At 36.9% G+C, this 52,585-nt stretch overlaps 2 protein-coding genes across 3 annotated transcripts in view; both read right to left on the bottom strand.

Moving 5' to 3' along the window:
• ldb3b (LIM domain binding 3b) overlaps positions 1–7,145 on the bottom strand; it is a 20,663-nt gene extending 13,518 nt beyond the window's left edge. The window contains exons 1-2 of one of the 2 annotated variants that reach the window (XM_008437062.3): positions 6,853–7,145; positions 1,859–2,010 (exon numbers count right to left, since the gene is read on the bottom strand). In XM_008437062.3, coding sequence (XP_008435284.1) covers positions 1,859–2,010; positions 6,853–6,948 — 248 coding nt within the window. In that variant the 5' untranslated portion in view covers positions 6,949–7,145. The remainder of the gene's footprint in view (positions 1–1,858; positions 2,011–6,852) is intronic. The other variant, XM_008437061.3, reaches the window with a different exon arrangement.
• Positions 7,146–11,278: 4,133 nt separating this feature from the next.
• On the bottom strand, positions 11,279–42,060 carry LOC103481533 (melanopsin-A). The gene is made up of 11 exons (XM_008437056.3): positions 41,467–42,060; positions 30,590–30,732; positions 30,326–30,459; positions 27,410–27,613; positions 26,379–26,550; positions 26,100–26,261; positions 23,352–23,459; positions 21,931–22,102; positions 21,639–21,830; positions 13,863–13,934; positions 11,279–12,152 (listed from the first exon to the last, which is right to left on the bottom strand). Exons 1-11 carry the CDS (start codon positions 41,587–41,589, stop codon positions 11,952–11,954), a joined length of 1,683 nt encoding a protein of 560 aa, XP_008435278.2. The 5' UTR covers positions 41,590–42,060; the 3' UTR covers positions 11,279–11,951.
• Positions 42,061–52,585: the final 10,525 nt, after the last annotated feature.

Genomic DNA, 52,585 nt, shown 5'->3' with positions numbered 1-52,585 from the left:
CTGTATAAGTTATCCAGATTCTAAAAATGATCTGAAAAAGTATTTGGAACAGTTTTAGCAAAAATCTGAGAGCAACTGAGACCTCCACTTTTTTTTTTTTTTTTTTTAAAGCAAAATTTAAACATATTTGTAGTTTTATTGAAATCTAGTCGGCCTTTATATTAATTTGGAAGAATTTCATTAGTTTTTAATTATCAAATATAAATGTAGATTCTAATTTAACTAAATTTCCTCAAGGATTTTACACACAACATCCATAATCATAAAAGAATAGACTGTACACTAAGATCGCCTCCATATTGTGAGTGGCAAAAAGCAATGCAAGCCAGTTCTGTTCTAATTACTAGAAATAAAATGTGCATGGAGCTCACGCCAGGTATTTAAATACATTATTACAATCAAGTAAATTTTAACTCAGAAATTTTCTGCAGATATTGTGGCTTCTTCCTCTCCAAGCGGCTTTTCAGGCCATGTTAGAACAGGGTTTCCTTCTCATTACTGTTCTGCCTGGATCTTCTCAATGTCTTTTGCTTTTGAACATAACCTGCTCTGTGACATAAATATGTCTTCTTCCTGAATAGTTTGGTGGTTGGACATCCAAATTTTGTAAATATGCCCATATAAATGTCTGAACATCTGGAAATGGAACCAAAGGATGAGCCGGAGTCGTCCAGGTTCACAAACAAGCAATGTGTTTGTGGTAAACTTTAGAAAAACCTTAGAAAGACATTGCCATCATTCCCGACTGTTTAAAGTAGTGGTGTCAAAGTCAGTTACATTTGTTCTTAAAGGCCCGGTTGTGCCAGAATTACAAAATTAAGAAATAGCTGTTTGTGTTTCTTAAAACTAAATATTGAACACCTTTTCACACTAATCAGTCCCTTCAGGATTTCATGATTGTTTTTTGTATTTTTTTTTCAATCAAAATCAGATTTTGTGGTGTTAATTTAGAAATATTTGTAAGAAATTTTTACGATATTTGCACTAATGTGTAACAGCCTTTAACTTTACATCAACTACGACTGAGGCAGCAGTCACTAAAACCTAATGTTTCTGGCCAATTTTCAAAAGAATTTGCAGAAAAAATGTGGGGGTTTGTTGATTTTCTATGAATTTTGTGGATTTGTGAAAAACTGGAGGGACTTATTGATGTAACTTGGAGTCCAGAGGACCACATAAAAAGCTACGGCGGGCCAAATTTGACCCTTGGGCCTCGAGTTTGACACATGTGGTTTAAAGAGTTTAATTATAACTGGCCTAAAGCAAAAACAGTAAAGTCTGATCTGATGTCAGAGTAAAGAAAAAAGTTCGTGAAATGGTTTCAAATGAACACCACTGGACACAAAAGCAATTCATTTAAATGAATAAATCTAAAATTCTGGTTTCCAAGCATCTTTCTGTTTCTTTTAAAGGTAAAATTTCCACTCTCAGTCTGGAGGATGCGCTGGCGTTGTGCTTGAGGCGGCTGACGAAGACAACGAAGCGTTTCCATGTCTCTGTCCTTGGCAAAAACAGTAAACTAAAAGCACATGCTCCATTTTTCTCTCTTCAGTTTTTTGTCTGTGCTACCTCACCACATTTCTGCAGTAATGAAATCTTGCTGTGCTTTTAATTGCATTTTTTGAAAAAGGACAAAAACACAATTTGATTTGGAAAACTGTTTTCTCAAGCAGCAGAAAAGGCCTAAAGATCTGAAAGTTGTATCAAATTAGATACCAACGCTACCTTTCATCCTTTTAAATTTTCTCTTAAATTTCCAAATTATTTATTACCAGCCAACACCTATCATTGAAGACACTGCTCTACTCTCACATCTATTTGTTTGAGTGGTTGCTTTCGGTTTTGCAGGCTCGCTTACTTCTGCATGGTAAGCGCAAGTTTGTTGATTGCTGACTTGATCTTGTTCTGGGCGTCCAGGTGGCTCATCCCGTCGGTGTTGACCCCGTCGATTGATGAGATGATGTCGCCCTGGGTCAGGCTGCCGCCTGCTGCCTTACTGCCAGGAGTTATCTGAGAAAGACAAGGTTGAGAAATTACGCATCAGGTAAAATGTTTTGTCTTAACATTACTTAAAATAATTTATAAATTTAGCAAATTCCATATTTCCGTTAAAAACTTTATCCTTGTCTTACGCCCTCTGTTGGAGGGCTTGGGTATTAAAAAGATGCGTTTTGTTTATTTTAGGGTATTTCTAAAAACCACACACTAAATAATTAAACACGAAATGCTTCATGGAAAGATGCATCGAGATATTTTAGGAACAAAAATATATTTTCTGGGTTTGTGCACAAGCTGTTTTAAATCAGTTTCTTGATTTTCTTCATTGTAAATATAGCAGAACTGAAACATGATTACAGTTATAACTTTTATTACACTTGAATTTAATGGGAGAAATATATCTTTATTGGGATTTGACATTTATGTTGAGTCCCATTTTAAATCAGCTGGGCTCACCAAAGTTATGCTTCTATTAGATAAATGCCAGAAAAATGAGAAAACTTTATTACTTTAAGATTCAGAAGCTTACATGTGCTTAGATTGCTACGGCTTAGAACAAGGTGGGTAATGTCAGATGGTGATGTCACTGCACTGTAAGCATCTGATTGGTTAATTTATATTTGCTGTATTTTATGTGGATGTATTGTAAGGCCTCCCATCAAAAAGACTTCATCCTTGCCTGACAAAGTGTGAAAATCAAAAGAAATTAAGATATCAGGAAAAGATTTGTGGATCTCAAAATGCTTAATTCATACTTGGGTACAATTTGCAGCTGATTAAAGGTGCAATACATCTGTTTTAATAATTACATGGAAATATAAACACAGTGGTAATGTCCAGCCACAAAGTGATGGACTCACTGTCCCAGAATGAGTTTTGGTGAAAAATGTCCAAACTCAACCTTAGAGCAAAAGCAAAAGACCTCAAGAAAATACTGGCTAGAACTGGTAAAATGGCATCATAGTACAAAATAAAACAAGTCCTGTACTGACATGGGCTGAACAGAAACTAAGTGAGGAAGAAGCCATAACTCCAATCACAATGTAGAAACCAAATTAAAAAGTACAGGTGTGACAGCACCAAGTTTCAGGGTCTTTTGCTGCATGAGGGACCGGTGCGCTTCACAAAATAGATCCAAATTTCAGGATATCAGCCCGGAAACTAAGAGGACAAATTGGTCTTCAAGTGGAGCACGATCCTGAGAAACAAACACATTAGCGGTTCGGAGCAGCCATCTTTGAAGTCCTGAACTCTATGCCATAGAATGTGTTCAAAGCTACCAAGATGGCCGACAGAGTTGACTGAGTTACACCAGTCCTGCCTGTCAGGAGGAATGGGCCAAAATTCCAGTTAACTACTGGAAGAACCATGGAATTCCCAAAATGTTTGACCCAAATCGCTAAGACTATTTGTTTAAAACAAAAATATCCTATTATTCTGGCTGAAACAACTCTAAATTATTTTGGTAACTGTCCTAAAATTGACCTAAAACACAAAATATTTTGTCTGATCTATGTCAGACTGTATCAATAAAACAGTTGTGTAATGAATTGGATAATTTGTAAAGTTTGGACAAAAAGTTTAAGTGAATTCAGAGCCGTACAGTGTTGGTCTAGACTTACAGTCAACTCGTTAAAGAGTTAAAAATAAGCAATGCTGTTGATGCCTATGGCTTCGTAGTGATTGACTCTGCTTCCGTTGCCCGACACACAAACACCTGCTACTGACATTCATGTAAAAGAGTCTTGTCTGACTTATATTAATATATATATTTATTTTAACCACGTTTTTCTAAAACTAGCCACCTTTTCGCTCAATTTCATGACTATCACATGTCCTTGATCATGCTGTGCAGCATCTGCTTTGATCTTCTTTTTGACCTCCTCTTTCATCCCTCGCTATCGGAGTTTCAGCCATTATGTCCGTGTGGACAGTGACGAACAGGAAAAATGAAAAAAAGACATTAAATAAAGACATTATTCTATATGCACTGGAGCACAAGACAAAGCAGGGTAGATGATAAAACATACTTTACTGTATATTGAATTATTGTGTCTTAAGATCAAATATACTGTGCTTTTTCAAAAGTCAAAATGGATTCCATGGTCACATATTTTAGCTAATTTCAGTAGCTATAATCAGACAATAGAATTGATTTAATTAAAGCTTATATATGAACTCAGGAACATTAGAGTGTAAGATTTAGACATGCCAAATGATATATTTCGATATTAAATCAGCTGTTTGTGCACCGTATTCTGTGCTTTAGCTAACAGTATGTAATGAATCCACTGTCTCTTTCTTTTCTTAGTTCTTGGCAAAAGCAGAAGGAAATCCAACCTCAGCAGAGTTACGTCAAACTGTAACGCCACCCTGAGCTGTCATGTCAAGCCCCAGTGTTTTATGTTATGTTAACCTGCAGGAGTCCATTGCAAACAGGAGGGAGGGACGCGGTGCACGGATAAAATGATTCACTGTTGTAAGGCCAGCGATGAAAACCGTCAAAGCCTGAGATCAGAGGATAAACAAACAGATGTCAGCAGCTGCAGAATGTGGAGACAGGAGAACAGGTGAGCGTCCCACCTTCGTTTTCCCGCTTCCTCCAACCATCTGGCCTGCAGGCGCAGCTCCAGAGGCCGAACATGAAACTGACGAGCAGCGAGGAATTAAGCTTACTAAAGGTAACACAAGCTGTCATTAGCCTCCTTACTTCTTTCCCGCCCCTCCATCCATCTCTCCTCTCGTGCTATTTAAAGCTAATGCTGCTCATACGGCAGCAGACATGCCTAACAGTGACTAAAGTCCTGCTCAGTTGGGCCTCTAATTATACTTTAATCCGAATTTGAGGTTACTGTGGTGTTTTTCTGTTAATGTCGCCACTCAGGGCACCATAATCTGGGGGGTAGCACAGGTAACTGTCAGATTAGCACCAGATTTATTAACTGTTTTATTATTTTATGCTTTGATGTTTTAAAAACTAAACGTATTTCTCTGATTGAAATATTGTATTGTTTTGTAAACAATACAAAGGTGCCTCTTAAAAAATAAATTGTAGATCTAGACAAGTTTTTTTTTTGGTCTGGTTAAATAAAGTTTATTATTATTATTAATGAGTTTTCTATTTGTTTTCTACTCGTCCGTCCAGTTTGGAGAGGTGTTTCTGTGTTGTGCCCAGTGTAAACACCCTGAAAAATGTTCAAATGAAATGCACCTCTGCCTGGCTAATGACTCAAAACTTTCCCAGAAATCAGTTCCCAATTAAAGAGTGCATGTTTCTAATCCTGAAATTCATATAATACATAAAAATAAGCATTGCTTATGTATCTTGTAGTAAACAAGCCTGGTGGGGGTGCATGTAAAGCCTGGTGGCCCGCCAGGCTTATAATACACTGGGAGAAACTCTGTAATGATATATAGGAAAAATATTTTCATACAGTTCAAAATATACATAAAACAAATTAATATTTTTACGGCTCAGTAGTAGAGTCACACGCTGAACGACTGGATAGTTCAGGTAAAAACAAGTCAACCACATACCAAACTCGTTGATAAATCTATTGTACATTGTTGTACAAAAAATGTACAATTTTTGTACATTGTTGAATTAAGACAAAGCGGTATCCTGTAGCAAACTGTACAATTTGTAATTTAGCTTTGGAATAACGGAGCATTCTGAAGTATTTAACAGTAAATATGTGTCATTAATTACATCACGAGAAACTAAATGTTCAAAATCAAGCTTAATTAATCGGTTTTCAGTTGAATGTAAATGCGTATGTACATTTTGTATCATCATTGATTAGGAGAACTAGACAACATATCAAATCATAATCATAAAAATATCAATGTTTACAGTTTCACAGCTTGAGTGCAATAATTGATAGATTATTATATTTCTAGCATCATCCACTTAGGTGGGCCTTCTCTCCCGCTAATGCTAAGACCTGATGTAGCTCTTAGTGGCCAGGGTGCTAATGCTAACAGAGAGTGGTGCAAACGTCCTGATGACGGTAAAGTAAAAGAAGAGTGAGGAAGAGTGGGAGAATTTTATCACCTTTACAATTTTGACCAGTGACATCACATTAGTGATGTCATTGGTCAAATGTGATGCAGCGCTAATTAGTGGTACTTATTATTAAATCTTATGGAGAAGCAGCGTTTACTTTATATGCTCCACTTTAATGGAACAAACTGCAACACAGCTGAAACGCCACCTGCTGAGGGTTGTCTTCCATTAAAGTAACTGAAACATTGATTAATATTTGATCATTTTGATGACTGAATTTGACAAAATGTAACCTTTATTGCTCGTTTCATAAATGGTTGTGTTTTTATGCCTTGTTGCTGAAATGTTCTTTACAAATGAATTTGACTTTTTGCAGAGAAAGTTGGCATCACTTTAAAGCTATTCCTGACTTTTCACAAGTGGTGTTCTATTCTGGAAATCTCTCCTGAGATTACATCGGAGCCTCCCTGTCTTCATCCCATACGGTAACATTACATAATCTGATCGCCAGCTCCTCCTAAATACGCAAATCACACCTTTCTGCACGCGCAACGCACCATAACGCGCATAAATGTGAGCTGTGAAGGATAAAATGAGGGCAAACTTGAAAACTTTGGTCCAGGTTACATACTGGAGAATTTTAAAGGTGGTAGATTTGACCTATTTCCAATTGAACCAATCCTTAGATGCATTTAGACCAATGTGCAAAATGTAGGTTTTATAAGTTAGCAAGTATGATTGGCCAGGTTTTACAGAACATCCAGGATGTTTTGCTACAGTTTAGAGTTAACCACGCCTTACTTGTTGCTTTCTTTTCATTTCCAACTTATTTGCCTCCCTCTTCTTACCCTGGAGATGGTGAGGGGCATGTTGAAGTCCTTTCCTCCCTGTAGCCTGAAGCCATACGGAGCCGGGCCGTTCAGAGTCACTGTGTACGTACTCATCTTCTGCTTAATGTCAGCACTCCTCCTGCTAACGGCTCCTTCTGTCGGCGCACTTTCTCCCCCTTATGCCTCGCTGCTGGTTATCCTTTCTGTCCCGGTCCTCTGTGCCCTGGTGGGTGCTGGCTCCTCCACCGCCCGTTACTGGCTTCACGGCCGTCCCTCCTCGTCTGAGTCCAGTTCTCAGGACAAACGCCACGGGGGGGCGGTGGTGGTGGTGGAGGTGGGTAGGTGGGTGGGTCAGATCCTGTGGACCTCTGAGACACACACACGCACACACACACACACACACAGATAACAGGGTGCAAAGCAAAGCTGAGCCACTCCAGATTAAGAGAGTCTCACCCTGAAACCAAAAACTACCAAGAAACACCAAGTCTGTGCGGACTGGGAGCTTTAAAAGCTACTTTTTAACACTAAATTCAGTTGAAGGAGGATTTCTGGCCAGCAGGGTTGGTGAGGTTGAGGGACACACAGGCTAAGAATAGCGGAGACATAGCAACAGAGACACGGGGGCCCGGGCCCCGTATAAGGCCTGTAACACGAAGCCCCAGAATGCTTCACTGCCCGATTCACGTCGCTAATATAGACCCCTCTTACTGCAACACATTCTTTCTCTCTCAGTGCTATCGCTTCTCGCTGCCAGCACCTTATTATCTGTAATCAGGTTTTTGGTGCGTCGGTGTTTTCTCCAGCTCCGTGTTTAATTCTGCCCGAGAGAGGAAACAACAAAGTGACTTCCTGGAAACACACCCAGCAGGCTGTTGTGGCCGCCTGTTCGCCGTAGATCTGTGCGTGTGTCGTTTGGAGCTGTTTAATTAGCAGTCAGCCACAGCTGTTAAGGTTAAATGAAGGAGAAAAAAAATGCGGATTATTTAATGGGTGGTTTCAAGATGCCCTTTTCTAAATGTCACATCCAGATGTTTCTGGGAACCAGTCACCTGCAACCACACGTTTAAAATCAAACGTTGTGCAATGGTGTGATGTTACAAATTAGATTTTTCATGCTTTTGATTTTCAGCTCTTCATATTCCAGTGTTCAGGAATATTTAGTTGTACTATTTTATATAGATCCATCTATGTGTTGCTCGTATTTCTAATCTTCCGTCTCTTTAACAAAGATGGACCTTTTCCAGAAACCTGCTGTTTAATATCACATGTCTTCTTTACGATGGAGTACTGTCGCCAAAATTACGATAATAAAGTCTAAAGTTGTAATATTATGAGAACTTCGACGCATAAAAGCACTGCTACAACTGCAGCAAAATGAGGAATGTTAAACATTTTTATTATAAATTTTACAAGCAGTAAAATAATCTATTAACTCATCAATATTAGATTATTATATTATTCTGGTAAAGTCACTTTATTTTTGCATTATTAACACTTTATTGTGGTTATATTATAATTTTATTCTCATTATTTAAACTTATCCTTGTAATTTAATTTATCTTTTCTTAGCCTGACCTCAATAATTAAATGTAAAACTCCAAATTAAAAGACAAAAAGTTGTGCAGGTAGCCAAAGAAGATAATAATAATAGATTTTGACTTTTGCTACATGACTGCATGTGTTTTTTCTTCTTCTAACAGAGAAGAACTGAAGGACAAAGATCCAAAACTTCTCCTCAGTGCTTTAACTCTGCTAACTTTGGACCAAAAAAACTAAAGAAACAATTTTTACCAATTCAAATAAGAGACTAATTATTTTTAAAAAACTTACAGAAACTCCTGCCATTTAACTCTTATGGTAGATTTTGTAACTCCAGACATTAAAAGGACAGAAACTAAACGCGCCGGAGTTGAGATGGGACAGAAATGGTCGAAATGGCTCCATCATTTCAGTTTCTAAGACATGTCAAACTCAACAAAACATTTCCTGTTCTAAAACTAACAGGGGCCTTTCTGAGAGTGATTATCCTCAACATCAACAACCCAAATACATGCAAACATAAAACCAACAGACCACTTACTGTGACCTCCCCTTTCTGATGCTGCCCTGGGTAACCGCCCAGATAGCTCATATCAGAAAGCACCGCTGCTCTCATAAAGTTACATACCAGTAATATGAAAACGTCTCATGGATATAAATACATAAAGACTGCAACAACACTATAGAGGTTGGCATCATTTTCTTTTTATTAAAAAAATAAATAGAAACACAAACATTTTATACAAAGACAACAAAATCACAGAAATCATCACTTCAGTAAAGCAGAATTTAAATTCAACACATCTAAAACACTTACAGCTAATCTGACAATAATTTACCAGTAATGCTCATAATATATTCTTTTCTTTTTTACAGATTTACTGATAAAATGCTAAAAAAAAAAAAGAAAAGAAAAAAACAACAAGTGGGATTAAATTTTGATCATTGTTTCACCACAGTGTCAATATAATATCTGATTTTTATCTTCAGGTGTCAAGAAAACAGTTACAGTACAATCATAGTCAAAGACGCAGCAGTCATAGCAATCTGCAATGTACATTAGTGGAGATGAAGAGCTTTGAGATGTTGAACCTAAACTGAATTATGAAAGGAAAGAAAACTCGGTAACTCTTATTTTAAGGGGTTTGCATAAGACATAAACATGATGTAACTCCTGTTATGAACATGAATGACTCTTCATAAATGTTTACGACTGTTAAATAAAGACACTTTTAATGCAAAGGTACACTAAAAGTTAAAATAAAAGTTCATCAAAAGTGTGAACTTTGCAATATTCAGTAAGTAATGAGACTTTTAATGCAAAATAAAAGTGCCAACTTTGCATTAAAAGTGTCATTATTTACTGAATGACACTTTTTGACAACAGTCATAAGCATTCATGAAGACTCCTTCATGTTCATAACAGGTGTTATATCATGCTTATGACAGTCTTGTGCACACCCTTTCAAATAAAGTGTTACTAAAAACTTAAATGCAAAATAAATAAATAAAAAATGTCCATTTAAGATAACAACACAAGTTTGGTCTCACAGAGAAGGCAGATATATGGACTCAGTTTCAATCCAAACCTGTCATAATTGATCGTAATGGAACTTTTACATACACTGTGGCCTGTCGGCCCACGTTTACATTCTGGAGCAAAAGTAGCTGCACAAAAAGTGCAAAAGAAAACTACTTGGAAACGAAATGTGTATTTTGTTGCGCAACATATTTTTAATACTTCAAAGAGTTTTAAGGCCTTAATCCACCAGCAAATAGCATTAGACCTAAAGTTATAGAAAGCACTTTCACATTTTAATGTTCCAAATTCATCATCCAGCGTTAAACATTATCAACAGTTTAAAACCAAGAGTTGATTTTGATAGAATGTTGTCAGTTTGTTTGACAAAACAAAGCAATAAAAAGCTGGTTTTACGTCGGATGTTTGCTGTGAAATATAATCTTTTTATTTAGTGCCGTTTCACACCAAATGTCATCTGAAGGCACTTTGAAAAAAACAGTTCAATCCAATCCAAGTGGCAACAGTGGAGAGAAAACCTCCACTTTAACAGGAAGAAACAAACTGGGGCTTTGAGAAGACCTACAAAAGCTTTCACCTGAATTTTATCTGGTTTACTTTGACTAACCTCTGTGTCAAATTCAAGTTTATTTCTGCTTAGTTCTGTTGTATTTTGAATTTATTTACATTAATGTTTATGCCAATACTGCTAGTGTTAACTTGTTAACACTAGCAGTATTTGCCACAATTTCATATTTCATTATTAAATAAATGGAAACTTATGTTTTATCTTCATTTATTTGTTTTAGAGTTAAAGTACCATTCGTATGACAGTTGTACTGTTTTTAAATATATTCATATCTTCATTTTATATTTGACATTTTGTCATTTATATATCATCTTTCTCTTAGTATTAGTTCAACTTATTCTTGTACTTGTAAGACGGCACCTAATGGATACATTTAAACTTTTAAATATGTACTACGTCTGATGATTAGAACCAAGAAAAACAATTAAACAAAGATACATTTAATAAACTATATGCTTTCCATTAAAAATAGGAATGTCATTACTCTTATAAAATCACAGAATGATGCAGTAAAAACAATAAATTAGTTCTGATGAGGGTTTTCTATTAGATTGAAAATAACCTTTAAGCAGGTATTGAACATACTTTTCTTAAAGCCATTATTTCTGTATTAAATGTATTTTTATTGGTCTGATGTAACATTCAAATCTTCATTAGCTGCAACAGAAATAAAAGCTTAAAATTAATCTATAAGTTCTAAATTAATTATATATTCACTTAGTGAATTGAGGTATTTAAAACATTTTAATTTAAAAATTATTATAATTTATTAAATATTAATGTACATTTTCCATTAAAAGATTATAGCTACTTCTTGTAAATGAGTGTTTACTATCACTTTGCTTAAAATCAACTTGACTAAACTTTAATTTGTATTTTTTTCTGACGTTTTTATAAGAAATTAGACACCTTTAAGGTAAAAACTGTCCAAGCAGGTGATGGTAATCTGTTTGTTTCACCGCTATAAGACGAGTGACTAGCAGCTAATTTCTGTTACCTTGTAAGTCGAATTTGGACCTGGATTTGACATTTATCTGAGTTAACGGCGTTCTAGTTAAGAAGTGGGAAATTCAACATGGCGACGCCCATAAACCTTGTTTGCAGCGCCTCTTAAAAAAGTGACTTTAATACTGAAGGTTGCAGCAACAGCTGGGCGGGAAAGCGGCTCGGACGTCCTAGAAAACAAACAAAGAAACGCCGAGACGATCCTTGGTGTCTCTTTAAAGAGCTTCAACAGCAAGACGGCGAGTTTAGTGACTTCTGAAAACCGTGGCGTTGATTTATTAAGACTGGAAACCGGCCCATGCCTGCAGCTCAAACACACATCACCTAAACTTTCTGGGAATTCAGGCTCACATATTTTCATTGCATGCAAAGGGAACCATAACGATCAGACAGCATGCTGGTACAGGTTACTCCTCAGAAGGGAGACACGGCGACACAGTACTAGACTTTACTGCAAGACGTTCACGGTAACGCCGTCGTCTCCAGTCTGGCGATGTCGAGCAGCTCCTTACTGACCGGAGTGACGGTTCTGGCCACTTTGAGGCTACCGTGGAAACCAGGTGGACTGTGCAGGATGGACGGGGTGGATATGGAGGTGACGATGATGGGCGACGGGTTCTTGGACACCGTCTTTGGTCCCGGCTCCCTCATCGTGCTATCCAGCTGTGGAGGAAGAGAGAAGGAGGATTTTAGTTAAACTTAACATTATAAATGACAGGAGGTGATTGAAAATCTTACCAAGTAAATTTAGTCTAGTTTCTAATGCAAATATCTTAGTACATTTGAAATGAGACAAAGCTAACTCACAAGTAATTTTTTTAGCAAGAAATGGAGGCTTATTTTAAGTAAATAACTCCTTAATATTGAAGGAAAAGTTCTAGTTTCATTGGCAGAAAAATTAACTTATAACCAGACAAAATGCCTCATTATAAGTGAAATAATCTGCCAATGAAACTAGAATTTTTCATCAATATTAAGGAATTATTTACTTAAAACAAGCTCCTATATTTTGCTGAAACATTACTTTTAAGTTAGTTTTGTGTCATTTTAAGTTTGATAAAATATTTGCACTAGAAATTAGACAAAAAAAAATACTTGGTAAGATTTTGTATTTTTGCAGTGAGGTCAAGGAAAAAAAGATGGAGAGGTGCAGAAGTGGTTGTATGATAGATCAAAATCCCTCAAAGGACAGAAAACAATGTCACATTTTAATGCATTTTATACATCTGAAGAAATGTTTAATATCTAATTAATTCACTTAAACTACTAATGAAACATTATTGTAACATATTCCTAAGTGTTAAATTACCACAAAATCTTACTAAGTATTTTTGTCTAATTTCTAGTGCAAATGTCTTAGTACACTTGAAATACGACTAAACTAAATTACAAGAAACTTTTCAGCAAGATGTAGAGCTTGTTTTAAGAGAATACATCCTTAATAATGTAAAGCACTAGCTCCACTTTTCATCAATATTAAGGATTTATTGACTTAAAATAATCTCATATTTCTTGCTGACAGTTACTTGTAAGTTGGTTTTGTCTTATTTCAACTGTACTAAGACATTTTCACCAGAAACTAGACAAAAAAAGCTTCATTTTAATGCACTGAAAAATTATCCAACCATCCCTGTGGTGTTTTTTTTTGTTGTTTCCAAACTGGAGCAGTTCTTAGACCCAACCACTTCACACCTTTGCACTGATGGGAAGAGACTCTCTGCTGTGTCTGGTTGTAAAATCAAAAACAACATGAACAGAAGTGGAAAGTGGCAACAGATGATTATTTTTGCAGCAGTTAAAACATTTTAACAGCAGAAATTTAAGGACAGGTTGGAATGAGATGAAGAGAAAATAAAGACTTCCTGTCTTTCAAATGATTTTTGTTCTCATGAACCAAGTGCATGCAGTTAATTATTACAAATAATTTATATTCTAAGTGTTTTGAGAGTTATTCTTATATAAATTAGTAATGTGAATGAATTTTTAAAAGAAGAAACATAGTGCCAAAGCATTAGAACAGCATGTATTTACAGCTAATACAGCAATGTACTCTAAATTTTAACAGAGAAAATTAATTTCTTCACTATCTATCAAACAACTGTATTACATAAAATTATATTGTCAAATAAAACATCTTAATTTTTAAGGTGCTGCTATACGGTAAAATGGAGCATAAATGAAATAATTTCATGCAACCATGAAATGTAAAATATGAAATGAAAACAGGAATTTCTCAGAACAGCAACAAGAACAAAAGTTAAACTCCATCAGATGTGAGGATAAAAACAGCAGACAACATGGATTTGTTGATGATTTAGTTATTTTAATGCGTGCTGATTTAATGTGTGCATTGAACAATTAGTGGATTCTCACAGTAGCAGGCAGATGGCTGCTTGGCTGCCGGCTGATCTCCAGCATGCAGATGTCTTCAGGCTCCGTCAGAGTCTGAACAGCACGCAAATAAAAACAGTTTCAGTGTTTCTCCCCCTCAAATGATCTTCTGTAGCTGCATGTCAGGATCAGACAGGAATCTGCTTCATTTAGGGGAAATCAGCATGTTATGGTCAAAACGTCTCAACTCAGGGATTCTCACTTACAGCAACGATAATATATTAAAAAAAAGTCTACACAAAAAAGTCTTGAGGTTCTCGGTTTTGGTGATGATACAAAATTTATTACAAAAATCAAACAAAGATAAGATGTTTTTTCTGCCTTTATTGGCCTTTTATCTCGTGTTTTTTAACTGGAAAACAAACAAATCTGTTACGTAACACCACTTCTGAATATGAATAACTAAAAGAAGCAGGATTTCATGATATTTCTTCATTTTAATTCTTTAGCTAGAGCCAAAACTTGCACAGAGTTTAGAAAGCACATTAAAGTCATCCAACATTAATTAATAAAATAAAATAAAGCTATTTGTTGTTGCTCAATAATTTATAAAAAGAGATGTTTGAATTAAAGATGTTATATGTAACGTTTATAAAATATGTTGTTTTTTACTTATTTTTGAGACTCTCTGACCAGCACTGCTCCCAGAACAGACCTAAACTTCTACAAGCAGTGTTACACTTCAATTTGTAATTCATTTTTGGCTGCATTTGTTAGTGAATCTTGTGTACAGACTCTTTCACATGCAGCAGAGGCGTTTATACTCCTGTATAATAGTAACTCTAGAAACTTTTCTGCTGAAATAACTGAAACAAATGACGAACAGTTTGCTTCAGTTGTACAATTTGCCATGTTTTCCCTCTTATTTTACTTTTTTTGTGGTATTTTCTGTAAAGACAGATGTCTGGAGAAGTGTGTCACTCATTATGCTGGAGGGGTACGAAATTTCTCTGAGCAAATGCTGCGGATATTTACATTATCAGAGCCATCGCAAAAACGTCTACCAGCAGAAACGTTTGGGTTTAACGGGAAAAAAAAACAAAAAAAAAAGATATGAGGGTCATAAAATATAAAATGTCATGGACTGTAGCAAAATCACAAGTTTTGTCTGCAAATACAACTCTGGAGTGGAGTGTCCACCACGGAGGGGGGAAGAAATGTAACAGCAATTTGTCATAGTTATGTTTTCCATTTTTGTGTTTCCTTTCCTTTCTACCATCACAAAACACTTTGATATGTTGGAGACAGCACTCCCAGGGGAACCGTGCAGCTCCTTTTGTTCAAAGAAAGGATAGTTGTCTGCCATTAAATATTCTGCTGATGAAGAAAAATTATGTTTACTGTGTTCATGTCATGATACAAGGGATTCATTTTGTTTGTTTTGAATGAGGTCTTATCTTGCTTTTCTTGTTTTTTATGTTGAGTAGTTTGGTTTATTTTCACCTCCTTTCAGATTTTTTGTTTCTTTGTTTGGTTGAATCCACACAAATACAGATATCTGCCAGAACAACATTTACACTCATAAGATTTGTTTTAATGCTTTTGAAAATAAATATTTAAAAAAACTGGTGCTTATATGTGGAATAGATACCCAAAGATAACTAAAAACAAATAATCAGAGGCCCATTTTCCAGATATCCATACTGATATTATATGATAGAAACCCCAAGAGTGAGGAAATGTTTGTGAATTTCAACATATTTTTTCACTTTTTCTAGACTTTGTTTCCATTAGACTTCAAATAAGAACTGAAGAAGCGACTGAAAGGAAAAGAAACACCAGCTACAATATCTGTGTTAGATTATTTAACCCAGATCTGCTTTAGCCGTGCTTGGACGCTTCCTCTTTTGAAATTTGAAGTTGTTGATAATGTCGCCACCTACTGACAAACAAAACATACTGCAACCTTCTTGAGTGGAAGGTTGCAGTATGGTTACAAATTTTTCACCTTTTTTATAAAAAAAAGGTGAAAATTTTTGTAAAAAATGGAGGAAAAATGTCAATAGTGTTACCGTCACTGTAGTTTGTTCCTTGCTGCCTGCTGTGCCCTTGGTTTGTTTCACATTGTCTTTTTTCCTAAACTAATATAATGCTGATGCAGTTTTAGCTTTAATTTGAAAATTGACACTTTTAGCCGTCATCTGAACTTTGCTACATTTGTGTTACAGCAGCAAAGTAAACAGGCTGAGAATCCTAAAAGCACAAAAATTATATAAAGTAATGGAAAAAACTGAGTGGAGAGAAATGGGTGACACAATAATGAAAACATTCATTTAAAAGGCAAACATTAACATAAATTTACACAAATGAGTTACATTTAGCTGATCTGTTGAGTCATGCACTTTAAACCTCCAGCTTAAAATATTTCCTTATGATGCAGTGATAATAAATTGTATTTATTTCCAAATACATTTCTTAAAGTTTGGCGAACAAATATTGGGTTGTGAATTCACACTTACATTTTTAAGGTGATTAAAAAATGTAAATATAAGACACAGATAACCCGAACACATACTGTACAAGGAGAAGTTCTAAAATATTTAATTATTTTATTTAGGGATAAAAGCCATCAAAACCAACAAGGCAGATTTTTACGCCTCTGTAAACATGTTGTGATAAAAAACCTTTGGCTGAATCTCAAACCCACAGAACAGATTTCTGTGACAGAATCCTCTCCTCACCAGGTGATCAAAACGCCCCTGCTGTCCGTTTCCTCAGCAGCTGTAAGCGACAGTGGACTCAGGTGTCGGCACTGACCCCAAACGACCTTTTCTCACGCTTCTGTTTCCCAGTGAAGGTGTTTATCTGATTTGTAAACTGACCCGTTCAGGTTTGTTGCAGATATTATTCTACTGACGTCACTCCTAAAGGCAACCTACTATATTTCATTCAACAGGTTAGGATAGATCTATGGTCTAAACAAAATATGTACATGACATTCTTTGCACAAATTTACTCTTAGATAATGAGATTTCAGAGATTTCAATCTATTTTGAGATGTTTTAGAGGCTCCTTTCACTTTAAATCCAAATAAGCTGCTGCTGGCCGCGACCCCCAATTCAACGTTTGGTTTGCACTTGTACGTGAAAATGACTGCAAACAAAAGCGCTATTATACAACCCTTCATCTTTGAAAAGCAGAAGTGGAGCCTGCTGTACAATAAACAAGGATGCAGCAAGTGGTTTCTGGATGGTAAGTCAGCAATAAAACACTCGCCTTTTCCAGCAGCCATTGTACGGCGCATACAGCGGTAAAACCAGCTGTCCAAACGTGCCGGTTTGCTAGGTGATGGGTGGAACTCTGCTGGGGTTGCTAGGTAACAGGCACTTCCTGCTGATTTGTCATGTTACATTCGGAAGGTTTTTGAAATGACTCCTTTTCCAGAAATAATAATAATAATAATAATAATAATAATAATAATAATAATAATAATAATAAAAACAGCTGGCTGGGTGTTTTTGTTTTCTTCCAAGCGCCTGAGATGTTTTTAGAAGCAGCTGAGATCCAAATGGAAGCACAAAAATGTGCAAAATGTGTGGTTTTTTTTATGTAAATCTGAAAAAAAAAACTTTAGATGTAGACCTTTAGAGTTTGTGAAATGACAATCCAGATTTTGAATTCAAAGAAAAAATGTATCCTCGTCTTCTGCTGTGGAGATTAAAGAACCAGGCGCCTTCATCTATCAGCTGCTGCCGTATGCTGAAACATGAGATCACATCATGCACAGTGTGGATTAAAACTGAAAGTCCCAGATTGCTGGATTAGCGCTCAGCCTCCCTGTAATGGACTCCGTGGTAAACCTGACCTGAATGGCAGCCAGCCCATCTGTGAGTCTGCATGTGACAATATAAATAGGTTATTCACAGTTTTTTCTCTTTTACAGATGATTACAGATGGACAGAAATGCTCTACGTTCTGATCCACAGTTTTTCCAGGTACTTTGGTTGAACCATTTCTCAGAATGTGGCTCTGAGGTTCAGGAAGCAAATTCAGAAGTGGAGCATCTGCTGGGTTTTTATTCCTGCTTGAAAAGTTTTATCTAAGAAAGATAAAATAACAGGATTGGTTTGGTTCATTTACAGAAAACTAACCTCTTTAATTTGCTCTAAATATTGTTTAAAAGCTGTGAAAGTTAGCACGTGGACGTTTTAAGAGAAAAAAAGTTTCAATGGAGTTATTAAGATCTGACTTGTTCTTTTTTTAATGGTTTTAGTCGTTTAAACAATTGTTTCAAAGTGCTGCAGCTCGTACATGTTAATTTGTAAAACCGATGCCAAGAAGCTCAGTATTCCTCAAAGCAGTTTGGTGTGGCGTTCCCAAGAAAATCACAAATTTATAACTTAATTCTCCCATTATGGCAACTCTATTCTCGTACTAAAAACAAAAAACAAACAAAAAAACTCTTATTCTGGTTCTAATTCTCCATCATAAGCAGGTTATTGTAGCTTGCAGAAAAAGCCAAGAAAAATTTGCAGAAAAATCTATAAATCTTTTGAGAAAGAATAAGCCAACAAAGCTGATAAGTAGCCAATGTTTTGAGTTTTAAAATGCTTAATGCACATCCCAGTGAATCATTTGCATTTTTCTCTTTTGAGAATTACTCAGCAGTCTTGATGAAATGCTACCAATTGAGTCAACAAACTGAACTTAAACCAACAAAATTAAGCTTCTGCAGCACATATTGTTAATCTGTTGTAAAAATCAAGTCATAAAATGCTGGTGCTTGTGTTTTGTGCAGATAAATTATTAAATATTCTCATACTCTCAATAGTATTTCAATTGTGGGGATTTAAACAAGGCAACAGCCGAGGGAATAATGCAGAGCGAAGATGGTAATAACATAGCAAGCAATGTATAAATAATAATATCATCAGAACCACCCACTCTAATGCTATTATTTGCATGAGCAGGAATGCAAATTGAATTTTAATGCTTATTTTTTAGATGTATTTAAATCAAACCTATTTAAATATCATACATATAAAAAATATGCTTCATAGATGGCTGTAACTTTTTATTTTTAAGGCGAATGCCAAAACACTTTCAGGTCTAAGCGGATGAGCCTAGCCTTAAACATGTAGATCTATGCCCTGATCACATCTGTTGCATAAAATGGGTCAGAATTCAAACATTGGAGGGATATTCTGGTTTTTGGGAAGTATTTATGAATTAAGCTTGACCAAGCAGTGAGGATGTCAGGATGGACATTTAACCCTTTCAGACTGAACGTAGCCAGATTTGCAGTACCATAATCCCGAATCACTTTGCGCTATCTGAAAAATTCCAACGGTTTCTGAAAGCGGAGACGTTGCGCTTTCCAGCCAATAACAGGGTATTACGGTAATTTCACCCCCACCGTAACAGGGAGTGAAATGAATCTGTGATGAAATACTCTTTTAATAGACAGTAAACTACAAAAATTATTTGCTAGATATTGAAAGTTATAGTTTTTATGGATAAATGGGCAAATATATTTACTCACAAGACATTTAAAGAAATGCGTACAGTTTAAATAAGCAAAAATATCCAGACGGACATTTGAAATTAGGTATTAAAGCGTTTTAAAAGTAATTTGGTTTTTAAAAGACAACACTGTTCACCTTAAATTCAGCAGTAAAACTGCATTGCTGAGGTTAAAATCTTAAACTTCTGGTAATAATTCCTGCTGGTACCCCAGACTGGGCGACCGTGATCGGCGTCTCCAGCAGGTGAGACCCAGTTTAGTCATCTCACTTCAAGCTAACTCCTTTACGTGTTGCGAACAGATGTCCCCTGCTGGTGACCTTTCGCCGGGTAATGGTGGATAAAAAACGTGTCCAGACCTGCTGAGGTGACCCTGGCTGGTGGGGCTCTGTGATATTTAGGAGATTGTTTCTGTCTCCCTCCTTGCTGCAGAGGACGATGTAGCGTTTCTGACAGCTACAGACACATTCACACATTGTGGCTCTGATGACTCTACCCCTGAAGCGCTGGCGCTCTAACCTACATCTGACTTTCTGCTTTTAAGACGTGAACAGGTCTACAGGGGATGAGGTTTGGAGTCAATTTTCTATTTGTTTTAGCACTTTTAAGCAATTCTGTGATCTGGATGATTTCACAGTCCATTAAGATCCTCTTGGATGTTGCAAGAATACAAGCTTGTTGAACTCCTGAGTTTTTGTTGCTCTACATTTGCACAATTTCATATGTGGCTTCATCCTACTCAAACATCACAACAATGACCCACCAGTAAAATGCTAAAATCCACAAATACTTGATACTTAAAAGTTCAGACACCAAATATACCTTAATACGCATCAACATGTACAACATGTAAACTGTATTAGCATAGAAGCTAAAATCCATGATCTTCCTTATTTCTGCTCCTGGGGGTTCAGTGAATCAGGGGCAGGGAAAATGTCAGGCTGTTTTGCAAATGCCAACCAACAGCATGTCAAGTAGCATGGTGTCTAAATATTTCAGCTTCCAAGCTGCATTTTCTTTCAACTATTTTAGATGTGCTCTACAAAACAAAACAAAAAATCTGTGAACCACAAACATTTTGGAATTTTCTCCCACAAATAATTTACAAATAAATGAATTCACAAATTCACTGAAAAGGCAGGGTTACACTGTAATTATTTGATTTCATGCTAAGGTATGCAGACACTCTGTATGTACCAATGAAAATTTAATGTCTTTAGCATCCCAAGTTATTAGACTTCTCAGTAAGGGAATAACAGGAGCCGTTTAATGAGATGTTGAGTATTTCTCAAGAAAGTGAAGACTGCCCAACCAAGATAGTCTAAGATTTGTTTAATCTTGAGTGTAAGATATTCTCACTAATATAAAATTGGGTACAAAGACAAAGAAGCGCTCCTAAAACCATGATAGTTTCAAGAAGAAAAAATACCATCTACTGACTTTACAAGTGACTTATCATGCTTCCGTGAACAGGTTAGGATACAAAACACGTTCATCACAATTTTTGATAATCATTCTGCCTATTTTGAGCTCCTTTCAGATTGAGATGTTTTAGGGCCTCTTGTTACTTTAAATCCAAATGAGCTGCTGCTGCTGGCCACGCCCCCCAAAATCAACGTTTAAACTGACACATGAAATTGGCTGCAAACAGATGCTTTTTTTATACAACTGTACAGCTTTGAAAGCTAAAGTAGGGCCTCCTGTACAAGCAACAAGAATGCAGCAAGGAGTTTCTGAATGATAAGTCAACAATCAAACACTAGTCTTTTCCAGCAGCCATTGTACGGCACATTCAGCTGGAAAACCAGCTGACTAAATGTGCTGGAACTCTGGTTGGGTTGCTAGGTAATGGACTGAGTTTTGCTGGGGTTGCTAGGTAACGAGGCAGTGCCTACTAATATGAAAGGTTTTTGAAACGGCTCATTTTGCAGACACTAAAAAACATCAACTTATTAAAAACGTCTGGATGTTGTTTTCTTAAAAAAGTTTTTTTCATTTTTAGAAGCGCTCCAAATCAAAAGAAAGTAGAAAATTGAGTAAAATGTTAATTTTTGCACATTATGTCTCCTTCAGCCAACATGACCTCATTTTTCAATTATGAACAAAATCTAAATCAACTTTGATATGAGAAAACTAAAGTAAAGAACCTGAAACCGCAGATATTGAAAACTATGATCCAAAACTCAACGAAACTAGAGGCGTTTGCCTTTCAACCTGCAGAATGTGTGTTCTAGATGATACACATGAACATTTAAATGTGCTTTATGTGGAAATGGGTCATCCTCATGTACTCACGGTGAGCTGCGAAAGGTGACAAATGGCCGGGTCAGTGGGGTGGAGGGCAGCGGTTCTCTCAAACGCTCCTGCGCTGTGACCACTCACCTTTGATCTCTGGCTGGCATGGCGCACCTGTTTGACGTCAGCGGACAAGTGACGACCGGCAGGAGTCTGAGACGAGCAGTCCTCCTCGGTGTCCGAGAAGTGCGCCTGTGACGATTCGGATCCGAAATGAGTGACTCACGGCTGGAGGGCGTTGTGGATGGAGGTGTGAGACAGACATACCAGATGAGACATGAGGTACACTCACTGATTCGCTCTCGGACTGGGACGAGGTGTGGTGCCTGCCGGTGCCTTTGCACTCCGATTGGCTGGTTAGCGTTGATCGGCGTGTGGACTGCAAGCTGCTGCTGCTGTAGCGGTCCCTGCCGCTGATGCACAGCAACATGCCCAGATATGGTACGTATCTGCTTATGGCCGATCTGAGTCAGAACGAGACGCAGGTAAGCGGATCAGGCAGCAACTTTACACGATTTTATCGACTAACCCTTCCAGACCGAATGGAGCGCCGGCGATCCAGCCAAAATTTCAGTACCGTAATTCCGCTACACGTTACGCTATCTGAAAAATTTCAGCGGTTTCTAAAAGAGGAGACGTTGCGCTTTGTAGCCAATATCAGGTTATTACGGTAATTTCACTCCCGCCGTAGCAGGAAGTGAAGTTAATCTGATGAAACGCTCTTTTAATAGATGGTAAATTGCAAAAATAACTTGCCAGATATTGAAAGTTCCACTTGTTATGGATAAATGGGTAAATATATATTTACTCACAGGACATTTATAAGACTGTAAAAATATCCAGGTGAAAATGTGAAACTTAGGTACAGATTTTGTTTTTTTTTTGAAGATTTTATTGTTGGAAAATTTAAAAAAAAAATTTTTTCCACCAAATTACTCCCTGGGTTTCCATGGTGATGTCACAGCGCTTAAGTCTTATATTTGTTTTGCTTAAATGCTTCCGTTTACTTGAATTAAGATTAAGATTTATTTTAAATTACAAGAATAAAGTCAATATGTTAAAAGAACACAGTACCGTATTTTCAGGAACCTGCAGATTTACAACCTTAGTTCCCTGAAATGACAGTGTTGTATTCAGTATTAGATCCAATTCATCAGGTCTTCATTAAATCTGACATCCAGCATCTCAGGATCTATTTTTGACACGAATCAACCAGCTTCATGTGCAGCGTGATTGTAATTACAGATAAACCAAATGGGCTTGAAAGTTACATAGTTACTATCGTTAGTAATACAGGCTAAAACCAATTTATAAAAGCAATTTATTAAACATTTTTTATCAAGTACTGTGGCAAATGTTGAATTTTCGCAAAATGTAATTTGCCAGAACTGAAAATGACAGCTAAGCATTTTTTTATTTTCCTTATTGCAACTATCGATCATGTTTTAAATGAGTGAAAACCAGAGAAACCGATGAATCATTTTTAAAATTATTTTTCTTTTTTCATTGTGGAAACAAAATATTTCCCTCATGCCAAAAAAAATAAATTACTGTTTAATTGTGCTGCATTCTTAAAAACAAACATGCAGAAGTTTCTTAATTAAAAACTCAAAACAAAACAAAAAAAAAGCCCCATTAAAGTTCAGTTGTACTTCTGTTTTTATAATCTCTGTGCATTCTGAGGAAGACAAACAGCATGGAGTCACGTCCTACCTGTATTTCGGATGCGTGATGGCGTAGATGATGGGGTTGTGAATGGCTGAAGCTTTGGCGATCACAGCAGGAACTGAATTCATGTAAGGAGTCAGTAAGTCGGCGTACCTGGCAGAGAAACAGACGAGACGCGTGAGGCGACAGGGAGAAAAATGAGAGAAGGAAATGAGGACCAAGTGAGTGACGGGAGTTATTAAAACAAGTAAAAGACCTGAGACCCGACTTTTACATAATGTTTAAACTATGGTCCCGTTTTTATACGTTATATTAGCTCTTTTGTTTATCTGACTGCCTGATGTTTATACACCAAACACTTTTGCTGAGAGAGAAAAATAATAGCTGAATATAATCCTGTTTTGTCTGTTTTACAAACACAAAGGAATTTGTTTGTTGTTGTTTTTTACTTTGCTTGAAATTGTTTTTGTGATTGTATTTCAGGACATGAAAATGACTCACCAACAAAGCAAGAAAATGTTGCATTATTATCTTAGCTAGGTCCTCACTAAACACCTAAAAACAGATAAATTTGACCTTTTTTGCAATAATTTTCTTTTTTGCTTTCTTTTGAAAATAAGTATTTTTCTCAGCAACAAGAGAATAAATGCAGGACAATTTGGAGGCAAAGAAAGAGAGGAACATTATCCAAAAAAAGAAGCAAAAAGAACAAAAACTAGAGAGATTATAGTTTGTACATTTCAGAGTGCGTGTGAGTTTTGTATTTGTAGGATGCGTACATTTTTAAAATAAAAAACATTTAAGTTTTCTGAGATTCAAAAAGTTCCAGTTAACATATAACAAAAAATAAATAAAAGTTAAACATTAAAACAATGTCAAGAAGAAAGAGGAGTTATAAAACTGAAATCAACAGAATGAACTAAATAAATAAATCAGACTTAAGCCAAGACTAAAAGCTACTGATGCTGAAATCAGAGCTCCAAATAATCAAATTTACTGTAATATTTGACATTACAGCTGCTATCCGGTTACATTCTCTCCAGCTGAGTGAAGCCGACGCAGCACCCATGTGAAAAAATCCCAGCAAAAAGCCAGAGTGCAGGTTAGTGCAGGTTTGTGCCGTTAAAACCGTCATTTCTGCAGCTTTTGTTTTTGAGATAATAAATAATTTTCTCCAGGCGATAACTGACTTCACCTAAATTGATGAAGTCTGCGCTGGGCATCAACACCACAAAGCAGCGGTTATTAATTTTCATATGCTATCGTGGAAGTTAAATTTGGCAGATTTTGCAGCTGTTGTACAATGTGCCTCCTTTTGTTTTGAACTTCAATAAAGATTTAGAACAGGAAGGAATTTGTCTCATTTCAAGTAATGTTTTTAGATGTCAGTGTTATCTGTCTCACCAATATTTTAAGCTCTCTCCACAATAATTAAATCCAACACAAACAAATATTTTAACAGCACAAACCTGCACTAAAAAAGTAGCCCAGTGGTCTGTTTGTTTTGGAACGAGATGGTGACCTTTGGATGACCTAAAAAATAACTTTTAATATCTCAAAAATCAAAACAGCACAAACGAAAATTTTAACGGCACCAACATGCAGTAACGGAGCACTAACCAATTTTTCACATGGGTGGGGTGTCAGCTTTTCTCCCTCTGGAATTTGTTTCCTGATTTGGAGGACACCCCTCCAAATTGCACATGTACTAGTACACTTGGAGACAAAGGGAAAGTTGTAGGCTCTTTAGGTTGCAGATCAAATTAAAAATGTAGGCACACCAATGTCTGAGAGAAACCGTGACATTGTATTTAGAGATGAAAAGAAATCAGTTTGAGAAAACGGAAACAGAGACCTGGTGTTGAGCAGCAGGATCTGTGGCAACACAGAAAACCACATATGTTCATTTTATCCTTCACATCAGTACTAAAACTCGTCAAGGTTCTTGCAGAAACTCTCCATATTTGTTGGGAAATTTGTCAACGTCAGGAAATGTCCGTGTGTAGACGTACGTGGATGTAGTTCTGTGATGAAAGCTGCAGATTTTCTAAATCTGCTGCAGTCCAGTGGCGTTTGAGCAGTTTCAGAGATGCTGGAAACAACAGAGCTGTATTTATTTCATGTGACAGGGTGTTAAAGGTTAACCGTAGGGAGCATTATCTTGCTGTTGCAGTGATTTTTAATGTTTTTTGCTCAGATATCCACCATGTAATGTATCGTAAATCCTGCCAGTGTTCTTTTGCAAATTTATTTGGGTGAATAAATTAATACATAGGGAAGGATTTTGCTATTTCATTTGTTTGGAAAGATAAAATACCTGCTTTATGCAAATTATTTAAACAAGACAGAACCAAGCTAATCAATACACAGAAGAAAGAGCTTGAGAAAGTTAATGCTGCTGTAACTTAGAAAATGTCCTGGATAATGTTACCTTTTATTGAATCTAGAAGATTTATGCGTTAAGAGAAAAAAGGTAAGTGGGCAGAGCCTTGAAACTTCAGCAAATATTTTAAGAAGTGCATTATCTTGACTTAATATTTATGGGAATGTCTTTTAACTTACTGATCCTGCTTTTTACGACAGTCAGTTTGAAACAGGATGATGCATGAAGCAGCTTTACTGACATTTTACATCCAAAATGTATCTCTAGATCTGCTTTATTATAAATGAAACCCACCACAAATGTAGTGCTTCACTGAGTCTGAGTCCTTGTGGAGAGTTTCAAACTCTGCTACATGGTAAATAATTTGTCTTAAGCAGCCTTGGCTACGGCGTAGACATCCAGGCACTTACCCGGCAAATGCAGTGAGGGCTGCACAGGAGTACGGAGCCCAGGAGATGACAAACAGCAAAATGACGATTAGGGCGATTTTAGCCATTTTCCATTCACTCCTCATTTTATGGAACCTCTTTGCAGAGTCTCTTCTTCCCTCACAGTTGATCTTTGTTATCGCTCTGCCAACCACACACAAACTGTTACATTTTTGGCGTATTTTTTGAGTAATCCAAGCAGAAGTTTATCTCTGTGGGAGAATGTTGGTGCTGACCGTGAAGAAATGCGGATGTACCAACCGTGTTGTGTGGCGGATGGCTCTGAAGATGCCGCAGTAGCAGAAGATGATGATGAAGAGAGGGATGAAGAAAACAAATGTAAAGAGCAACATGGTGTAGGAGCGCACCGAAGGGGTAAAGGTCATGTAGTCCCAAGAGCAGGAAGTCATCAGACCCTCAGGGACGTAGGCACCTGTGAGAGAGCAAACACAGTTTTGGTTTTTATGTGATCAGATTTAATATTTTATATTAAATTAATATTTTTAACCCTTTCATGCATGAATTATGATTCTTTGTATCAAGATTTTTTTCCTTTTTTTTATTTTCTTAAGGCATAAAAAACAAGGTAGGAAATTTTTTTGGTTAAAAACTTTTTTTTTTTTTATGTTATTAATTTTAGGCAATCAATTGTAATTTCCTCCAAATACAAAGTTGTCATTTGAAAAACACATTAGTAGTACTGTTCTTTAGGGGTGATATTTTTTTTACCTGCCAGAGTCGTCTACAGTAGAAGGAGGGACCGGGTCGGTCGGCATGCTTTTTTGTCTGTCGGCCATATTGGATTTAACAAAAATAATTTCTTGCATTTGCAGCTGATGGCCAGTAGTTGATAGGGTATTTTATGATGCATTAGCGTCCACTTCAGTGGTCTGCGTGCGTTTAGAACATAAAAATCCACAAGAAGAAAATGGCTTTTAGATAGCTGCCCACTATGCATGAAAGGGTTAAAGAACTGAATGTTCAACACATTTTGCCTTCCATATGCAAGTTCCTGAACATTAAAACTTTAGTGATTTTATCATGTAAAGCACTTTGGACTGCCTTGTTGCTGAAATTTGCTAAACAAATAAACTTGATTGATTGATTTTTACATCTATTTATAGATGGATTCTGTGTCTCAGTGTCGAAAAGCAAAAGCAATGTTTACATTTTTATTTTCACAAATAAAAAATGTGCTAAAAATGCAGGCAGACAGACAGAGACCGATAGATATATGGATCTGAAGCTTTCAGAGAAAACGTTTCCAGCCGCCTGTCTGTGTTTCCACTCACTCCAGCCGAAGAACGGGGGAAGGCTCCAGCCCATGGAGTAGATCCAGGCCACGGCCACGAAGCAGAGAGCTTTTCTGTGAGACATGACTCCCAGAGAGGCCAGCGGTCGGGTGATGACAACGTATCGGTCCACTGCGATCACCATCAGTGTCATCATGCTGCAGATGCCAAACAGCGCGCCACAGAAAGCGTACAGTTCGCACCCTGGAGGAAAGGAGGCGGCAGAGGAGAAAATGTTGGAATAAATCTCAGCACTAATGATTTACTGCTTTAAATATTGACTTTTCTCATATCATGTTCTGTTTATTTATTTCTCCGTCTCAGGGGTTTGCAGTCTTACAGTCTAAAGATTTTTTATTTTATTTTTTTTAAACAAACCATGAAAAATAAAACCGCAAATGTCACATAACTTTTTGATGAAAGATAAATATCTACTATAGGAAATTTGTGTTATTTTTAAAGAGCCATCTTTTTATTTCTACTTTCTAGGATTTAAGATAAAGATAAACATAAAATTTCACCAAAAGAAAAGGGAAAGTATGTAAAGAAATAAAAAAAAGCACAAAGAATTCAACATAAATTTCTTCTTCTTCTTCTTCTTCTGAGAATGCAATTTTCAGCCGGAGGAGTTTTATTTTCAAGTTCAACCACCTTCAAATGTTTTACAGTGCTGTGCTTTAATTGTCTGCGATTTATAATCCTGCTGGAGGAAATGAAAACAATGAATATTCTTGAAACAGCAAAATGTTCAAAGCAGCTTTAAACGCTCTAACATGGCTGATCGAAAAGAAACTTAATTACACCTGAAAGATTGAATCTGGTAAATAAGAAGACGACGACGGTATTTAAACACATTTTTATTTTTCAAAGGCACAGATACCTGATAAATGCCTGCAGAGGTTATAGAAAATCCTGAAGCAATTCAGAAATGCATCAAGGCCAAACAAGTGCTGAAGATGTGTTTAAAGAGCCTCGTTTCTGATTTTTAAATGGAGTCGAATCCTTTAGGAAACATTGCATTCAACAAATATACTAATGTTTTCTGAGGTAAATGGGTCTGGTTTGTTGGTTAGTTTGGAGAATATTCATTAAATCAGGTCAGACTGAGCAGGAGAAGATTAATAGAACATGCTGCTTATTTTCCTGTTTTCACTTTACATTTCCTCTTTAAACTCACCTTCCTACAGCAGTGATGCACTTTACCTGCGTAGTTTTGTTCATCTTATTTCACTTTTAAATAAAAATGCACTCTAGTTTCAGACTTGGAGCGCTAAGTGCTAAATGTCTTTTGAATTTAACACAAGAAGCTGAAATTGCACAGATAAAAATGTGTTCAAAACTGTTTTATTTGTTTTTTTTGTTTTTATCTAAATGCTCATAGCTTTTCTTACATAGAGTTTCTTTCCACAGTTAAAACCAGTTTCTTACTGGTTCTAAAACAGAACTGTTAAAACCAGATCTGTGACGCATCATAAAGTACATTTTTGGTCCTTTATCAGTTTTATTTTGGAGTTTTGTGGAGGATCACAGAGCAGGAAGACAGTTTGACAACACAAATCCCATCTCTAATCTCAGGATCCTTGCAGAGAGATGCCCCAATATCACAGCATCACAAATATGGAAATGGCATTTACGGATTCAGCGGAAAATGTCAGCGTTAATCACGGCTCTTTGTGAGACAGTTTCATTCTCCATGACGGCTGGAATACAAACAAAAAGCTAAACGATACGAGGCAGTGAGAACTTGTTATTCCAGAACAAACCCCACATTTTATTAATGTTGAGGCCTTTTTATTTATTTATTCATTTTATCTGTAAGTGTGGGCGTGTCTGGCTGCCTGAGGGGGTTTTATTCTGGCCCAGTAGATTATCACTGGAATCAATTTCAATGAAAAAAAAAAAGTTTTATATTAGATACGTTGATGCTCAGTGAAAACCTCCTGGTTATTCAACCAAATATTGATAACTGAACTCTTCCTGAGTTAAAACATTAGTATTGGTGTTTCTAAATGGATATAAACTTGTTTTCTTTGCATTATTTGAGGTCTGAAAGCTGTGCATCTTTTTCATTATTTGGACCGTTTCTCATTTTCTGCTAATAAATACTACATTTTTGTTTGAATTTCAGAGATATGTTATCAGTAGTTCATAGAAAAAAGAACAATGTTCATTTTACTCAAACTTAAACATATAAAAAGTTAAATCAGAGAAACTGATCATTTTAAGTGGTCTCTTAATTTTTTCCAGAACTGTAGAAAATTTGTGATATTGTAATTTTGAATTTCATTGTAAAAAGTATATAATATAATATAATATAATATAATATAATATAATATAATATAATATAATATAATATAATATAATATAATATAATATAATATAATATAATATAATATAATTTAGCCATATTGATCTCACATCCACTTTTAAAACTCTATAAATATTTTATATTGTGTTTCAAGTTTGTGGCAGATCTTCTTAAGTTTTAGAATAAAATATTATATCATTTCTATAAAATGATAATTTTTAAAATAATTAATAAAGGCATCTCACACTAAAACCTGAGAAACTGATTCTTTATTTCCTTTACCTTTTATCCAACAGAAACTTGTTTGCTAAGAAATTAACTTAATTCTCACAAATTTACAGAGAATTTCTTTTTAAAAAAATTCTTTTTTAAGATTTTACTGTTACTTTCTCCTACTACTCTCCAATTATGAGTTTACCTACAATCAGTGACGCCACTGACTTTAGGATTTTAATTTGAAAGGTTTCCAACATGATCATTTCTGCTGAAAATCTTCATTTTAATTTATCCCAAAATGTTTAAATGTACTGTACAGTTGCACTGTTCTTCATTCATTCAAAAAAGATGAATTTCTTGTAAAACCTGACAGCGTCGTGAGCAAACGTCACCTTTTTTCCCAAAGATCCAGTGTTTATGCATGCTGGTGATGAAGAAGATGGGCGTCTGGGTCAGACACATCAGGAAGTCTGTGACCGCCAGGTTGATGATGAAGATGTTGGACGGCGTCCGAAGACTCCGACTTCTGCTCACGCACACACACACGCACGCACGCACGCACGCACGCACACACATACACACAGAGTGGTCGAAATACAGCTTTAATTATTAGTTCATTGGACAATAATCATCAAGGATGAAAAAGCCTTGGATACCTGCTGAAAGCGTAAATGACCAGGAAGTTTCCCAGCATGCCTGTGATGCCCACAGCCAGGATGACAACGCCGATGGTGTAGTGGGCGTGAGCCGGGACGTTTACCGTCGGAAACGCGTGGGCCGGGACGATGGCATCCTGGTTCTGCACAGACAGAAACCTGAGATTTAAGGAAATATAAAGTGATGGCCCAGTTGGTAGAACTGCTGCTTTGCAGCAAGAAGGTCCTGGGTTCGATTCCCGGCCCGACGACTTTCTACATGGAGTCTGCATGTGTTGCTTCCTCCCAGAGTCCAACAACATGTCTGTCAGGTTGACTGATCTCTCTAAATTCTCCTTAGATGTGTGTATGGTTGTCTGTCTCTGTGTTGCCCTGGCAACCCGTCTAGGTGACCCCGCCTCTCACCTCTTTACCACAATGGGACAAGGGTGTATCGGTAAATAATGGCACTTTTAATACAAGTTTTGATTCAACTTTCTATTAAAAGTGTCATTATTTACTGAATAATGCAAAGTTGACACTTTTAATGGAATTTTAATTAAACTTTGCATTAAAAGTGTCATAATTTACCAAGTGGCACTTCATGACAAAAGTCGTAAACATTCATTTCATTTCTCCTTCATGTTTCCTTCATCTTCATGACAGGTGTCAAATAAAGTGTCACCCAAAAATCCATCCATTTTCTTTCGTAAAGTGAAAGTGAATCGTGAATAGGCTTGTCACAATAAACAATAAATCAATTAATCGCGTGGCAAACTCAATAATGCTTCATTTATCACTTTCTCTTTTCTCTCTCTTTTGACCAAAACTGAATGATAAAAGTCTTCAGTCTGGTGCTTTGAGCTCCACTATTCCTTTTTTGGATAGATAAATTTGTTTACATCAACTTCAGACTTTATTTGAATTGTTTATTTATTTATTTATTTATTTTGGATATTTTAAAGGTCTCCCAGTTCCAGTGTTTAAATGTTTATTGGAATTAAAAGTTTATTGATCTTTGACAGTGTGTTCTTGCATTATTATGAGATTATTATATTAATTGAAAATGGCCTCAAAACAATAATATTATTGTTTATCGCAATAAGTTCTGGGACAATTTATTGTCCAGCAAATGTGTTATTGATAAAGCAGAAAGTATTTGATAAACCAGCTCGGAGCAGCAACGCGTTGTTTCTACCAACTTTATGTCACTTCCTGCTTCATTTTCATTCTTAGGAAAAACATTTTTAACATTTATTTACACCATGAGAAACAAAATAGTTAATTTAATAAATTTAAAAACAGCAACATCCCCAGAAAAGTGTAAATGTCTTTCAGTGCAGAGCTGCCCTCTTACAGGAAGTTGCTTTTTCCAGCTGAGCCGCTGCACCTGAAGGCATCACAATGTTATATCCTTGACTGCTTTCCTTTTGTCTTTCACTGAACTCGTTTCAGGCTCAGCCACCCGCACATCCAGTCAGTCACACATCGTCACCAAGACTTCCTCAGCTGGGCCCGGATTTTCTGCTTAATCCTGGATGCGTTGGCCGTGATTTCTGTGTTTGACATCTGTCTCAGCAGTCCTACTTTTCTGGAGTTTTACATCATGCAGCGAAAAGCGGGCATTTAGTAGCAGGTTGTGTAAGCCAGGGAGTGAAAAGGTCACTGGGATGTTGTACGGAAAGAAAGAACCAGTTTTAGATTCATGTCGTTTCTGTGTGTGGAATATAAACAGCTTCAGATCACTATTCACTCGCCCTGCTTGATCTCTTTATCTTTTAGTTTTCCAGCTGATTTCCTAGCTTTCCTCTCATCTTTTCCACGAAAATCTCTTTCTCTCTCTGTTCCACCTCCACTTCCTCTCTACTGTTGCTTCAGCTCCTGCAGTTAAGGACCAGATTAACTCCGATCACACGGCAGACGTGGCAGAAAGGGTGAAATCCTCTCTGTTTTCTGTGGGATTTGAAGAAAATGGTGGGAAGTAACGTCCCTATACGTTTTCTGTGTGTTTTTGTCTCTTGTAATTTGAATATAAATGGTCCGGTTGATGCTTAATGCACAGCGACATTAAAAACAGACAAGGATAAACAAAAACGATGAAAAAGATGGAGAAGATTAGATATTGACAAGGGGATGAGAGAAAACGTGAGGCGACATAAATGAAGTAAACTAGGTAAAAACCAATCTTATAGAGGAATACTTAGAGATTTTTTAATTTCCATCAAATCTCTTGGGTTTAACTCCATACATTTTTCAATGTAGTTTTCTGAAATTTTAACAAATTGTTTCAGACAGTACTGCTGTAATGTACGCTGAGGTCAGGGGGTAACATTTACATTGTTACACTCCATTTCGTAACTTTTGTAATTTCATGCTTTATGTCACAGTCTATTTCCAGTCCAAATCCAGTCCGCCACAGCTTTTTATGTGGCCCTCTAGATTCTAGACTAAACACTAAATGTGCTTAAGTATTTTGTTATCAATCAACACAAAGAAGTTTTTATCTGTTTACTGTCAAATTATATCAGTCAGTCCCTGATTATTGAAGAAATTCACACAAAATCAACAAATCTACTCACTTTTTTTGCACTAATGGATAATTGGGAGTTCATTGAAGATTTTTGAGAAAATTTTTCAAAAACTTTTTTACTTGTACTGAACATCTGCCTCAGCCTTAATTGACGTCAGATTATAGTGCATGATCTACAGCAAGAAATAAAAAGTCACATTTACTGACATAAATAAGCGCAAATACTGCAAATATTTCCAAACACTTTGATTTTTATTGCAAAAATATCAGAAAAAGTATCAATCTGAATAATAACTGTAATTTAATGCACTACGATTAATTGGAATGTGTAATTCAATTGAAATTACTTTTTTTTGGTAAATTGTATTGAGATGACATTTGTTGTGAAATAAACTGAACTAGATGATGTCTTGAGATGTTCAACATTTTCACATGTTTTGTCTCTCCTGCATCAAAACAGCCCCACATCATGATGCTGCCTCTCTCGTACTTCACATCTGGCATCGTGTTCCCAGGTTTGCAAACGACGCCCTATTTTCTAAAATGTAGCATTCGTCGTTTTGGCCAAATACCACAAATCAGCCTTGTTACGACTGGCTCAATGTCATAACAAAACGGGAGACCATGCAGGGGTTAAAGTGTAGAAAAATGAATATTTATTAACAAAAACAACAATGGATTGTGGATATCAGTGGTGTAATGCAAATGCTTGGATGTGTTGTATGAGTGCATATGGAAGTGTTGAAGTGCCAAAACAAAGACAAACGCAAATGTGCAAAAAGGAGGGGAGCTGCTGCCTGGCAACAAAACACCACAAGCGTCAAGCGGCAGAGTGGACGCTGAAGGCGACCCAGAAGATGGAGACAGCCAGGTTTAAGTACTCTGCACTCCCAATCAACCTGATCAGCAGCACCTGTAAAGGGGAGGAGCACAAGGACAGACAAAAGCAACACCTGCAGCCCAGCCCTTAAGGCCCAGGGCCGTAACAGCCTCATAAAAAAATCCCAGTCTTTGTTCAAGGATTTCTCAGACATTGCATGAATGAATCGAAGCAACACTCCAGGTGTGTTTCTGAAGAGGGAATAACATTTTAACACGATTAAAGATGAAAAAACATCAAATTTTCTCTTTCAAAAGTTGTCAGAAGCTTGCAAAGCCATGACATCGCCCAAATTGTTTACAGGGAATTAAATCTTTATCTACAAACACTCTCTTCGTCAATCTGGTGGTAAGCAAATAGAGATAATTTTCCCTAAAGGTCATATTCAGTCTAGACTGATGTGTCGATTGTCTTTTTCTTGCATATGGAAATACTTGGACCCAGCTGTACAGCTGAAGGGATTTTCATAATTGAGAACAGTCATGATTATATTCTGATTTATTTAGACAGCTTGGCCTCATTATTGCAGTCTGTTGTCACTCAGATGCTCTTTTGACTCCTGAAAACACAGAACAAAACAGCTGAATAATTACACTAATGAACAGGCTTATTTGCTAAAGGTGATGCAAAGATGATAGTTTGAGGGTATTGTTTTGTGAAAAAGTTTTATGTCCAGATTTTTTGCTTTTTTTTGTATCAAACTGAAATAATTCAGATCATTAAGCTAATTTAAAATTTTATAAATGTTGCAACTTTGGTCTCAAAACCGACTCTACTGGACTATCAGGTGTGAAAACACCCTAAGACTTTGGGACACGAGTAACCAACCCAAGATTCATAATCCACAACTGGAGAAATTAACTAAAATTACTCCAAGAGTTCATCAACCAGAAGGTCACAAAACCAGAACAACCTCTAAACTTGCCTCTGTTAAGGTCAAAGTACAAGTTTTAGCAATTGATCCAAAATGGCAAATCTCCAAACCAGAACCAGTGCTGACCAAAAAGGAACCAAATGTAATCTTAAGATGAAGGTCAAATGGAAGGTGATCACCATCAAGTCCACCTCTGATTGGTTGAAAATAGAAAAACATGAAACCAAGTCTATCAATCAGCTGCACCATAATTTCCCCTAAGAGTTTTTTCAAGCTTCTCTCTCTTGCATTTATTCACATTGGTGCTTCATTTTCTCTCATCTGAAAAATGCTGGTTGTTCCATCCCTTTCTGATGAGCTGTCAGTGACAAATCTGTCTTTCTAAAACCACGACGCTGCAGTCTAATAACTATGCAAATAAACATTTCTCCCAGCGACATTTGAACACGGCTTTAATTCAAGAACCCATTGCTCACATCTTCTCCGAAAACTTACATTTTCAGGCTGTTTCTTGTGGCTTGTAATCATGCAACTGTCTGCTTGGAAAATCACATCTATAATTGATTTTCACTCATGTCAACCCCTCGCAGAAATGTTTTGATTCCCACATTTAAATTAAAACTGTTCAGATAGCTAATCGGATAAAACCCTGAGACTTTTTGGCAGGGGTGAAGAGAGGCGGCTCCAACAAATATGTGGTTAATATCCCAGAGATATCCAGATAATCTTTGAGAAAATAACGTCTGAATTGTAAGTACACAAAGTCAAGATTTTGTTTGACTTCCTCGGCTCAGTTAAAATCTCACATTTTCAATTGTTTCTAACATGACGAGTTCACTTCTCTGCCTGTTGAATGCTGATGAAAACAACCCAAAAACTAATTAAGGAGCAGTGCAACACTTTATTTGAAAGGATGTCCATAAGACTGACATAATACTGTTATAAAAAAGATACAACTGTTATGAACATGAAGCGGTCTTCATGAATGGTTACAACTGTTGTCATTAAGTGGCGTTCGGTAAATAATGACACTTTTAATGCAAAGTCGTACTAAAAGTTGCATTAAAAGTCTGCTAAAAGCGTCAACTTTGCATTAAAAGTGTAAATGACACTTTGTGAAAACAGTCTTTTGGATTCTTTTGCTTCTAGTTGCTGCTTAAAAAGCTTCAAATGCCACAAATGCTGGACTCTTGATTAGAGAAACATTTAACTTCATACAACTTTTCTAAGTTGAGGAGCTGCCAACTTCAAAAGAAAGTGCACCTCTAGTAAATGGGATGTTAAAAGAATTTACAGTTAAATTTAAATAACCACATATCACACATCCTTATTTGTTTTTGAACAAATCTATCAATAACTTTGCATGCACTTCCTACCAAAGCCACTAGAGGTCCCTCTAACTGATGCACTCATTCAGTCTGGGTTGTTTGAATTGGGAAAAATGCAGACATAGAAAAATAAACCTGAAGGGATGAAAATTGAGATTTTTAAGAAATCTATTAGCCTGTACTATTTGAATAAAACAGAAATATAATTTGTTGTTCCTCAGAGGGGGGATTCTGGAGAACTAGCAGCAAAGTGACTGTCTGATAAATGCTTTTTTTTTGTAATCATTTCTTTTAAAGACAGAATAAATGTGTTATTCTGAGTGGATGTTCCAGCCATCCCTGCAGTTTCCCTGCAGTTTCCCTCCAGTTTCTGAACGGTTTTCTGTTCTCTCCATATATTAATCTCCCATTTTCTTCATTTGTCTCATTAAGGGTAATGAATACTGTATGAGCTGCTCCCCCAATGACCACAGAATCAGCCACTCCTCGAAAGCAAGGCCTAAATTAGCCAACCTGTACGGCAGAAAGAAAAAACTGAAGTTTTCCAGAACTGAGCTGATTCATTAACGAACTGGTAACTCTGGGTTAATCGAATTGGGCAGAAATTAAATTCTGACACCACATCCACGTTTTAAATGTGACCTATATGTTTTTTTTAATCAGGTTAGAATAGGTTTATGAAATACACAAAGCATTTTTTGTAGAAAATCATTCTTAGTGAGATTTTAGTCTTGTCAGTTCTGCCTATTTTGAGCTCCTGTTTTAGTGCTACTTGTCACTTTAAATCCAAATAAGCTGCTACTGACCACACCCCCAACTCAATATTTACACTCACACATGAAAATGGCTGCAAATAGATGCACAGCTACACAACCGCACATCTTTGAAAAGCATAAGTATAGCCTTCTGCACAGCCAACAAGAATGCAGCAAGCGGTTTTTGGATGGTAAGTCAACAAAACACTTTTCCAGCAGTCATTATGCATCGCATACAGAGGTGAAACCAGCTGACCAAATGAGTTGGAGCTCCGCTTGGGTTGCTAGGTAACAGGGCAGGGCAATGCTGGGGTTGTTGGGTAACAGGGATGTGTCTGCTGATTTGTGACGTCACATTCTGGAGGTTTTGAAACGGCTCATTTTCCGACACAAAAAAGGACTGAATTATCAGCCAAAGTTGGGACCCAAATCGAAGCATAAAAACCTTTTAAAAAACAGGAATTTTGAACAACAGGTCCCCTTTAAATTCAAAATTAGTGATGGTTAACCAGTATTTTATGATCAGCTCTTGCAGCCATTCACTGTTTTACTCTGATTACATTAAAAACTCAACTCCCAGACCTCAAGTTCAAGTCAATTTTTTTTAGTCCTTAGAGTGGGAACTTCCATAAGGAAATGTGTTGAAATGCTAAAAAAAATACATTACAGGCCTGTAACATAGATTTTCAAAACCCCATATTTATTTTATTAAACTCTCTTTTTGCTCTATGACTAAAGTACGGCCTAAAAGTGGATTGTGAAAATATATAAACTTGTCCTTAAAGAAGCTGCAGAGATGAAACCTTTATCTTTCCAACAATTGCATCTGTCTCATGTTTTTCTTATCTGATGTGTGTCTGGGCTCCTGCTGAGCAAAACGTTTTATACTTTCTCTTCATGTTTTGGACTCAGTTCAGGTCCAGAGTGGAGCTGAAGGATCCTCCTCCAGCCTGTGGATTATTATATACGATATAATCCCACTTTCAGACACTCAGATGATTCTTTGACTAAAATATTTACTTCACAAAATGGAAAGCAAACATGTTGGATTTTCAACGCAACCACCAACATTATAGGTCTAATAATAAATATCGTGGACATATTTTCCAGGACTATTTCAAATTATGACCAGTGACAGGTGATATAAATAACATCAGAGCACCTATTAGTAAAGTGAACTTTATCAGGCACCAAGTGCTTAATAAAGTTCATTATGTCATCAAATTTAATATGTGGAAGCAGGAAAATGGGAATCCATAAAAGATTCGACTGAAAGGAGCCAAATTGTGAAAGCTAGAATAGTCTGAGCGTCTCTGAAACAGCAGCTCTTAAGGGGAGTTTCCCAGTCTGCTGCTGCTTGAACTGACGGCAAGGTCAAAGGTTAATTGATGCTAACGGGGACTGAAGGCTGGCCAGCGTGGCCCGATCCTGCAGGCAGGCTGATTCCTGAAGGCGTTGACGCTGGTCGGGTTGGAAAAGTTTAAGAATTCATCTTGCGTCACATTTTGGAAGCAGATTGCTTGAGCTGCGTTCACTCAGCAGGTCTTAATGCTCAATTTGGAGTTTTGCTTTTTTTTTTTTATTGCCTTTTCTTTCAAACTACTAACTAAAAGTGACCGCAATCAGACTTCTGAGTGAACAATTTAAGACTTCAAAACAACCTGCTTACGCAGAAGAAGGACGGTGACAGCAGCTCGTTGTTTACAGAAGTAAAAACACTGGTTACAAAAAATACTTTTGGAAGTTGTCTTTGTTTTTTTTAAACTGAATTAGGACTATTTTGCACCACAGAATCCAAAAACTGCCATCCATTTTTTTTTCAATCACATCAGGTTTTTATTCTAATTTGATTTAGAGAAATCTGATCTTCTGACTAAATTGATGACATTTTTGTGACATTATCAGTTCATTTCCGTTAATATTTCTCATCCAAAAAAGGTTTTAGGAGAAAAAAAATTGGTTTTCTAAAAGAGTGTATTAATTAAATGATATAAACTTGGATTTCTGTAAATTGAATAATAAACACGGGTAATGGTAAGTACATGTAAATTGAACATTACGTCTTCCTTGGGGCATGGACTTCTGTTTCTTTGAACGCCTCGTATGCTCAGCAGCAGGAATGTCTCACTTCAGAGTCCAACAGTAATCAGGCGTCATGATGACTGCGTCCCAAACTAATACGTAGCTCAGTTCAGAAAGTTGACCCGAATGAGCAAAACCAACGTGATTTTTGGATTCAGCCCATCAAAACAGTTGAAAACCCCCAGACAATTTTTTGGTTATTAATGGAGCGATCTACTTATCGACAACATTGTCACAAAATCATAAAAGTCTCCACCACCTACAACACCAACAATGGGTTTGTGGAAACCAGACCAGGTAAGAAAGTGAAAGACGTTCTAGTTTTCTGTTACAGCTGGAGCTGTGTACGCGGTTTAAATGGGGAAAACGTGGCACCAGGATGCATCATGGGAAGGAAGAAAGAAGGAGGAGACCATGTGTTGCTTTGGGTTTTGGAAGCAAAATATTATGCCTGAATGGTGTATGTTAAAATTTTTATATTTTATCCCACAAGATAAAGAATCCAAATTCAAAAAAAGCAAAGATTTAGGAACTTAACTGATGTTTTCCCATTTGATCAACCGTTTCGCTCAGTTTGCCTCTTCAGATCTCCTTTTCACAGCAACACATTATCGTTTGGTTGCTTCCTACTTTCATTTCTCTCATGCAAACAAACAATCGTGTCCCTGTGAACTTAAACCATGGTGTATTTTTAGTAAGTATTTTCATGAGTTATGGTCATGAATGGTTAAAAAAATGCTCACATCTCACATATACCTAAATGAAAGCTTTGTGTTATTCTCTGTTTCCAACTGTTTGGATTATAATCTGCATTTGGACCTATCAGATTTTAGGAAATGTGTGAGGTTATGAGCCTTGTTCAGGGCAAAATGAGTTCTTGTAATGAAATAGTTTTTATTGGTGTCAAAAAGCAACTTTTTTTTTTTTTTTTTTTACAGTGGACCCTGAAAAACAGATCATCTGCTGCCAAAGTGCTTCAAAACCTCCCTCTGGTCGGTATATTCTGAAAAAGTCAGGCGCAGAGACAGACGGAGATTAAAGTTTCAGACTAGGTCTGAAAAACAAAAAACTTCAGACTTGACTAAAGCTTGTGACTTAAAGACTTGTGGCTCGACTTACACTCACAGTTTGAGACCCTAGTCTTATAAACAAGCTTTTCTTCAAATAATCAAAAGTGAAATTAATTACAGACAGGAATTACAGGCTGACATGTGATGTATGCGCATATTTTACTCTGAAAGAATATGTTTAAATTAGCGCCTTCCACATCTCTTGCTGTTAACTAGCTGCATCATTTAACATATATTATGAAATTCAAAAGCACACCTTGTGCTCTTTATTCAGATATAAAACGTTTCCTGGCATATACTCACTACACTGCGCCTCAAATTACAAAAATATAAGTCAGCTTGTTGGATTTATTCAGAAAACTCCTTGAACTCAAATCCACATTTCTACATGGATAAATATTAGCATTTTCAAAATATGCACGCTTTAGCAGTATTTTTCATGATGAATTTAATGTCAAAAGGTTAAATTAAATAGATTCATTAATGTCTTAAAAATTAATAAATAAAAATGATCATATTTGAAAGGCTAAGGGTTAAAGTTTTAAATTTATAGCTCAAAGTAATGGAGTTATTGCCAGGATTTGAAGGTAGAAAATGCAGAATGGTTGAAATTTACCAAAAACATAAAGACAATGCATAATTTCTCATCTTGTCCCCGTTTCACCTTTCACTTTTTTTATGCGTCCAAATGATTAGCAAGCATGTATTGTCTCACTTATCTCTCTCTTCAATGACATTTCGCTCCAGAAAGGTTATCATTTACAGCAGACAAAACAATTACACGCTATTATAAACTCAGAATGGCACGAAAATATGACTGAAAAATATGAATGGCTGCGTTAAATTCACCGTGAGAAAAGCGACCAGCCTTTACCACAGAGTGTTTCTTATATATGTGGATGCACTTGCATTGTGTGTGGAAACGCGCTCTTTGGGAACGTCAGTCACGCATAACTGCACGCACACATGACAGTTTTTTTTTTTTTACTAGACTTGGAGGAACCACCCGCACTCTGCCTCCATTCAGGTGCGGTTATGAATGAAAAGAGCGGAGCAACAGGAAGATCCGTCAATCATTCAAGTATCCCTTCATCCACTCCCGGCTGGCTAATCCAACACTTTCTATCATCAGTTTTAAATTGTAATTATGTTCTTACAATGATATTCACGTAAAAAATATTAAAATATTTTACAAGACGTTAGAAAATTAGATCAGTAAGCAGCATTTCCCCAGTTTTTCCCAGCTGTGTTGAGCTGGATTTGGCGCCTCTGGATCAGATTCTGATGCGCATTTCAGAAGCGCACAGCAGCTCCCCAGTCACGCAGACAGCTGTTGCGTTCAGATCGGCTGAAAACGGGAAACAGACGCGGACACTTACAGCTGGAGCCGCCGGAGACACCTCCATGAGCCGGTGCGGGTTGATGGAGCTGATATTCCAAGACGCGCTGCCGGTCGGGTCCGGTGTCGGAACCACCGGTCTGATATGGAGCCTGGAATCCATCCGCGGACCAAACAATGGAGAGACCCTGGATGTGCAAGAGAAGTTTATTTGAGATGTTTTGAGCTTGTCTGAGGTGCTTTTAGGAGTCCGAGTGGCCGGTCATCCCCTCCATCCAGCTCATACATCCTCCTCAGAGAAACTGGAGTACAACAGCTGTGCAGCGGTGGGAAACACTGCGCTCTCTCTCTCCCTCTCTCTCTCTCTTCCTCTGTCTCTCCCTCCGTTTCTCATCCACTCCCCGCTCCGGGGAAGCCTCAGACCGTGTTAGTGGGTCCCTGTGCTGTGCGCGCAAATAGATCTAACCTTTGTTCTGTTTATTTGTTTCACTGTTCATTGAATAAATCAGCAATTCTTTCTCAATTTGTGCCACATCAAACCCTGCTGATCAATTTACAAACATCCCCATTGATCTGTTGATCCATGATCAAGAAAAAAATTATGATCTGAAAAGTATGCTGCACATTTATGTCAAATCTGCTGATACACCTAGTATAAAAAAACAAGAAACATTTGTGAACAAACAGCACATAAAAAATGAAACACCAAGGAAAGAAGTGGTTGGGTCATAAACAAATATCCCATAAACACTTGATCTCTGTTCAATTATCTGGCTCATGACATATTCATCTAAACTATTGTTTATTGACTATTGCTTTCTTAAACACATGTGCATATTTTTTTCTTTTCTTTAAAGAATTATGTCTAAAAAGTAAGACATAAAAGAAAGGGAACATAATTAAATACATTTACACTTTCAAGATATTTGACTTGTGAATATGTTTCAAATAGAAAGTTGTGACTTGGTGAGGCTCAATACAAATGCATGTTGTTGATTTCTGTTATATATATATATATATATATATATATATATAAACAGATTGTAAAGGAAGGACTAGAGTTTGTATTTCAGACTTGATTTAGACAGATTTAGAGAGGATGTGCATCTAATATCATAATCCCACACAACAACAGAGATGATGAGGGAGAAAGTTGGAAAAGGGATAACAGAATGAAGGAGGTATTAATAGAAATACAGAACTCAAGATATTGTTTCCATGTCGTCTCCTTCTAACAATCAATCAGTTTGATTCTAAGTGGAAATGGAAAAGGCAACAGGAGAGTTTCCTATTCAGAAAACTTATTTTCAATGCAGACTAATTCTACACATCAATACTTCTCATTTCTTTTCACCTTTGAAAGGGGTCTAGATCAAAACTTCTTCAGATATGAAGAATCGAGATCATGAGACCTAAATGTCATTTGCAAAGGAGACCTGGGCTGAAATTATGCAGCATGCATCAAAATGGTTACACAGATCGAAAACAATTTAAAAAAAAAAACAGCACAGCACATTCAAACAATAATAAAAAACAAAACAATTAATAGATTCACCTAGCTTGTTCTTAATATTTGTGAAATATTTCCAAAAAAATAAGATCTGACATGTGCAGATTGGAGACAATTTCATGCTGCAGGAGTCGTCATGCTGAATGACTGAACATAAGGGAACAGCAACACTTTAAAGTGAAGACTGACATGACACTGTCGTAAACATGACATAACACCTGATATGAACATGGAGTCTTCAAAAATATTTATATGACGCGTCATTTAATGCAAAGTTCCAATATAACTTGCATTAAAAGTGCCATTATTTACCAAATGACACGTGATGACAACCCTGACTCCTTCATGTTTATATCAGGCGTCCTGTTTATGTCAGTGTCATGTCAGCCTTATGCACACCCCTTCAAATAAAGTGTTACCAGGAACTAGAAAAGAAAATAAGGGTTTTTATCCCAGATGGACCAAAGTGCAGCACAGAAGACATAAAAACATTAAAATTACAAACACAGAATAATAAAATACAAAATACTTTGAAAACACACATAATCAGCCATGCAAATATGCTATAATAAAACAACAACAAACCAAAATCAACATCTTGTTGGTGTCAAAATGCAAGGAAAAGAATCGAGTTTAAAGAAAAGCAGGCAGAGATGTACCATGAATGTTTTACATGGGAAGCTACTTCACATTTTAAGTCCTACCAGCAAAAACGTAGTGTCCCTCAAGAGCTTCAAAATGTACGGAAAACCCGTGTAATGAAGATGAAAAATAAAAATTGTGCCGCAGAATTTTGTGATGTTTAATCTAGACCACAACAGTCTATAAATTCACAGCATACAACCTTAAATTTGTTGCTACATTGCCCAGTCTTTTTTTTTTCTTCGTCTTTTCCAAGAAACTCAAGGTGATATTTTTCCTGCAGTTAAAGGAAACAATATTGCTAAAAAAAAACAAAAAAAAACTTCACTTCAAAAAACTCAAGTCGATCCTTTCAGGAGGAGATGGATTTACGGAGAGCTCCTTGTTCTACATGAAAAAAGATTATTGCGTAAAAACCCCCACAACCAAAACGTTAGAAGAATGAAATGTCCTGGAGATTGGAACGGACAGACATGTTCAGAACGAAACACCAAACACCATGTGGAAAATGACCCATTTTTGGGCTTCAATGTGGAAAAGTACAAATCTTTTCAAACGTGGGGACAGAATGAAACATGGACCAAGGAAGATGGGTTCTAATTTTAAGAACAAAATAACACAAATTACAAATGTTTTCTTAAGGTAAGTACACACTAACATCAATCAATCAATCAATCAATCAATCAATCAATCAATCAATCAATCAATCAATCAATCAAGTTTTATTTGTACAGAACATTTCAGCAGCAAGGCAGTTCGAAGTGCTTTACATCATAAAAACACAAAAATACAAAACCAAAAAGAGAAACATTACATTTTGCCATCGTTACTCATCAAAATGTTGGTCAGCGTTTCATTTATTGTGGTTCAATAGCAACTCTAAACGGGCTGGTTTTCAGTCTAGATTTAAAGGAAGTCAGTGTTTCAGCTATTTTCCAGTTTTCCAGAAGTTTGTTCCAGATTTATACATAAAACCAAACAACAAAGTAGCAGAAAGACAAGCACACGTGCATATTCACTCACTTTTAATATGGAAATGGTCACTGTTAAAGCACGGTGAGAAATATGTTCTAATTATATACATTTCAGTGTTTTTTTTTAGTTAAACTAAAAACATTTTTTGTTGCCCACAGAAGAACTCTGAATGAATTAGAAAGCAACAGCAGAAAATGTATTTAATTCAACATGCTCAAGCCCTTCTGTTGGACAGAAAGGCCAATAATCTACTAATTTAAGTGTCAGAGAATCATTTCGCCACTGATGTTTCCAAGCTGTTCTTAAAGGGAACAAAGGGTCGGTCGCTGGAGGTACAACAGAAGTGGGCAAGGACACTAACCAGGAACACGCTGCAGTCGCGGCTGCCGGCTGAAAAATCAGCTGCTCATTTCACCTCGACAGATCCAAGATGACATTTAGCTGCCAGCGTTCTGCCCTGCATTTGAATAGAGGAAAGACTCGAGACGCTTGGAGCTCCACTATAATGGCTGATTGTCTGCAGCAGCAGAGGGATGTTCAAGAATGTAAGCATGACCATCCTGCTGGCTGTTGCTCGAAGTCTCAAACTCATGGCCTGCTTCCATTTATCTTTTCTTTTTGTTGTTGTTATTTTCACACTGTGACACATCAACCCCTACTTACATCAATCCATCCAAAACGACAGCTCACCTTTTGTCTCTCAAAAGCTCAAACTCTTTCATGAAGCTTACAGCTCAATTTTAAAGCAAACACAGTTTTGCAGAAGTATTTATGCCCATCGCAGCTACCGCAATGTAAATGATTTTGTTACAGACAATTGTGAAGAGGAAGGAACTCTTTTTTTTTTTTCCCAATATTTTTTTGGGGGAAAATTCTGAAGTTTTTTTTTTATTATATTTTTTTTACATAGTTGAAATTACGTCTAGGCCATTCAAACACATGAATATGATTGTTTTAGCTAAATGGTGGTCAATTCCACGTTGCAGTAATGGGCAACGTCCTGCGTTTTTTAAATGTTCCCGAAGCTTAACACACCTCAATGAAATAAGTAGCAAGTACTGGTGAGGTAATCCAGTCATTAATTCAGCTGTGCTGGAGCAGAGGAGCATCAGAAACATGCAGGATGAAGGCTGCAGACACATGGTATAAAACATCCTCCGTTCTTCTGCTGTTCCACATTCCCCTGACTAGTTAACCTGCATCCAATGTCACTCTCCACTCTCCCATCAGCATATAAACTCACTGGTTTCCATTGTTCTTGACTGGATGGCTCCATGTCCTGCTTTCCTTATGCAAGATCCGTAAGTTTTCTGCTTCTGTAGTTAAACCTCCCCATACCCTGTCTGCATTTTGTCCTTCTCTCATCACATGAAGTTGGATTTATGCACATGCACATCTAAATTTTATATGTAATTCACTAAGTACCTTAACGTTTCTGGTTGTAATGAGACAAAGTGAGAAAAAGTGGTGGGAATCCTTTTGTAAAACAGTGTAGAGATGTCTCTATTGCTGCTTTAGATTCAGTCGAGATGACTTGGGTCCGGAAAGCTAACCGTGGATTAAATTTAACCCAGTGGGAAATCAGTTTCTTGCTCTGCGTTAAAACAGGAATTCAAAGACAAGATCTCGCAGTGTGTTGCTGCCGTGTTTTACGCTTCTGTCACAACAATCATGAGTCAACCAGACAAAAACACACAACAGATTAAGGTTCGTTTCGTTCTTCATTTGCATCACTTTAAGTAATAAACTCATCCTTGCTGCGTTGCTGTTGTGCATTTGTTAAGACGTTTTTCACAAAGCGGCCCTCTGGCAGCAGCGAGACCCGCAGTATAACTGGTCCCATGATGCCGCGTTCTGGCTGATATTAAGAGGATCAGAATCTGGGTCTGGACTTACACAAGCATTATACAAACAGAACAACTAATACAAAGAAGAAAACAATGCCACTCTGTGTGGAATGATCCTTCCTGTCCTTGCACTCGTCGTTCCTGGTTCCTGGTCCGGGCTGCCCAGGTTTTTCCCAACTGGGTTTCCCCACGTCAGCCAAGCTCTTTCAGGTCGAGTTGTTCATTTTGTACAGGATGTTTCATGTTTGCTTGTCGTTACACGTGTCAATAAACACCATATATCCACTGGAACGGCGCAAGAAGCTGATAGAACAACATTCCTCAGAGAATATCTGTTGACACAATGAAAACGCAGAAATATTTGTGGCTGAACAAACCAAAGCCTGGAGGAATGACTCAGCTGAATGCCAAATGAGATCTCTTACATGGGACCCATTATTTAAAAAAAGAAAACAATTCACATTTTCGTGTTTTTGTACCTTCATTTGGGTTTCAACAGCTTTTAAAAACAACCCAAGTGCTTAAAAACAAACACCAAGCCATCTTTTTTCAATAAGTGAAAGTTTTGACCTGAGTGAAGTTTGCCCTCTCACCTTCTTCAAATCACACAAAATTTTGCCAAACATTTGTGCAGCTGTCATTTTAAAGACAGTAAGAAATGTTTCCAGAAGTCATGAAAGATCAACCAGCCGCCCCACCTTCTTCAAATCAGACAAAATTAGTGTCAAACAACTCGACTACATTTGTCCAGCAAAATTTTTGCTTTTGCTGCTTTGGCTTTGAAGATATTAATGAAAGTTTGAAGGTCATTTTGATTTTGTAAAAGTGGTGAAGCTGGTTGACCTTTTGACCTTTACATTTTCATTAATATCTTCAAAGCCAAAGCTGCACAAACCAGCACAAATGTGTCAATCGAGGTGATTGACACCAACTTTGTCTGATTTGAAGAAAGGAAGGTCTGGTTGGCCTTTCATGACCTCTGGAAATATTTCTAACTTTCTTTAAAATGATAGCGGCACAAATGAAAATGTTTGTTGCACAAACGTTTGACAAAATTTTTGTCTGATTAGAAGAAGGTGAGGGGGGCCAACTTCACTCAGGTTATTTTTTTGGTGTCTGGAAATTGAGTCATTTCAAAGCCCTTAGGATTTTTTTAGTCACATTTAATGTTGTTACCTAGCAACCTCAGCCATGCCAGCCTGTCACCTAGCAACCTAACCTGAGCTCCTGCATGGTTGTCTTACTATTTAGAAACTGCTAATTGCTGCGTTCTTGTTGGTTGTGCAGGAGGCTCCACTTCTGCTTTTTAAAGATGTACAGTAGTGTACTTGCGCATCTGTTTGAATCCGTTTTTATGTGCAAGTGTAAATGTTGAATTACTTGGATTTAAAGTGACAAGAAGTAAAGCAGTTCATTCTGAAGCAAGCTTATAATAGGCAGAACTGACCAGACTAAAACGTCTAAGAACGACTTTGTACAAAAAAATGTGACATGTTTTGCACAGACCACAGACTCATCCTAACCTGTTCGAGGAAGCATAATTGGTCACCCTTAAACGGTGTGAGCTGTTGGATTTGCTCAGCGAAAACAGAATCCTCTTCAACACCATTTGGGTTTAAACACTCGCTCTTCTCCAGAGCATCAGAGGGTGCAGAGAATACCAATAACACTAATTAAGTTTGAAGTTCTTTTGTCTGACACCGGAGAACAGGCTGTTGGCAGAAATACGTACATAACATGCATAATTTAGTTTCCATTAATTCAATGAGATCGACTTTAAAGTGATTTAATTTATATGTACAGATGGCCTTGGCTGCCCTCCTGAGAAGAAGGGAACTGGAAAAACAGACACGGGTTCTTTAAAACTTTGTGCTGTTTTCTTGGAAATGGAAACTCTCTTTATTTTCAAGTTTGAAGAAGCACTTTTAGTCGTGGTAAAAAGAAAGAGAACTCTGTTTCAGAGTTTAGATCTATTTGATGGCATTTAAAATCAGGATGCCATGTTGCACCGCTGCAGTTCCGGTTGTTTCAGGCCAAGCTTTTCCCAAATGTAAAACGGTGCCAAATACTCCTGGACTTCATTACAACTGAGTTTTAGGCCTTTATTTAGGAATAAAACTCATAAAGTTGTAATATTAGGACTCGTTTCTCATAATACAAGCTTATTCTTGTTTTTTTTTCGTCCATAGTCTTGTGATACTATGACTTTATTCTTGTATTCTGAGTTTGTATGATTTTATTCTCATAATTTTATGACTGTTCTCATAAATTAGTTTTTTTTTTTACTTTTAATTTTTTCTTTGTATTGCCTTAATGCTCCATCGTACTTCATAAACCACCTAAGGAGCAATTCTTACCTACTAGAGCGACATTTTGCCGTTTCTCTTCTTTTTCCAGTATTGTGAGTTAAACCTTTGAAATTTGGGAATGCATCAGTCGAGAGGCAAAGCAGAGAGACAAGGTCAAGTAGTTGCTCTTGGTCAGAAGTACCAGAAAGACGATGCAAATCTATTGGCAGCAAAGACTGGAAATAAAACAAACGTAAAGTAAAGGGAGGCAAGTCTGAGCCTATGGCATCATGGGTATATCTGAGTGAGAAATACGCTAAAGGAAGGTTTTAATCCTGCCCTTTGAAAAGTAGACAGGGTGTCTGGCTCATTTACAACAGTGTGAGCTGGTTCTGCCTGATAAAATAAAGATCAGCCTCTCGTTCTGATTTCACATACTCTGGTTCCTACGAGTGAAACGCCAGTTTTCAAACGATATTGAAACTCTGAGCTTGTTAAGACAAGAGAATTTGGTGATTCATGCCAAAAAAATGACACTTTCTGATAACTATCCTGCCTCGTGACTCAGACATTTCATTTTGTTTTCAGAAAACATTTTGTTACCTCGGCTCCACTGATTTTTCCTATTCATTGAGAGGCCTTTATGCCATTTTGTGTCCATTATTACGACAAGAGTCAACAGCTGTGATGGCAATGCCAGCGCTGTTAATTTGATATGACATGGTGTATAATTAGCACGCCGCTTGACATTTCACATGTCATTTCCATGCATGTTCAACAAATCAGAGCCTACGATGCATCAAGTCAGAAACATTAACTAACATGCATAACGATCAGGGATCAGGTAAAAAGTAGCAGCAGTGAATCAGAGGCATAAATTAAAAGGTGCAAAATTATACCAACAAACTGGATCTCATTCAAATGCAGGAAGTTTTTGTATTGTTTGGTGGCTCAAAACATTTTTCTGTTTTTGAGTAAGGCCCATTTGCCAACCCATCATGTCTCTCTAGTTTCTTTTTTAATAATCTCTTGGTTGTACGGTTTTGTTTTTGTTGGGGTTTGGGAAGAAGTTATGAACAGGACAACAGAAATGTTAACAGAGGATAGAAACACATGGAGAAATAAATGAAATTTTAATCTAGATGTAGGTTTTCTTTCTTAACCACAGTTTAGACATTTACTAGATGCTCCACTATTATTAACATTTCAACATAGTCTTCAGTAGAAAGACTTTATGATGGTACTATGTATAAAGTTATTGATACCCATTACCACATTCCTCATAAGGACAAAAACAAACAACAATCATTTAAACAGTTCAATTACTCCTGACTGTAGAAACGATCATCTTTAGGCCAGTAGCTATTTTCTTGTAGCCATGTCACGACTTGCTTTATCTGAACAAAATGTTTTCTTTTCTTTCCCATATTGAACAGGTCGTATTTATGCAACAGGATGTTAAGGATTACAAAATAAAAGCTATTAAAAAGTCTGAGAATCTTCAAGTAAACCCTTGTATTTGTTGTTATACTGTTTAGTGAAGTGCCACAGGCCCCTCCTGCCCCCCGTAGCTTACGGCCCTGCCCAGAAATCATCTGATCCCACCAGTTACATAAAACTATTATTTGGTTTAATTGATGTACAATTCGAACAAGCTGCCATCACACATCAAGCAGATTCGCTCCAACTCTGACCATCTTTCTCGTCGTTGCTGATAAAGAGAATCCCCACAGCATGATGCTGCCATCACCAGTTTTCCACAGTAACAGCAGAGTACTGTGAGATGCTCAAAACATTTGAAATGGTTTTATAACTTAACCCTAAACAAAAACAACGAAGGGAAAAAGATCCGTCTCTTTTTCTCAATGTAAAGCCTCAAAATATATCACATGAGTTTTAGCTGTCATTTTGTTGCTGCAACATAAAAATATTACAGTGGTCGCCTCGGTGATGAAAGATAAATAAATAAAAGGGCATCAAAATATAAAAGGCCTATGTTACCTTTCTGAGAAACGGCTGCTGATGCACCCGGGTGAAGGTTCGGGTTCATGTTTGCAGGTCAACTGAGTCGACCCGTTCTCTTTCAAGGCTCAGAGACAAAACATCATTTCTGGCTCAGTACATCACTTAATGGAAAAAGTTGATAATTCATGTTCATGTATTGCTGAAAATCATAAAGACACACACAGCCACTAGATGTTTTATACACAGAGTACGTCTCTGTGGAGCCAGCGAACCAGATTAGTGTTTCAGACTTTTCTTTGATGCATGTATGACTTTCTAAAATAACCAATCACTCATTTCCTGCATTTCTCCCCAAATGCAATGCATATTTTATTGGTTGAATTGCAGATATCTGCCTGGCATGTTTGATGCCTTCGCAAACTGTCTGAATCCACAATGATGTTTTAGCTTCTGACTGTAGTTGTGGTTTTGAGTCACTTTAGGAACGATGTCTATCTGGACATAAAACCTGGACATTTGTGTTGTGAGCAAATGTCCAGACGCTAATCAGAAAAACACATTGGTGCCTTAACTTTAAGTTTGTTGAATGTAAATTCATTTACCGTTTTCCTCTGTGAGAGAATAACCAGACATTTTGGGGGAAAGTGAGAGGATTTTAATAGCAAAACTAATTACGCTCTTAATAACGATCATAAAAGAAGTCTGTGACCTTTGGACATAATAAATCTCCTCTGGTCTTTACTCGGCTCTAAAAACGGCTTTCTGTGTAATCCACTACCATATCATCTCATCCACCACCTTTCCTTTTTAACTCCTTTTGGTTTCTGATAAAAAACAAAATCAAAAATACTCTACTCTGTGATTCTGTACTGAAGGAGAAGCCTTTCCTCCCCCAACACACACGCAGAAAAAAAGTGTGGGAAGAACTAAGTACACCCCCATGATTCGGTAGCTAGTAAAACAAAGAGCAGCAGCCATAGATCTCAGAAGTCATAAATCTATCAGCATCTAAAATCGCTGTTGGGGAATTTCAATCCATTCCTCTTTTCACAGCTTTACTTCAGTTCACCAGTTCACGGACGTTTGCAGGCATTTGTTTGTACTTCTCTTTACTTCCAGCATACCAGTCAGTTTTTTTGTTTTTTTTACCAATATCCAGAACTACCAAATTGGTTTTTAGAAAATGGTATTTCAACCAGTCATTAAGCTATTTTGAGCTGTTTAGAAAAATGGTGTCAGGTTTTAGTGCCTCCTTTAGGGCTGTTAGTCTTCAATGCTGCCGTCCTGGTTTTAATTCCTGAATCGTGGAAACTTGCTGCACGTTTTCTTCCATTTCCTGTCTGTTTCATATGAACGACACTACAGCTAATTCTTTTATTTAGTCGGCTTAAAATAAAGGCACACCAAGTGAAATCTTGATATTGAATCCGATAAAGAAACGTAATTCTTCATCAGATTTCGCTCGGTAAACATGCCATTCTCATTCAGTCCTTTTGCAGCTGCACTTCCATGAACTCAACATTTAACATGTTAATGGAGAGAAAGCTCCTGGGGTTTTTTCCATTGTCTTTGAAGATTTCACAGACTGTCCTTGGAGGGAATTTGCATAAATGTTCCTCTCGGGAAGACCGTAAAAAAAGTCTTAAAATCTTCTACTAGTGAATAACATTTCTCTCCGATTCATAACAGACTTCAAGTTATTTGGAAACTGGTTGACAAGCAGCACCAATCTCTTCTATAATGTCGTTGCTGGTGTTTTTCCTTCAATGTGCTTCAGATCAGCATTTCACAAAAGTTATTTCATTAGCCCTACACTTGTTGAGGTGGTAAGGCGCTTTAATTAGTAGCAGATGGAAGCTACTTTCCTTTTTACGTCATATAGAAATCATATTGTCCTCATGTTTACTAATACTCTATAAACATTTGTGTTTC

The sequence above is a fragment of the Poecilia reticulata genome, chromosome 19, assembly GCF_904066995.2.
Source record: "Poecilia reticulata chromosome 19, P_reticulata-male-v2, whole genome shotgun sequence".
NCBI lineage: Eukaryota > Metazoa > Chordata > Actinopteri > Cyprinodontiformes > Poeciliidae > Poecilia > Poecilia reticulata.
This window is presented reverse-complemented; position numbering and strand designations above follow the sequence as displayed.

What these genes read in the sequence shown, in the direction of transcription:
- LOC103481533 (XM_008437056.3), bottom strand. Translation starts at nt 41,589, where the DNA reads ATGGATTCCAGGCTCCATATCAGACCGGTGGTTCCGACACCGGACCCG. An exon ending in ATCACGCATCCGAAATACAG is followed by an intron (nt 22,103 to 23,351) that starts GTAGGACGTGAC and finishes GTTCTGACTCAG; the next exon opens with ATCGGCCATAAGCAGATACG. An exon ending in CCCAGTCCGAGAGCGAATCA is followed by an intron (nt 21,831 to 21,930) that starts GTGAGTGTACCT and finishes GAATCGTCACAG; the next exon opens with GCGCACTTCTCGGACACCGA.